Consider the following 64,004-nt stretch of genomic DNA (forward strand, 5'->3'; position numbering starts at 1 on the left):
ATATATGTTGAGTTCCAGATCCCAGTCTCCTACATTCTCCAGAGCAGGGCAGTGGTTTACAGCTCAGTACGTGTCACCACAAGACAGGCGGCTGACAGTGTTGCACATGGACGTTGACCTCCTTTGTCAGTCTTGAACATATCATCTATGTTGAGTTCCAGATCCCAGTCTCCTACATTCTCCAGAGCAGGGCAATTTGCAAGGGTGTTGGCTGTGGTGCTTACAGCAGCCCTTGTAGACAATATATTGTGTAGACGACAACCACTTTGTTCGCTGTAGCACAGTGTGCACAATACACAGCCGCCAGCACATTGCATGGGCCTGTTCAGATGAACCAAGTAGATGTTACAGATGAACGCTCTGTTAACCTGTTGGAACTCTAGGGGCGCAATTTCATTTTTGGATGAAAAACGTTCCCGTTTTAAACAAGATATTTTGTCACAAAAAGATGCTCGACTATGCATATAATTGCTACTGTTCGAAAGAAAACACTCTGACGTGTCCAGAAATACAAATATCTTCTCTGTGCGTGCCCTTTAACGTGAGCTTCAGGCAAAACCAAGATGAGATGGCATCCAGGAAATGACAAGGATTTTTGAGGCTCTGTTTGTCATGATCTCCTTATATGGCTGTGAACGCAAGAGGAATGAGTCTGCCCTTTCTGTCGTTTCCCCAAGGTGTCTGCAGCATTGTGACGTATTTGTAGGCAGATCATTGGAAGATTGACCATAAGAGACCACATTTACCACGTGTCCGCCCGGTGTCCTGCGCCGAAATTGGTGCGCAAAAGTCACCTGCCAGTATTTTTCCAAACAATACAGAGAGTAAAGCAAGCTTCCACGAACTGCATGTCAATGAAGAGATATGTGAAAAAACACCTTGAGGACTGATTCCAAACAACGTTTGCCATGTTTCGGTCGATATTATGTAGTTAATCCGGAAAAAGTTTTACGTTGTAGGTGACTGCATTTTCGGTAGCCAGGCGCAATGTAGAAAACGGAACGATTTCTCCTACACACAGACGCTTTCAGGAAACACTGCGCATTTGGTGTGTAACTGAGAGTCTCCTCATTGAAAACATCAGAAGCTCTTCAAAGGTAAATGATTTTATTTATTTGGTTATCTGGTTTTTGTGAAAATGTTGCGTGCTACATGTTATTCAAAATAAATTGCTAGCTTTGCATACTCTTACACAAATTAGTCAATTTCTATGGTTCAAAAGCATATTTTGAAAATCTGAGATGACAGTGTTGTTAAGAAAAGGCTAAGCTTGAGAGCAGATGCATTATTTTCATTTTATTTGCGATTTTCAGAAATCGTTAACGTTACATTATGCTAATGAGCTTCAGGCTATAACTGTATACAGGGTTTTTTCATAGCCAAACGTGAACAAAACGGAGCGATTTGTCCTACACAAATAATATTTTTTTGAAAAACTGCACATTTGCTATGTAACTGAGAGTCTACTCATTGAAAACATCCGAAGCTCTTCAAAGTTAATGATTTTATTTATTTGGTTATCTGGCTTTTGTGAAAATGTTGCGTGCTACATGCTACACAAAATGCTATGCTAGCTTTGCATACTCTTACACAAATTAGTCAATTTCTATGGTTCAAAAGCATATTTTGAAAATCTGAGATGACAGTGTTGTTAAGAAAAGGCTAAGCTTGAGAGCAAACGCATTATTTTAATTTTATTTGCGATTTTCAGAAATCGTTAACGTTGCGTTATGCTAATGAGCCTGAGGCTTTAGTCACGATCCCGGATCCGGGATGGGGAGTTTCAAGAAGTTAAACTTCTTTTTACACGTGGCGCATATAGTCAACTGTTTCACCACAGGGATTCTCATCCCAATGGACGACACGGTAGCCCCGTCCCTGTCCAGGTTCTATCTGCTGGGACCAGGCACGGGTTCTTCATAGGGGACAGCTGCTTCGGATGGTGGTGCTGTGGGGAACAATGTCCTTTGCGACTGTAAAGATGTCACTGGCTTGAGTTTGCACACGTTGAACCCGTGTATATCAACAGTCTGCTGTGGAGTTTCAGGCACTTGAGATGCTGGTTGTTCGGGATGTCCGTGTCTCTCTTGTTTTCTGTCCTTCGCAGGGCTGCAGTATCCATTCCGGAGGTGTACGGCGTTTCACCTTCGCTGTAGTAGGAGCAGGACAAACGTTTCACCTTCGCTGTAGTGGGCGCAGGACAAACGTTTCACCTTCACTGTAGTTAGGAGCAGGACAAACGTTTCACCTTCGCTGTAGTAGGAGCAGGACAAATGTTTCACCTTCGCTGTAGTAGGAGCAGGACAAACGTTTCACCTTCGCTGTAGTAGGAGCAGGACAAACGTTTCACCTTCGCTGTAGTAGGAGCAGGACAAACGTTTCACCTTTGCTGTAGTAGGAGCAGGACAAACGTTTCACCTTTGCTGTAGTAGGAGCAGGACAAACGTTTCACCTTCGCCGTAGTAGGAGCAGGACAAACGTTTCACCTTCGCTGTAGTTAGGAGCAGGACAAACGTTTCACCTTTGCTGTAGTAGGAGCAGGACAAACGTTTCACCTTCGCTGTAGTAGGAGCACGACAAACGTTTCACCTTCGCTGTAGTAGGAGCAGGACAAACGTTTCACCTTCGCTGTAGTAGGAGCAGGACAAACGTTTCACCTTCGCTGTAGTGGGCGCAGGACAAACGTTTCACCTTCACTGTAGTTAGGAGCAGGACAAACGTTTCACCTTCGCTGTAGTAGGAGCAGGACAAATGTTTCACCTTCGCTGTAGTAGGAGCAGGACAAACGTTTCACCTTCGCTGTAGTAGGAGCAGGACAAACGTTTCACCTTCGCTGTAGTAGGAGCAGGACAAACGTTTCACCTTTGCTGTAGTAGGAGCAGGACAAACGTTTCACCTTTGCTGTAGTAGGAGCAGGACAAACGTTTCACCTTCGCCGTAGTAGGAGCAGGACAAACGTTTCACCTTCGCTGTAGTTAGGAGCAGGACAAACGTTTCACCTTTGCTGTAGTAGGAGCAGGACAAACGTTTCACCTTCGCTGTAGTAGGAGCACGACAAACGTTTCACCTTCGCTGTAGTAGGAGCAGGACAAACGTTTTGTGCCCGTTTGTTGTACGGAGTTGGCGGTCCATTGTAAACCTTGGTCTTCGGTGACAGTCCTATGTCATGACTGACTTGTTGTAAGCTGTTTTTGTCAGACCTACATCTTAAGTCAAAGGGTTGGTGGTGTCTAGGGTACACAGGTACGTTGTGTGGAACCAGGAGGTCGTGTTGATATGTGTTGCGGTCCTCTGTGTTATACAGCCTGTCATTAGAGGCTCTTCCATGCCACCTTCTCTGCTGTATGCTGCAAGGGAGAGGGTGTAGATTCCCCAAACTGTGTATATTCCTCAACTCTTAGGCCCATATCGTGATGCTGATACCATTCGCCTCTGTTATTGTATGTTGAATATACGCCATGTGACATTCTATCTTTTGTTTCTAATTCTTGTTGTTTTGTAAAGTACTTCACACTAGCACTGGACCATCTTCATGGTTCAGCTGCAAATATACACTGAATGTTCCACTGTCTGTGTAACTAATCTTATATACAATGGAGAGAACAATTATTTGATACACTGCCGATGTTGCAGGTTTTCCTACTTACAAAGCATGTAGAGGTCTGTCACACACACCCCTCCAGCTCAATCTAGCCATCTCTGGTTACTGTCAGCAGCTAGTTAATGAGAAGGGAACTAAAATCAATATACACCTTGGGAGGAATTCCTGATTACCTAGCCCTCCTGTCTGTCTGTCTGTCTGTCTGTCTGTCTGTCTGTCTGTCTGTCTGTCTGAATTCCTGATTACCTAGCCCTCCTGTCTGTCTGTCTGTCTGTCTGTCTGTCTGTCTGTCTGAATTCCTGATTACCTAGCCCTCCTGTCTGTCTGTCTGTCTGTCTGTCTGTCTGTCTGAATTCCTGATTACCTAGCCCTCCTGTCTGTCTGTCTGTCTGTCTGTCTGTCTGTCTGTCTGTCTGTCTGTCTGTCTGTCTGAATTCCTGATTACCTAGCCCTCCTGTCTGTCTGTCTGTCTGTCTGTCTGTCTGTCTGAATTCCTGATTACCTAGCCCTCCTGTCTGTCTGTCTGTCTGTCTGTCTGTCTGTCTGTCTGTCTGTCTGAATTCCTGATTACCTAGCCCTCCTGTCTGTCTGTCTGTCTGTCTGTCTGTCTGTCTGAATTCCTGATTACCTAGCCCTCCTGTCTGTCTGTCTGTCTGTCTGTCTGTCTGTCTGAATTCCTGATTACCTAGCCCTCCTGTCTGTCTGTCTGTCTGTCTGTCTGTCTGTCTGTCTGTCTGTCTGTCTGAATTCCTGATTACCTAGCCCTCCTGTCTGTCTGTCTGTCTGTCTGTCTGAATTCCTGATTACCTAGCCCTCCTGTCTGTCTGTCTGTCTGTCTGTCTGTCTGTCTGAATTCCTGATTACCTAGCCCTCCTGTCTGTCTGTCTGTCTGTCTGTCTGTCTGTCTGTCTGTCTGTCTGTCTGTCTGTCTGTCTGTCTGAATTCCTGATTACCTAGCCCTCCTGTCTGTCTGTCTGTCTGTCTGTCTGAATTCCTGATTACCTAGCCCTCCTGTCTGTCTGTCTGTCTGTCTGTCTGAATTCCTGATTACCTAGCCCTCCTGTCTGTCTGTCTGTCTGTCTGTCTGAATTCCTGATTACCTAGCCCTCCTGTCTGTCTGTCTGTCTGTCTGTCTGTCTGAATTCCTGATTACCTAGCCCTCCTGTCTGTCTGTCTGTCTGTCTGTCTGAATTCCTGATTACCTAGCCCTCCTGTCTGTCTGTCTGTCTGTCTGAATTCCTGATTACCTAGCCCTCCTGTCTGTCTGTCTGTCTGTCTGTCTGTCTGTCTGTCTGAATTCCTGATTACCTAGCCCTCCTGTCTGTCTGTCTGTCTGTCTGAATTCCTGATTACCTAGCCCTCCTGTCTGTCTGTCTGTCTGTCTGTCTGAATTCCTGATTACCTAGCCCTCCTGTCTGTCTGTCTGTCTGTCTGTCTGTCTGTCTGTCTGTCTGAATTCCTGATTACCTAGCCCTCCTGTCTGTCTGTCTGTCTGTCTGTCTGTCTGTCTGTCTGTCTGTCTGTCTGAATTCCTGATTACCTAGCCCTCCTGTCTGTCTGTCTGTCTGTCTGTCTGTCTGTCTGTCTGTCTGTCTGAATTCCTGATTACCTAGCCCTCCTGTCTGTCTGTCTGTCTGTCTGTCTGAATTCCTGATTACCTAGCCCTCCTGTCTGTCTGTCTGTCTGTCTGTCTGTCTGTCTGTCTGAATTCCTGATTACCTAGCCCTCCTGTCTGTCTGTCTGTCTGTCTGTCTGTCTGTCTGTCTGTCTGTCTGTCTGTCTGTCTGAATTCCTGATTACCTAGCCCTCCTGTCTGTCTGTCTGTCTGTCTGTCTGAATTCCTGATTACCTAGCCCTCCTGTCTGTCTGTCTGTCTGTCTGTCTGAATTCCTGATTACCTAGCCCTCCTGTCTGTCTGTCTGTCTGTCTGTCTGAATTCCTGATTACCTAGCCCTCCTGTCTGTCTGTCTGTCTGTCTGTCTGTCTGTCTGAATTCCTGATTACCTAGCCCTCCTGTCTGTCTGTCTGTCTGTCTGTCTGAATTCCTGATTACCTAGCCCTCCTGTCTGTCTGTCTGTCTGTCTGAATTCCTGATTACCTAGCCCTCCTGTCTGTCTGTCTGTCTGTCTGTCTGTCTGAATTCCTGATTACCTAGCCCTCCTGTCTGTCTGTCTGTCTGTCTGAATTCCTGATTACCTAGCCCTCCTGTCTGTCTGTCTGTCTGTCTGTCTGTCTGAATTCCTGATTACCTAGCCCTCCTGTCTGTCTGTCTGTCTGTCTGTCTGTCTGTCTGTCTGAATTCCTGATTACCTAGCCCTCCTGTCTGTCTGTCTGTCTGTCTGTCTGTCTGTCTGTCTGTCTGTCTGTCTGTCTGAATTCCTGATTACCTAGCCCTCCTGTCTGTCTGTCTGTCTGTCTGTCTGTCTGTCTGTCTGTCTGAATTCCTGATTACCTAGCCCTCCTGTCTGTCTGTCTGTCTGTCTGAATTCCTGATTACCTAGCCCTCCTGTCTGTCTGTCTGTCTGTCTGTCTGTCTGTCTGTCTGTCTGAATTCCTGATTACCTAGCCCTCCTGTCTGTCTGTCTGTCTGTCTGTCTGTCTGTCTGTCTGTCTGTCTGTCTGTCTGTCTGTCTGAATTCCTGATTACCTAGCCCTCCTGTCTGTCTGTCTGTCTGTCTGAATTCCTGATTACCTAGCCCTCCTGTCTGTCTGTCTGTCTGTCTGTCTGAATTCCTGATTACCTAGCCCTCCTGTCTGTCTGTCTGTCTGTCTGTCTGTCTGTCTGTCTGTCTGTCTGAATTCCTGATTACCTAGCCCTCCTGTCTGTCTGTCTGTCTGTCTGTCTGTCTGAATTCCTGATTACCTAGCCCTCCTGTCTGTCTGTCTGTCTGTCTGTCTGAATTCCTGATTACCTAGCCCTCCTGTCTGTCTGTCTGTCTGTCTGTCTGTCTGTCTGTCTGTCTGTCTGAATTCCTGATTACCTAGCCCTCCTGTCTGTCTGTCTGTCTGTCTGTCTGTCTGTCTGTCTGTCTGAATTCCTGATTACCTAGCCCTCCTGTCTGTCTGTCTGTCTGTCTGTCTGTCTGTCTGAATTCCTGATTACCTAGCCCTCCTGTCTGTCTGTCTGTCTGTCTGTCTGTCTGTCTGAATTCCTGATTACCTAGCCCTCCTGTCTGTCTGTCTGTCTGTCTGTCTGTCTGTCTGTCTGTCTGTCTGTCTGTCTGTCTGAATTCCTGATTACCTAGCCCTCCTGTCTGTCTGTCTGTCTGTCTGTCTGAATTCCTGATTACCTAGCCCTCCTGTCTGTCTGTCTGTCTGTATGTCTGAATTCCTGATTACCTAGCCCTCCTGTCTGTCTGTCTGTCTGTCTGTCTGTCTGTCTGTCTGTCTGTCTGTCTGTCTGAATTCCTGATTACCTAGCCCTCCTGTCTGTCTGTCTGTCTGTCTGTATGTCTGAATTCCTGATTACCTAGCCCTCCTGTCTGTCTGTCTGTCTGTCTGTCTGAATTCCTGATTACCTAGCCCTCCTGTCTGTCTGTCTGTCTGTCTGTCTGTCTGTCTGTCTGTCTGTCTGTCTGTCTGTCTGTCTGTGTGAATTCCTGATTACCTAGCCCTCCTGTCTGTCTGTCTGTCTGTCTGTCTGTCTGTCTGTCTGTCTGAATTCCTGATTACCTAGCCCTCCTGTCTGTCTGTCTGTCTGTCTGTCTGTCTGTCTGTCTGTCTGTCTGAATTCCTGATTACCTAGCCCTCCTGTCTGTCTGTCTGTCTGTCTGTCTGTCTGTCTGTCTGTCTGTCTGAATTCCTGATTACCTAGCCCTCCTGTCTGTCTGTCTGTCTGTCTGTCTGTCTGTCTGTCTGTCTGAATTCCTGATTACCTAGCCCTCCTGTCTGTCTGTCTGTCTGTCTGTCTGTCTGTCTGTCTGTCTGTCTGTCTGAATTCCTGATTACCTAGCCCTCCTGTCTGTCTGTCTGTCTGTCTGTCTGTCTGTCTGTCTGAATTCCTGATTACCTAGCCCTCCTGTCTGTCTGTCTGTCTGTCTGTCTGAATTCCTGATTACCTAGCCCTCCTGTCTGTCTGTCTGTCTGTCTGTCTGTCTGTCTGTCTGTCTGAATTCCTGATTACCTAGCCCTCCTGTCTGTCTGTCTGTCTGTCTGTCTGTCTGTCTGTCTGAATTCCTGATTACCTAGCCCTCCTGTCTGTCTGTCTGTCTGTCTGTCTGTCTGTCTGTCTGAATTCCTGATTACCTAGCCCTCCTGTCTGTCTGTCTGTCTGTCTGTCTGTCTGTCTGTCTGAATTCCTGATTACCTAGCCCTCCTGTCTGTCTGTCTGTCTGTCTGTCTGTCTGAATGTCTGTCTGTCTGTCTGTCTGAATTCCTGATTACCTAGCCCTCCTGTCTGTCTGTCTGTCTGTCTGTCTGAATTCCTGATTACCTAGCCCTCCTGTCTGTCTGTCTGTCTGTCTGTCTGTCTGTCTGTCTGTCTGTCTGAATTCCTGATTACCTAGCCCTCCTGTCTGTCTGTCTGTCTGTCTGTCTGAATTCCTGATTACCTAGCCCTCCTGTCTGTCTGTCTGTCTGTCTGTCTGAATTCCTGATTACCTAGCCCTCCTGTCTGTCTGTCTGTCTGTCTGTCTGTCTGTCTGAATTCCTGATTACCTAGCCCTCCTGTCTGTCTGTCTGTCTGTCTGTCTGTCTGTCTGTCTGTCTGTCTGTCTGAATTCCTGATTACCTAGCCCTCCTGTCTGTCTGTCTGTCTGTCTGTCTGTCTGTCTGTCTGAATTCCTGATTACCTAGCCCTCCTGTCTGTCTGTCTGTCTGTCTGTCTGAATTCCTGATTACCTAGCCCTCCTGTCTGTCTGTCTGTCTGTCTGTCTGTCTGTCTGTCTGTCTGTCTGAATTCCTGATTACCTAGCCCTCCTGTCTGTCTGTCTGTCTGTCTGTCTGAATTCCTGATTACCTAGCCCTCCTGTCTGTCTGTCTGTCTGTCTGTCTGTCTGTCTGTCTGTCTGTCTGAATTCCTGATTACCTAGCCCTCCTGTCTGTCTGTCTGTCTGTCTGTCTGTCTGTCTGTCTGTCTGTCTGTCTGAATTCCTGATTACCTAGCCCTCCTGTCTGTCTGTCTGTCTGTCTGTCTGTCTGTCTGTCTGTCTGTCTGAATTCCTGATTACCTAGCCCTCCTGTCTGTCTGTCTGTCTGTCTGTCTGAATTCCTGATTACCTAGCCCTCCTGTCTGTCTGTCTGTCTGTCTGAATGTCTGTCTGTCTGTCTGTCTGAATTCCTGATTACCTAGCCCTCCTGTCTGTCTGTCTGTCTGTCTGAATGTCTGTCTGTCTGTCTGTCTGAATTCCTGATTACCTAGCCCTCCTGTCTGTCTGTCTGTCTGTCTGTCTGAATTCCTGATTACCTAGCCCTCCTGTCTGTCTGTCTGTCTGTCTGTCTGTCTGTCTGTCTGTCTGTCTGTCTGAATTCCTGATTACCTAGCCCTCCTGTCTGTCTGTCTGTCTGTCTGTCTGTCTGAATTCCTGATTACCTAGCCCTCCTGTCTGTCTGTCTGTCTGTCTGTCTGTCTGAATTCCTGATTACCTAGCCCTCCTGTCTGTCTGTCTGTCTGTCTGTCTGTCTGTCTGTCTGAATTCCTGATTACCTAGCCCTCCTGTCTGTCTGTCTGTCTGTCTGTCTGTCTGTCTGTCTGAATTCCTGATTACCTAGCCCTCCTGTCTGTCTGTCTTTCTGTCTGTCTGTCTGTCTGAATTCCTGATTACCTAGCCCTCCTGTCTGTCTGTCTGTCTGTCTGAATTCCTGATTACCTAGCCCTCCTGTCTGTCTGTCTGTCTGTCTGTCTGTCTGTCTGTCTGTCTGAATTCCTGATTACCTAGCCCTCCTGTCTGTCTGTCTGTCTGTCTGTCTGTCTGTCTGTCTGTCTGTCTGAATTCCTGATTACCTAGCCCTCCTGTCTGTCTGTCTGTCTGTCTGTCTGAATTCCTGATTACCTAGCCCTCCTGTCTGTCTGTCTGTCTGTCTGTCTGTCTGAATTCCTGATTACCTAGCCCTCCTGTCTGTCTGTCTGTCTGTCTGTCTGTCTGAATTCCTGATTACCTAGCCCTCCTGTCTGTCTGTCTGTCTGAATTCCTGATTACCTAGCCCTCCTGTCTGTCTGTCTGTCTGTCTGTCTGTCTGTCTGTCTGAATTCCTGATTACCTAGCCCTCCTGTCTGTCTGTCTGTCTGTCTGTCTGTCTGTCTGTCTGTCTGTCTGTCTGTGTGAATTCCTGATTACCTAGCCCTCCTGTCTGTCTGTCTGTCTGTCTGTCTGTGTGAATTCCTGATTACCTAGCCCTCCTGTCTGTCTGTCTGTCTGTCTGTCTGTCTGTCTGTCTGTCTGTGTGAATTCCTGATTACCTAGCCCTCCTGTCTGTCTGTCTGTCTGTCTGTCTGTCTGTCTGTCTGTCTGTCTGTCTGTGTGAATTCCTGATTACCTAGCCCTCCTGTCTGTCTGTCTGTCTGTCTGTCTGTCTGTCTGTCTGTCTGTCTGTGTGAATTCCTGATTACCTAGCCCTCCTGTCTGTCTGTTTGTCATTGTGTGTGTGTGTGTGTGTGTCCTTTATCTTCCTCAGTGGGGAAAGAGAGAAATGAAGAAGTACATTTAAAGACGAACGTCATCCTGAATAATTTCTGCTGACTAATCTCAGCCCACCAGCCCATCAGGGCTCAAAGGCCCCCAATTACCAAACATAAACATAAAGCAACTTCTACACATCCTCTGTCTCCACTCCCTCTCTCCCCTCCCTCTCTCTTTCCCTCTGTTCTGACTCTCTCCCCTCCCCCTCTCTCTCTTTCCCTCTGTTCTGACTCTCTACCCTCCCTCTCTCTCTCCCTCTGTTCTGACTCTCTCCCCTCCCCCTCTCTTTCCCTCTGTTCTGACTCTCTCCCCTCCCCCTCTCTTTCCCTCTGTTCTGACTCTCTCCCCTCCCCCTCTCTCTCTTTCCCTCTGTTCTGACTCTCTCCCCTCCCCCTCTCTTTCCCTCTGTTCTGACTCTCTCCCCCTCCCCCCTCTCTCTTTCCCTCTGTTCTGACTCTCTCCCCTCCCCCTCTCTTTCCCTCTGTTCTGACTCTCTCCCCTCCCCCTCTCTCTCTTTCCCTCTGTTCTGACTCTCTCCCCCCCCCCTCTCTTTCCCTCTGTTCTGACTCTCTCCCCTCCCCCTCTCTCTCTTTCCCTCTGTTCTGACTCTCTCCCCTCCCTCCCCCTCTCTTTCCCTCTGTTCTGACTCTCTCCCCTCCCCCTCTCTCTCTTTCCCTCTGTTCTGACTCTTTGTCCTCCCAGTATAGAATACACAGACTGGACAACAGGACCATGATCCTAAGCCTGGACTTGAACCCGATCGAACATCTCTGGAGAGACCTGAAAATAGCTGTGCAGCGAAGAATGGGAGAAACTCCCTAAATACAGGTGTGCCAAGCTTGTAGCCTCATAACCCATGAAGACTCAAGGTTGTAATCGCTGCCAAAGGTGTTTCAAAACAGTACTGAGCCAAGGGTCTGAATACTTATGTAAATGTGATATTTAATTTTTTTTTAAATAAAAATGTTCACACATAAAATAAACTGTTTTTGCTTTGTAATTCTGGGTTATTGTGTGTAGATTGAGGGATAAAACACATTTAATCCATTTTAGAATAAGGCTGTAACGTGACAAAATGTGTAAAAAGGGGTCTGAATACTTTCTGAATGTTTCTGCATATCAGTATATTAGACTCTCTCTCTCTGCAGTGATGTTGTTTTCATCACTTCTGGTTTAACATCAAGTGGTGATTGTCCAAACTGCACCAGTGTTAAGATGGAGAAAGTTAGAGAGAGCAGAGAATGTGGGAGAGAGAGGGAGCAGAGTGTGGGAGAGAGAGAGAGCAGAGTGTGGGAGAGAGAGAGGGAGCAGAGAGAGAGAGCATAGTGTGGGAGAGCGAGAGAGCAGAGAGTGTTTGAGAGAGAGAGCAGAGAGTGTGGGAGAGATCAGAGAGCAGAGTGTGTGTGAGAGAGAGAGAAGAGAGCAGAGCACACAGAGAGAGCAGAGAGCAGGGAAAAGAGAGAGAGAGCAGAGATCAAAGAGAGCAGAGAGAGCGGGTAGGGAGAGCAGCAGAGCAGAGAGAACAAAGGGCAGAGAGAGCAGAAAACAGAGAGAGCATAGAGCAGAGAACAGAGAGAGCAGAGAACAGAGAGAGAGCAGACATAGCAGAGGGAGAGAGAGAGCAGAAAACAGAGAGAGCATAGAGCAGAGAGAGCAGAGAGCAGAGGAAGTGAGAGAGCAGAGAAAAGAGAGAAGAGAGAGAGAGAGCAGACATAGCAGAGGGAGAGAGAGAGCAGAGAACAGAGCGAGCAGAGAGAGGGAGAGAGCAGAGAACAGAGAGAAGAGAGAGCAGAGAGAGATGGAGCAGAGAGACAGCAGATAATGAGAGCAGAAAGAGAGCAGAGCAGAGAAAAGAGAGAGAGAAAAGAGAGCAGAGAAAAGAGAGCAGAAAGCAGGCAGAAAGCAGGCTGAGAGAGCAGAGAGCGAGAGAAGGCTGAGAGAGGGCAGAGAACAGAGAGAGAAAGAGAGAGAGAGCAGAGAGAGCAGAGAGAGAGTGAGAGAGCAGAGAGAGCGGGTAGAGAGAGCAGCAGAGCAGAGAGAACAAAGGGCAGAGAGAAGAAAACAGAGAGAGAGCAGAGAACAGAGAGAAGAGAGAGCAGAGAGAGATGGAGTAGAGAGACAGCAGGTGAGAGCAGAAAGAGAGAGAGCAGAGAGCAGAGAAAAGCGAGAGAGAAAAGAGAGAGAGCAGAGAAAAGAGAGCAGGAAGCAGGCAGAAAGCAGGCTGAGAGAGCATTAAAAAGAGAGAGAGAGAGCAGAGAGAGCGGGTAGAGAGAGCAGCAGAGCAGAGAGCAGAGAGAACAAAGGGCAGAGAGAAGAAAACAGAGAGAGAGAGCAGAGAGAGAAGAGAGAGAGAGCAGAGAGAAGAGAGAGAGCAGAGAAAGCAGAGGGAGTGAGAGAGCAGAGAACAGAGAGAAGAGAGAGAGAGCAGACAGAGCAGAGGGAGAGAGAGAGCAGAGAACAGAGAGAGCAGAGGGAGAGAGAGAGCAGAGAACAGAGAGAGCAGAGAACAGAGAGAAGAGAGAGAAGAGAGAGCAGAGAAAGCAGAGGGAGTGGGAGAGCAGAGAACAGAGAGAGAGCAGACAGAGCAGAGGGAGACAGAGAGCAGAGAGAGACAGCAGATGAGAGCAGAAAGAGAGCCGAGAGAGTGAGCAGAGAGAGCAGAGAAAAGCAAGAGAGCAGAGAAAGCAAATAGAGATGGCAGAGGGAGAGAGAATATACCAGATAGGGAGAGAGAAAAGAGAGAGCAGGGAGAGTAGAGAGAGAGCAGAGAGAGAGAGAAGGCTGAGAGAGGGCAGAGAGCATTAGAGAGAGGGAGAGGGGGGGAGAGAGCGGAGAGCAGGCTGAGAAAGCAAATAGAGAGTGAGAGAGCAAAGAGTGAGAGAGCAGAGAGGACAGAGAGAGAGAGAGAGCAGAGAAAAGAGAGAGCACAGAGAGCAGAGAGCAGGCTGAGAGAGAAGAGAGAGAGCAGAGAGTGAGAAGAAAGAGAGCAGAGAAGAGAGCAGAGAACAGAGAGAAAAGAGTGAGAGAGCAGAGAGGGAGAGAGAGCAGAGAGGGCAGAGAGACAGATCAGGGAGAGCAGAGGGCATAGAGAGCAGAGAGAGAAAGAACAGAGAGAGAAAGAACAGAGAGAACTCTGAACATTATGTTGCTATAGTGACCCTGCATCACAACACTCTGTTGCTATAGTGACCCTGCATCACAAGACTCTGTTGCTATAGTGACCCTGCATCACACCACTCTGTTGTACTAATTGTGCAATTTGTTTAATTCAATTCCACATATTTAATTGTTTTGTATTTCATTTCATATTTGTTTCATGTTTCAACCAGTCGCAGGTTAACGTCAACCTGACAGAGGAAACGTAAAATCAATTAACAGGCATTTTCTTGTTTCAAGTGTGTTTTATTATGAAAAGTACAATATATCCTTGTATACTTGTACAACTATGGAGCGTATGTCCATATATAATTGTATATAATTGTACAATTTGTTATTCAACATAAAATACATTTTATTGTAAGAGGTCCTGGGTCAAGGTCACAATTATAGGAAGACGCGCATGTGTGTGTGTCCATTGTGTGTGTGTGTCCAGTGTGTGTGTGTCCAGTGTGTGTGCGCGTGTGTGTGTCCAGTGTGTGTGTGTGTGTGTCCAGTGTGCGTGTGTGTCCAGTGTGTCCAGTGTGTGTGTGTGTTTGTCCAGTGTGTGTGTGTGTGTTTGTGTGTTTGTCCAGTGTGTCCAGCATGTATGTGTGTTTGTCCAGTGTGTGTGTGTGTGTGTTTTTATCCAGTGTGTGTGTGTGTGTTCAGTGTGTGTCCAATTGTGTGTGTGTGTGTGTTCAGTGTATGTCCAGTGTGTGTGTGTGTCCAGGGTGTGTGTGTATTTTTGTTTGTCCAATATGTGTGTGTGTGTGTGTGTGTTTGTCCAGTGTGTGTGTGTGTGTGTGTGTGTGTGTGTGTTTGTCCAGTGTGTGCTTTTTTTCCAGTGTGTGTGTGTGTGTGTGTGTGTGTGTTTTGTGAGTCCAGTGTGTGTGTGTGTTTTGTGAGTCCAGTGTGTGTGTGTGTGTGTGCTTGTGAGTCCAGTGTGTGTGAGTCCAGTGTCTGTGTGTGTGTGTGTGTTTTTGTCAAGTGTGTGTGTGTGTGTTTGTCCAGTGTGTGTCTGTTCACTGTGTGTGTATCCAGTGTGTGTGTGTTTGTGAGTCCAGTGTGTGTGTCCAGTGTGTGTGTGTGTGTGTCCAGTGTGTGTGTGTGTCCAGTGTGCGTGTGTGTCCAGTGTGCGTGTGTGTGTTTGTCCAGTGTGTGTGTGTGTTTGTGTTTGTTTGTCCAGTGTGTGTGTGTGTGTGTGTGTGTGTGTGTTTGTGTGTGTGTGTTTTTGTCCTGTGTGTGTGTGTGTGTGTGTGTTTGTCCAGTGTCTGTGTGTGTGTGTGTGTGTGTTTGTCCAATTGTGTGTGTGTCTGTTCAGTGTGTGTGTGTGTCCAGTGTGTCCAGCATGTGTGTGTGTGTTTTTGTCCAGTGTGTGTGTGTGTGTCCAGTGTGTGTGTCCAATTGTGTGTGTGTGTGTTCAGTGTGTGTGTGTGTGTCCAGGGTGTGTGTGTGTTTTTGTCAGTGTGTGTCCAGTGTGTGTGTGTGTGTGTTTGTCCAGTGTGTGTGTGTCCAGTGTGTTCACTGTGTGTGTGTCCAGTGTGTGTGTGTTTGTGAGTCCAGTGTGTGTGTGTCCAGTGTGTGTGTGTGTGTTTGTCCAGTGTGTTCAGTGTGTGTTTGTCCAGTGTGTTCAGTGTGTGTGTGTCCAGTGTGTGTATGTCCAGTGTGTGTGTGTGTGTGTGTTTTTGTCCAGTGTGTGTGTGTGTTTGTTCAGTGTGTGTGTGTTTGTCCAGTATGTTCACTGTGTGTGTGTCCAGTGTGTGTGTGTTTGTGAGTCCAGTGTGTGTGTGTCCAGTGTGTGTGTGTGTGTGTGTGTGTGTTTGTCCATTGTGTTCAGTGTGTGTTTGTCCAGTGTGTGTGTGTGTGTTTGTCCAGTGTGTGTGTGTGTTTGTACAATTGTGTGTGTGTCCAATTGTGTGTGTGTCTGTTCAGTGTGTGTGTGTGTTTTTGTCCAGTGTGTGTGTGTGTCCAGTGTGTGTGTGTGTGTTCAGTGTGTGTGTGTGTGTCCAGGGTGTGTGTGTGTTTTTGTGAGTCCAGTGTGTGTGTCGGTCCAGTGTGTGTATGTTCAATGTGTCTGTTCAGGGTGTGTGTGTGTGTGTCAGGTTATTATTTCAGGGACACTGAGTCACCTTCATCCCAAAGCCTAAACCCTGGATAGAGGGGCTCAGTGAATGTGGAGGTGAATGTGATCAGGTGGGTCAGTGTGTCAGAGGAGGCTCTATAGAAGGACAGAGTGCCGGCTGGCCAGTCCAGATACACTCCTACTCTGTGGGGGCTGGAGGAGGGGACATCTATGGTAGTGAGATTATTATTGTGCCAGGCTCTGTATCTGTTGTCATAGCAGAACAGACTCCAGGACTTGTCATTGTATCCAAGACAACAGTCCTTAACCCTTCCTCTCCTGCTGATTCCTTTATATGTCACTCCTATATCAGCCCTTCTCCCACTCCACTCTACCTCCCAGTAACAGCGCCCAGTCAGACCCTCTCTACACAGCACCTGTTCCCAGTCCTCAAATCTCTCTGGGTGATCAGGATACGGCTGCTCCTCTCTCCTACATGTCACCTTTCTGTTCTCCTCAGACAGAGAGAGGCGTCTGTTTACTGTGTTTGGGTCCAGTGTGAGATCACAGACATCTGATGGATGAAACCAGACACAATATTAGAAATCATCATCATTCACATTAGAATGTTAACTCACTTTTCACTAATTCATTTAATGTAGATGTTTCTAGGTATCAAAAGGAGAAGTTAAGGTAACTTGAGACTTGTTGAATGATCATATGTTATACTGTATGGTAATATAAAACACACTTATTCACATTAATTACACACACACACACGCACACACACACACACACACACACACACACACACACACACACACACACACACACACACACACACACACACACACACACACACACACACACACACACACACACACACACACACACACACACACACACACAGACACAAACACACACACACACACAGGTGACACACACACACTGGAGACACACACACAAGCACACACACACACAAGCACACACACACACACACACACACACACACAGACATGTTTCCTGTGTGTTTCCTGTGTGTGTTTGTGTGTTTCCTGTGTGTTGTGTTTTTCCTGTGTGTGTGTGTGTGTGTGTACTGTGTGTGTGTGTACTGTGTGTGTGTGTACTGTGTGTGTGTGTGTGTGTACTGTGTGTGTGTGTGTGTGTGTCCAGTTTGTGAGTGTCCAGTGAGTGTCAGTGTGTGAGAGATTGAACACACACAACTTTGTGCACAGACACACAGGAAACACACACACACACACAAGAAACACACACACACACACACACAGGAAAAACACAACACACAGGAAACACACAAACACACACAGGAAACACACAGGAAACACACACAGTCAGCATATAACTTTTTCCAAGTGGTGGTCAGAATGTTTGTCTTAACTGGCCTGATAAGTCCAACATGTCTGATATGAACATTGACATAAACCCTCTACATACTTGAGTTTCTCCAGTCTGCAGTGTGGATCCTCCAGTCCAGCAGAGAGCAGTCTGACTCCTGAGTCTCCTGGGTGATTGTAGCTCAGGTCCATCTCTCTCAGGTGTGAGGGGTTTGACCTCAGAGCTGAGACCAGAGAAGCACAGCCTTCCTCTGTGACTAGACAGCCTGACAGCCTGCAAAGAGTCAAATCATATTAAAACCACACTGATATTCTTTGGTGGTGAAAACAGCGGCAAGATATTTTTTTTAAATGTTTAGATATATCAGTGTCCTTTCAAATAAAGTGTGACATTCTGTCATCATGAATAATAATGAAAGAAAACAATAAGGGACTACAACAAAACATGCTAACCTCTCACCATTACCAATAACAGAGGATACAACAAAACATGTTAACCTCTCACCATTACCAATAACAGAGACTACAACAAAACATGCTAACCTCTCACCATTACCAATAACAGAGACTACAACAAAACATACTAACCTCTCACCATTACCAATAACAGAGGATACAACAAAACATACTAACCTCTCACCATTACCAATAACAGAGACTACAACAAAACATGCTAACCTCTCACCAATACCAATAACAGAGGATACAACAAAACATGCTAACCTCTCACCATTACCAATAACAGAGACTACAACAAAACATACTAACCTCTCACCATGACCAATAACAGAGACTACAACAAAACATGCTAACCTCTCACCATTACCAATAACAGAGGCTACAACAAAACATACTAACCTCTCACCATTACCAATAACAGAGGATACAACAAAACATGTTAACCTCTCACCATGACCAATAACAGAGACTACAACAAAACATGCTAACCTCTCACCATTACCAATAACAGAGGCTACAACAAAACATACTAACCTCTCACCATTACCAATAACAGAGGATACAACAAAACATGTTAACCTCTCACCATTACCAAAAACAGAGGATACAACAAAACATGATAACCTCTCACCATTACCAATAACAGAGACTACAACAAAACATGCTAACCTCTCACCATTACCAATAAAAGAGGCTACAACAAAACATGCTAACCTCTCACCATTACCAATAACAGAGGCTACAACAAAACATGCTAACCTCTCACCATTACCAATAACAGAGACTACAACAAAACATACTAACCTCTCACCATTACCAATAACAGAGACTACAACAAAACATACTAACCTCTCACCACTACCAATAACAGAGGATACAACAAAACATACTAACCTCTCACCACTACCAATAACAGAGGATACAACAAAACATGCTAACATCTCACCATTACCAATAACAGAGACTACAACAAAACATACTAACCTCTCACCATTACCAATAACAGAGACTACAACAAAACATGCTAACCTCTCACCAATACCAATAACAGAGGATACAACAAAACATGCTAACCTCTCACCATTACCAATAACAGAGACTACAACAAAACATACTAACCTCTCACCATGACCAATAACAGAGACTACAACAAAACATGCTAACCTCTCACCATTACCAATAACAGAGGCTACAACAAAACATACTAACCTCTCACCATTACCAATAACAGAGGCTACAACAAAACATGCTAACCTCTCACCATTACCAATAACAGAGGATACAACAAAACATACTAACCTCTCACCAATACCAATAACAGAGACTACAACAAAACATACTAACCTCTCACCATTACCAATAACAGAGACTACAACAAAACATACTAACCTCTCACCATTACCAATAACAGAGGATACAACAAAACATACTAACCTCTCACCAATACCAATAACAGAGACTACAACAAAACATACTAACCTCTCACCATTACCAATAACAGAGACTACAACAAAACATACTAACCTCTCACCATTACCAATAACAGAGACTACAACAAAACATGCTAACCTCTCACCACTACCAATAACAGAGGATACAACAAAACATGCTAACATCTCACCATTACCAATAACAGAGACTACAACAAAACATACTAACCTCTCACCATTACCAATAACAGAGACTACAACAAAACATGCTAACCTCTCACCATTACCAATAACAGATACTACAACAAAACATGCTAACCTCTCACCATTACCAATAACAGAGGCTACAACAAAACATGCTAACATCTCACCATTACCAATAACAGAGGATACAACAAAACATGCTAACCTCTCACCATTACCAATAACAGAGGCTACAACAAAACATGCTAACCTCTCACCATTACCAATAACAGAGGATACAACAAAACATACTAACCTCTCACCAATACCAATAACAGATACTACAACAAAACATGCTAACCTCTCACCATTACCAATAACAGAGACTACAACAAAACATACTAACCTCTCACCATGACCAATAACAGAGACTACAACAAAACATGCTAACCTCTCACCATTACCAATAACAGAGGCTACAACAAAACATACTAACCTCTCACCATTACCAATAACAGAGGCTACAACAAAACATGCTAACCTCTCACCATTACCAATAACAGAGGATACAACAAAACATACTAACCTCTCACCAATACCAATAACAGAGACTACAACAAAACATACTAACCTCTCACCATTACCAATAACAGAGACTACAACAAAACATACTAACCTCTCACCATTACCAATAACAGAGGATACAACAAAACATACTAACCTCTCACCAATACCAATAACAGAGACTACAACAAAACATACTAACCTCTCACCATTACCAATAACAGAGACTACAACAAAACATACTAACCTCTCACCATTACCAATAACAGAGACTACAACAAAACATGCTAACCTCTCACCACTACCAATAACAGAGGATACAACAAAACATGCTAACATCTCACCATTACCAATAACAGAGACTACAACAAAACATACTAACCTCTCACCATTACCAATAACAGAGACTACAACAAAACATGCTAACCTCTCACCATTACCAATAACAGATACTACAACAAAACATGCTAACCTCTCACCATTACCAATAACAGAGGCTACAACAAAACATGCTAACATCTCACCATTACCAATAACAGAGGATACAACAAAACATGCTAACCTCTCACCATTACCAATAACAGAGGCTACAACAAAACATGCTAACCTCTCACCATTACCAATAACAGAGGATACAACAAAACATACTAACCTCTCACCAATACCAATAACAGATACTACAACAAAACATGCTAACCTCTCACCATTACCAATAACAGAGGCTACAACAAAACATGCTAACATCTCACCATTACCAATAACAGAGGATACAACAAAACATGCTAACCTCTCACCATTACCAATAACAGAGACTACAACAAAACATGCTAACCTCTCACCATTACCAATAACAGAGACTACAACAAAACATGCTAACCTCTCACCATTACCAATAACAGAGGGGGTCTGATCTTTGTGCCTCTGTAACTTTCTCATTCATCATTATTCTCTATTCATTCCTGATTATTCATCATCATAGTAGCATCCACATGAATGTAGAAGTGTTCAGAAAAATCTTCTATTCTTACTGACAATACAAGTGAAGTGACTCCAAAATGACAGGACATTATTCACCATTTAGTTTCTATTAGGAAAACATCCAAAACACAACCAAGACAAACTGCAAATGAATTCAACAAGTTAGTAGAATCATAAGCTTGATGTAATCACTGTTGGCATGGAATATGGGACCAAATACTAAACTTTTGACAAAAATAATTTATGACTTTTTCAAATGGGAGAACTAGATACATAAAGTTTTTTATTTTATAAACTGTAAAATATATATGTATGAAAATACCTTTAAATAAAAGGTGACATTCTACAGTCAATTAATATGAAACATTATATCTCAAATCCAAAATGCTGGAGCAGAGCACCACATTTAAAACTGTAAGCTTCACTGTCCAAACACATATGGTGTGGACAATGTGTGGGTAAACAAATGTGGATCTGGTGAACAGTTATCACTTGTTGACCAACTACAGGAATACTGACCTCAGAGTCTCCAGTTTACAGTGGGGATTCCCCAGTCCAGCAGAGAGCAGCTTCACTCCTGAATCCTTCAGGTCATTGTTTCTCAGGTCCAGCTCTCTCAGGTGTGAGGGGTTTGACTCCAGAGCTGAGACCAGATAAGCACAGCCTTCCTCTGTGACTAGACAGCCTGACAGCCTGCAAAGAGTCAAATCATTTTAAAATCACACTGCTATTCTTTGGTGGTGAAAATAGTGGCAGTATATTTTTTCAACATATTCAGATACATCAGTGTCCTGAAACCTGCCATATCTATTCATAAATTAATGTATCATTATTATAATTGACAAATGATCAAAGTGTTGCCTGCAGATGTCTGCCCTGACCTTAGTTAACTTTGTTTTCTTTATTATTTTAGTTAGGTCAGGGTGTGACGAGGGCTTGTTTAGTTTTTGTACATCTATGGGGTTTGGCTAGTCTAGGTGTTTATATGTCTATGGTTGCCTGGATTGGTTCTCACTCAGAGGCAGCTGTTTATCGTTGTCTCCGATTGGGAACAATATTCCTTGGTTTATTTGTGAGTTATAATTCTATGTTTAGTTGTTTAGTATTGCTTCACGGTTCATTTGTGATAGAAACATTCTTAGGTGGTGAAAATCGTGGCAGTATATTTTTTTAAATATTCAGATGTAAAAACTATTCAGATATATCTGTGTCCTGAAACCTGCCATATCTATTTATAAATGAATGTTTCATTATTAGAAATAACAAATGATCAAAGTATTGCCTGCAGATAGAAAAATGTATTGTACAAATATGTGAGTAGACTGACCAGACCAGTTTAAAAAGCAGAATCAGTCAGAAGACAGACAGTGAGGAATCAGATTTAGATTGTATTGAGTATACAGTCCACACTATATCTATTTAGACAGTGAGGAATCAGATTTAGATTGTATTGAGTATACAGTCCACACCATATCTATTTAGACAGTGAGGTATCAGATTTAGATTGTATTGAGTATACAGTCCACACCATATCTATTTAGACAGTGAAGCTAACATTTTAAATGTGTCTCTATACTCCAACATTTTGGATTTCAGATCAAATGTTTCATATGAGGTGACAGTATATAATGTCACCTTTTATTTGAGGATATTTTAATACATATCTGTTTCACGATTAAAAATGTAAAAACTATGTTTCCAGTCTCCACATTAGTAGAAGACATAAGTAATCTACCAATTTACTTATAGTGTATTAAAGAAGTCAACGTTTAGTATTTGGTCATGAACTCGTTGGTTGCATTTGCAGTTTGTTTGGATTTTGGTTGTGTTTTGAGCAATAATAAAATGGTGCATGATGAGTGGAGAAATTTTCTGTCTAAGAGAGTAGATAACATGTTTCTAAACAATAATAAATTAATCCTGATGATGCCATGAATAAAACAAATAAGAAATATCATGACTGAATCATGAATAATAATGAATGAGAAAGTTACATAGGCTACAACAAAACATGCTAACATCTCACCATTACCAATAACAGAGGATACAACAAAACATGCTAACCTCTCACCATTACCTATAACAGAGGCTACAACAAAACATGTTAACCTCTCACCATGACCAATAACAGAGGCTCCAACAAAACATGTTAACCTCTCACATTACCAATAACAGAGGATACAACAAAACATGCTAACCTCTCACCATTACCAATGACAGAGACGACAATAAAACATGCTAACCTCTCACCATTACCAATAACTTAGTCTACAACAAAACATGCTAACCTCTCACCATTACCAATAACAGAGGCTACAACAACACATGCTAACCTCTAACCATTACCAATAACAGAGGCTACAACAAAACATGCTAACCTCTCACCATTACCAATAACATAGTCTACAACAACACATGCTAACCTCTCACCATTACCAATAACATAGTCTACAACAAAACATGCTAACCTCTCACCATTACCAATAACAGAGGATACAACAAATAATGCTAACCTCTCACCATGACCAATAACAGAGGCTACAACAAAACATGCTAACCTCTCACCATTACCAATAACAGAGGCTACAACAAAACATGCTAACCTCTCACATTACCAATAACAGAGGATACAACAAAACATGCTAACCTCTCACCATTACCTATAACAGAGGCTACAACAAAACATGTTAACCTCTCACCATGACCAATAACAGAGGCTCCAACAAAACATGTTAACCTCTCACATTACCAATAACAGAGGATACAACAAAACATGCTAACCTCTCACCATTACCAATGACAGAGACGACAATAAAACATGCTAACCTCTCACCATTACCAATAACTTAGTCTACAACAAAACATGCTAACCTCTCACCATTACCAATAACAGAGGCTACAACAACACATGCTAACCTCTAACCATTACCAATAACAGAGGCTACAACAAAACATGCTAACCTCTCACCATTACCAATAACATAGTCTACAACAACACATGCTAACCTCTCACCATTACCAATAACATAGTCTACAACAAAACATGCTAACCTCTCACCATTACCAATAACAGAGGATACAACAAATAATGCTAACCTCTCACCATGACCAATAACAGAGGCTACAACAAAACATGCTAACCTCTCACCATTACCAATAACAGAGGCTACAACAACACATGCTAACCTCTAACCATTACCAATAACAGAGGCTACAACAAAACATGCTAACCTCTCACCATTACCAATAACATAGTCTACAACAACACATGCTAACCTCTCACCATTACCAATAACATAGTCTACAACAAAACATGCTAACCTCTCACCATTACCAATAACAGAGGATACAACAAATAATGCTAACCTCTCACCATGACCAATAACAGAGGCTACAACAAAACATGCTAACCTCTCACCATTACCAATAACAGAGGATACAACAAAACATGCTAACCTCTCACCATGACCAATAACAGAGGCTACAACAAAACATGCTAACCTCTCACCATTACCAATAACAGAGACTACAACAAAACATGCTAACCTCTCACCATGACCAATAACAGAGGATACAACAAGACATACTAACCTCTCACCATTACCAATAACAGAGGGGGTCTGATCTTTGTGCCTCTGTAACTTTCTCATTCATCATTATTCTTGATTCATTCCTGATTATTCATCATCATAGTAGCATCCACATGAATGTAGAAGTGTTCAGAAACATCTTCTATTCTTACTGACAATACAGGTGAAGTGACTCCAAAATGAGAGGACATTATTCACCATTTAGTTTCTATTAGGAAAAATATAATCTAAAACACAACCAAGACAAACAAACCAAATTTAAACACATATGTTGTGGACAATGTCTGTCTGGTAAACACATGTGGATCTGGTGAACAGTTATCACTTGTTGACCAACTACAGGAATACTGACCTCAGAGTCTCCAGTTTACAGTGGGGATCCCCCAGTCCAGCAGAGAGCAGCTCCACTCCTGAATCCTTCAGGTCATTGTTACTCAGATCCAGCTCTCTCAGGTGTGAGGGGTTTGACCTCAGAGCTGAGACCAGAGAAGCACAGCCTTCCTCTGTGACTCCACAGCCTGACAGCCTGACAAAGAGATCATCATGACTTCACAAACACACTGTTCATTTAACACCAGTAGTGTAGAAGGACAATGGGAGATGCATTTGGTTTATTCTCTCAAACAACATATATATTCATCTTCCATTTCCTAGAATTGTATGGTCTTATTGTGACACTAATGTGAATTTGTTCAATATGTTTTTCAATATAATATTATATACACGTTATAATACATATTTTTCTCTAAACTGAATATTTCTTCCTGATGATTAGTTCTTATATGTCATTTTATTTACTCACAGAACAGCTCTGGAGGCTTTGACCACTGGCAGCAGCCTCAGAAGACCTTCCTCTGATCTGGAGTATTTCTTCAGGTCAAACACATCCAGCTCCTTTTCTGAAGTCAGCAACACAAAGACCAGAGCTGACCACTGTCCAGGTGACAGTTTGGCTCTAGAGAGACTTCCTGATCTCAGGTATCTTTGGATCTCCTCCACTAGAGAATGGTCATTCAGTTCATTCAGACAGTGGAACAGATTGATGCTCCTCTCTGGAGAGAGATTCTCCCTGATCTTCTCCTTGATGTACTTGACTGTTTCTTCATGGCTCTGTGAGCTGCTTCTTGACTTTGTCAGTAGACCTTGTAAGTGCTTCTGATTGGACTCCAGTGAGAGGCCCAGAAGGAAGCGGAGGAAAAGGTCCAGGTTTCCCGTCTCACTTTGTAAGGCTTTATCCACAGCACTCTTGTAGACAGTAACTTCAGGCTCGTCTTTTGTTTGCAGTTTGTCCATTAGATTCTCATTGTTGTTGATGAATGAGAGGAACACATATTCAGCAGCCAGAAACTCCTGAATGCTCAGATGTACGAAGCAGTACACCTTGTCCTGGTACAGCCCACATTCCTCTTTAAAGAGCTGTGTGCACAATCCTGAGTACACTGAGGCTTCATTGACATCAATTCCAGCCTCTTTCAGGTCTTCTTCATAGAAAATCAGATTGCCATTCACAAGCTGTTGAAAAGCCAGTTTTCCCAGTGACAGAATGCTCTCTTTATTCCAGTGTGGACCTGTCTCTTCTTCCCCAAGATACTTTTCATTCTTCTGTTTGGTGTGAAACACCACAAGGTGTGTGTACATCTCAGTCAGAGTCTTGGGCATCACTTCTCTCTTGTCTGTACTCAACATGTGTTCAAGGACTGTTGCAGAAATCCAACAGAAGACTGGAATGTGGCACATGATGTGGAGGTTCCTTGATGTCTTTATGTGTGAGATGATTCTGCTGGCCAGGTCCTCATCGCTGAATCTCTTCCTGAAGTACTCCTCCTTCTGTGGGTCATTGAACCCTCGTACCTCTGTCACCTGGTCAACACATCCTGAAGGGATCTTATTGGCTGCTGCAGGTCGGGTAGTTATCCAGAGGAGAGCAGAGGGAAGCAGATTTCCCTTGATGAGATTTGTCAGCAGAACATCCACTGAGGTTGACTCTGTGACGTCCCAACAGATCTTGTTCTTCTGGAAGTCTAGGGGCAGTCGGCACTCATCCAGACCATCAAAGATGAACAGAACTTTGTACTTGTCGTAGTTGGAGATTCCTGATTGTTTGGTTTCCATTGAGAAGTGATTAAGAAGTTCAATGAAAGTGTGTTTGTCCTCTTTCATCAAATTCAGCTCCCGAAAAGGGAATGAAAATACAAATTGGACATCCTGATTTGCTTTGCCTTCAGCCCAGTCCAGAATGAACTTCTGCACAGAGACTGTTTTTCCAATGCCAGCGACTCCCTTTGTCAGCACAGTTCTGATAGGTTTGTCTTGTCCAGTTAAGGGTTTGAAGATGTCGTTACATTTGATTGCAGTCTCTGGTCTTGCTTGTTTCCTGGTTGTTGTCTCAATCTGTCTCAGCTCATGTTCATTATTGACCTCTCCTGTTCCACCCTCTGTGATGTAGAGCTCTGTGTAGATCTTATTGAGAAGTGTTGGGTTTCCTTGTTTAGCGATCCCCTCAAATACACATTGAAACTTCTTCTTTAGATTAGATTTGAGTTCACGTTGGCAAATCACAGCAAACTCATCTGAATGAAGAAATAACACAGAGGATATTAATATTAATCTGTTTTAATGCCTACAGTATTGTAGGACTGTTATAAAGTTGTACATTATAATAATTTATTCTCTTAACTGACTGTATAAATGTGTAAATATTTTCATAATGCATTACAGACTGGTGTGACTGATTATATTATTATTGGTATTATTGATGGTATTATTAATGTTCTCTCTCTCTCTCTAAATTAATCACCACAACACATCCCTGCTGCTACTTGATGAGGTCACTAGGTGTTGTGTTAAGGCTGCTTCAATATCATTGAGTTACACAGCTACTTTAGCTGTACTTTAGCTACAGCTTTTAAATGTTATAAAACAGCATTCAGCATGAGGTAGACAGATCTTACATTTCTCTAGTCTCTCTCTCTCTCTGAATGAATCAACACAACACATCCCTGCCGCTACTCGATGAGGTCACAAGGTGTTGTCTACACCAGAAGTTAATGGTTATAGGAGGAAGGTATATAATGGAGGGTCTACATTAGAAGGTAATGTGTATCTGTAGGAGGAAGGTATATAATGGAGGGTCTACATTAGAAGGTAATGGGTATCTGTAGGAGGAAGGTATCTAGTGGAGGGTCTACACCAGAAGGTAATGGGTATCTGTAGGAGGAAGGTATATAATGGAGGGTCTACATTAGAAGGTAATGTGTATCTGTAGGAGGAAGGTATATAATGGAGGGTCTACATTAGAAGGTAATGGGTATCTGTAGGAGGAAGTTATATAGTGGAGGGTCTTCACCAGAAGGTAATGGTTATAGGAGGAAGGTATATAGTAGAGGGTCTTCACCAGAAGTTAATGGGTATCTGTAGGAGGAAGGTATATAGTAGAGGGTCTACACCAGAAGGTAATGGTTATAGGAGGAAGGTATATAGTGGAGGGTCTACACCAGAAGGTAATGGTTATAGGAGGAAGGTATATAGTGGAGGGTCTACACCAGAAGGTAATGGGTATCTGTAAGAGGAAGGTATATAGTGGACGTTCTACACCAGAAGGTAATGTTTATAGGAGGAAGGTATATAGTGGAGGGTCTACACCAGAAGGTAATGGTTATAGGAGGAAGGTATATAGTGGAGGGTCTACACCAGAAGGTAATGGGTATCTGTAAGAGGAAGGTATATAGTGGACGTTCTACACCAGAAGGTAATGTTTATAGGAGGAAGGTATATAGTAGAGGGTCTACACCAGAAGGTAATAGTTATAGGAGGAAGGTATATAATGGAGGGTCTACACCAGAAGGTAATGGTTATAGGAGGAAGGTATATAGTAGAGGGTCTACACCAGAAGGTAATAGTTATAGGAGGAAGTTATATTGTGGAGGGTCTACACCAGAAGGTAATGGGTATCTGTAGGAGGAAGGTATATAGTGGAGGGTCTACACCAGAAGGTAATGGGTATCTGTAGGAGGAAGGTATATAGTGGAGGGTCTACACCAGAAGGTAATGGTTATAGGAGGAAGGTATATAGTGGAGGGTCTACACCAGAAGGTAATGGGTATCTGTAGGAGGAAGGTATATAGTGGAGGGTCTACACCAGTAGGTAATGGTTGTAGGAGGATGGTATATAGTATAGGGTCTACACCAGAAGGTAATGGGTATCTGTAGGAGGAAGATATATAGTGGAGGGTCTACACCAGAAGGTAATGGTTATAGGAGGAAGGTATATAGTAGAGGGTCTACACCAGAAGGTAATGGGTATCTGTAGGAGGAAGGTATATAGTAGAGGGTCTACACCAGAAGGTAATGGGTATCTGTAGGAGGAAGGTATATAGTAGAGGGTCTACACCAGAAGGTAATGGGTATCTGTAGGAGGAAGGTATATAGTAGAGGGTCTACACCAGAAGGTAATGGGTATCTGTAGGAGGAAGGTATATAGTGGAGGGTCTACACCAGAAGGTAATGGGTATCTGTAGGAGGAAGGTATATAGTGGAGGGTCTACACCAGAAGGTAATGGTTATAGGAGGAAGGTATATAGTATAGGGTCTACACCAGTAGGTAATGGTTGTAGGAGGATGGTATATAGTATAGGGTCTACACCAGAAGGTAATGGTTATAGGAGGAAGGTATATAGTGGAGGGTCTACACCAGAAGGTAATGGGTATCTGTAGGAGGAAGGTATATAGTAGAGGGTCTACACCAGTAGGTAATGGTTGTAGGAGGATGGTATATAGTATAGGGTCTACACCAGAAGGTAATGGTTATAGGAGGAAGGTATATAGTGGAGGGTCTACACCAGAAGGTAATGGTTATAGGAGGAAGGTATATAATGGAGGGTCTACACCAGAAGGTAATGGTTATAGGAGGAAGGTATATAGTGGAGGGTCTACACCAGAAGGTAATGGGTATCTGTAGGAGGAAGGTATATAGTGGAGGGTCTACACCAGAAGTTATTGGGTATCTGTAGGAGGAAGGTATATAGTGGAGGGTCTACACCAGTAGGTAATGGTTGTAGGAGGATGGTATATAGTATAGGGTCTACACCAGAAGGTAATGGTTATAGGAGGAAGGTATATAGTGGAGGGTCTACACCAGAAGGTAATGGTATCTGTAGGAGGAAGGTATATAGTGTATGCACTAAGCTTGGAATGTGTTGTTGGTGCAGGGAAGTGATGACATGTGGCAGGCATTGATAAGGGGAGAGAGACATGTATTAGTGATGGAGGGGGTCAGATGAAGGACTAAGAACCTAACAACGTCACTGAGAGAGAGGGTATAATGTATAATGTTTACATTATGTCAGGATATGTTACTGTTAGCCATCAGGGATCCTCTGGGAGAAGAAGAGACACAGTCAGAGGAAGAACAGATATCACTAAGGTTTGTATAGCAACATAGATACATTGGCTGTTCGGCTGCGGAGGAGGAGACTCAGCCGAGGAGAAAAGGGTTAAATATCAGTGCTTGTGTTATAAAACAGCATTCATCATGAGGCAGACAGATCTTACATTTCTCCAGTGTGTCAGCAAGCTCCTTCTGGTTCATTTTCCTCAGGATGTGCAGTGTGATCTTCAGAGCCCCCTCTCTGGCACTGCTCTCCTGCTTCTCATCTTCAGCATCCACCACTTCCTTATCCTGCTTCTGACTCTCAAAGCCTTCTGGGAGTTCTGGACTAAGAATCCTCTTGAACATCTTCAGCTCGTTCTTCATAAATGTCATCATTTTCTCTTCAAGCAACTGAAATAAATAAAGTAAATAAGTTAAGCAAGCGACTAAATGCTTTCTCATTAACACATTAATGAATGATTGACAGATCAACTTTACTCGAGGTAAACAAAAACAAATGTACATAACAGGACCACATACACTGAATATGGAGGCCAGGTCTGTTTGATGACTCCGGGAAGACTGACCACTGAGAATCTCTGACTCTGATCTCTCCTGTTGGTTTCTGTGGACAAAACATGAGATTACATCTCCTCATCCAGGGAGTACACACACACACACACACACACACACACACACACACACACACACACACACACACACACACACACACACACACACACACACACACACACATACACACACACACGGAGGGAATGTTGTGTTTGTTTAATATTGTTTTAGGACTATGGAAATGGACAAAATTATTAGCCTATGGATAATGAAAACAACAACAATAAATGGGAAAGTGGGAGAGGAGAAATGACTAGAGACAGTGTTGTTTAACTCACTGACCAGGACCCATGTGTTCTTCTTACCTTTGTTCAGTACAAAAGTCTCCCTCTCTGAACTCTATAGGATGATCCATAGACCGGTCACTCTTCATGGACACACAGCTGGGAACAGGGGAGGCTGGTCTCTCCTGCTGGATTGGTCTTCAACACAACAGAGACAAACATTACATCTCTCATCGACTCTGAGCTCAGATGGGGAAACATAAGAAGAGTTTCATTCCAAAACGATATATATAACTTTTCAGAAATGTTAGTAAATTAGCTTTTATTGTTTAAAGCATTTCTGAAAGAGATTGGTGTGTTTTTTCACTATCTAATCATGTTATGGGATTGATATGTACAGATATGTATTTGTTTAAAATCACTTGATATCTTCATTTCAGAGAGACAAATAATCATGTTTTTTTCCGCAAAATGCTATATATTTGCTATATATTTGCCTCACTCTGAAAAATGTTACCGACCGGAATAATGAGGCTATAAGGAGTACCAGTACTGAGTCAATGTGCAGGGTACCAGGTAGTTGAGGTAATAATGAGACTATAAGGAGAACCAGTACTGAGTCAATGTGCAGGGTACCAGGTAGTTGAGGTAATAATAAGACTATAAGGAGTACCAGTACTGAGTCAATGTGCAGGGTACCAGGTAGTTGAGGTAATAATGAGACTATAAGGAGTACCAGTAGTGAGTCAATGTGCAGGGTATCAGGTAGTTGAGGTAATAATGAGACTATAAGGAGTACCAGTAATGAGTCAATGTGCAGGGGACCAGGTAGTTGAAGTAATAATGAGACTATAAGGAGTACCAGTACTGAGTCAATGTGCAGGGTACCAGGTAGTTGAGGTAATATGTACATACCTTTGTTCAGTAGAAAAGTCTCCCTCTCTAAACTCCATAGGTTGCATCATAGACTGGTCACTCTTCATGGACACACAGCTGGGAACAGGGGAGGCTGGTCTCTCCTGCTGGATTGGACTTCAACACAACAGAGACAAACATTACATCTCTCATCTACTCTGAGCTCAGATGTGGAAATATAAGAAGAGTTTCACAAATAGAACTGACTTCCAGACGTTAGTTAATGGCGCGAGCAGTGTGTCATTATTAATGACGACATTCATTTAGCGACGCGAGCGTTGTCGTCAGTCTGTCAGCCCCGCTAAAAGGCTGGTGTCGTTATTCTGCCTTCTCCAGGGGATGTTGAGGTAAATTTACTAACCGGGAGGGTTGAATGATGTAATTAATTGGAGGGCTGGAAGACGCACTCTCGAGGTTGTTTACTCGCAATATCAGATAATAAGATGATTTTTATAATGAATGTATACTGAGGTTGAGGTTCTGACTAGTGATTATTTACCCGGCGTTCAATACCTGCTATTGAGGCGCCCTGAAAATAATATTCAAAAGTTTGGTCCTTGGACTCAGACCAGTTAAACACTAAAGTTACCGTCCATCTAGTGAAGAGAGGAGAACCGGACAGAGGTAGCCAGCATCCGTCAACGAGAGAGGGAGAAGCCTCACCGGGATTTAACAGGTGGAAGAAACAACCGGGGAGCTTCATCGGTCCACAAGAAATGCAGACAGCCGGTGATGATGTAGTGGTAGCTGTGGTAACTAGGATGCTGCTGGTAGAGTAGCTAGCTAGCTTACCGAGCTGTACCGACTAGCTAGATTAACTAGGATGCTGCTGGTAGAGTAGCTAGCTAGCTTACCGAGCTGTACCGACTTTGCTAGGATAACTAGGATGCTGCTGGTAGAGTAGCTAGCTAGCTTACCGAGCTGTACCGACTGGCTTGCAGGTTGTTTCTGTCCCTCGTCTCGATGATGATGATGAATCCGGTGAACCACAAAATGAAACAAGGATAGAGTGAAAAGGATCTGGCTACACTCACACTGCCCCTGACCGCAAAGAAAAAAGCTAATTGAACAGTAAACTTTGGTGGTTCCTGTGGTTCCTGTAATTGCTTTGGAGAAGTTAAAATAATGTTTTATATTTCTATATGATCAATCCATTAATAATATAGACCTACATGCAACAGCAAGTCTTGTGCTTTTGGCAATGATTTATGTATAATAATTATAATAAGTCACACCATGTATGTCTGCAGAGCATTGTGTCTTCATTTTGGCAGATTAACTCAGGTTTTCGCCCAGCGGCTAAGGAGTTGGTGCTGTGGCCAAAAGGTGGCTGGTTCAAATCCCCGGGTCGGGATAAAAACACCAGAAGTGATCTGATGACTGGAAGGCTGCTTGATTCACATCCTCTAAACATTAACCTTCACCAGAAGTGATCTGATGACTGGAAGGCTGCTTGATTCACATCCTCTAAACATTCACCTTCACCAGAAGTGATCTGATGACTGGAAGGCTGCTTGATTCACATCCTCTAAACATTCACCTTCACCAGAAGTGATCTGATGACTGGAAGGCTGCTTGATTCACATCCTCTAAACATTAACCTTCACCAGAAGTGATCTGATGACTGGAAGGCTGCTTGATTCACATCCTCTAAACATTAACCTTCACCAGAAGTGATCTGATGACTGGACGGCTGCTTTATTCACATCCTCTAAACATTCACCTTCACCAGAAGTGATCTGATGACTGGAAGGCTGCTTGATTCACATCCTCTAAACATTCACCTTCACCAGAAGTGATCTGATGACTGGAAGGCTGCTTGATTCACATCCTCTAAACATTCACCTTCACCAGAAGTGATCTGATGACTGGAAGGCTGCTTGATTCACATCCTCTAAACATTCACCTTCACCAGAAGTGATCTGATGACTGGAAGGCTGCTTGATTCACATCCTCTAAACATTCACCTTCACCAGAAGTGATCTGATGACTGGAAGGCTGCTTGATTCACATCCTCTAAACATTCACCTTCACCAGAAGTGATCTGATGACTGGAAGGCTGCTTGATTCACATCCTCTAAACATTCACCTTCACCAGAAGTGATCTGATGACTGGAAGGCTGCTTGATTCACATCCTCTAAACATTCACCTTCACCAGAAGTGATCTGATGACTGGAAGGCTGCTTGATTCACATCCTCTAAACATTCACCTTCACCAGAAGTGATCTGATGACTGGAAGGCTGCTTGATTCACATCCTCTAAACATTAACCTTCCGTTGATCAGAACTCTAGAGGTTCTTCTTCACTGAACCAAAATATATATATAATGTTTCAGTGATTCCATATATTAAGGAAGTGATAGAAGCCTTTTTGGTTCTAGAAGGAACCTTCTGTTCTAAGAGTGTATAACAATAAACACGTTTTTCTTCTGATTAATTAATTATCTACATCATGTTATTTCAAGTTCTCCCTTTGGAGCACAACATCACGTTGTTAAATAATACTCCTAAATTGGGCGTGGATATAAATTGGGCATTTGAAGGCATCTAGGGTGTAATATGTGTTGGATGAAAATGAACATTGTATTCAATGTTGTAGGAAACATTATTGGCAAGGGACTTGATGCCTTCTATTCCAAAGATATTTAGAGTTGTTAAATGGAAGAGAAGAGTGCTGTTCAACGGAAGTGTTGATATAACGGTTATATTGTCTAAAAGATGCATTCCATTATATTAGGTAATAATTAAGAATAGGCAAAGTGGTCGTGTCACGTGAAAATTCTATCAAATGTCTTACATGGCAACGAGTACAGTCAGGGTGCCGTGGAGCCCCTGTAGTACCTCCACAGACCACGGATTGAGAACCCCTGCAGTACCTCCACAGACCCCGGATTGAGAACCCCTGCAGTACCTCCACAGACCCCGGATTGAGAACCCCTGCAGTACCTCCACAGACCCCGGATTGAGAACCCCTGCAGTACCTCCACAGACCCCGGATTGAGAACCCCTGCAGTACCTCCGCAGACCACGGATTGAGAACCCCTGCAGTACCTCCACAGACCCCGGATTGAGAACCCCTGCAGTACCTCCACAGACCCCGGATTGAGAACCCCTGCAGTACATCCACAGACCCCGGATTGAGAACCCCTGCAGTACCTCCACAGACCCCGGATTGAGAACCCCTGCAGTACCTCCACAGACCCCGGATTGAGAACCCCTGCAGTACTTCCACAGACCCCGGATTGAGAACCCCTGCAGTACCTCCACAGACCCCGGATTGAGAACCCCTGCAGTACCTCTACAGATACCGGATTGAGAACCACTGATTTAGCAGATGCTCTTATCCAGAGAGATTTACAGTAAGTGCTTTCATCATAATTAAGATAGCTACGTGAGTGTATATATATATATATATCTATATATGTATATATATATACACCCATCTAAAATCTATTAGTTAAAAATCTAAGAACAGTAATATTGAAGGTACCCATAAGCAACAATTTCTGATTAAAAAAACAAATGTGAACATTTTGGAAATAAACTCATAATAATGATATCAAAAATTGTCATCTCACCTCTTAGCTTTGGTGTCATGGTCCCCAGAGAGATGCATTTTAGAGTCAGGGACCCCCTCCCTTCTCTCCCCAGAGACACTCATTTTCGAGGCAGGGCCCCCCTCCTTTCTCTCCCCAGAGAGACTCATTTTAGAGCACTGACCCCTAAACAGAGATCCAAAATGTTGTTTGTGGTTAACACAGTCATTATTTAATGTCAATTGTTATCATTTATTATTTATATCTTATAAAACATTTACTAACAGACACAGAAACAATCAGGTGATTTAATGGACACATCACATGAATATGTAGTTGTGACATTTCATCTCCATGGCAACTGTCTGTAATAATAATAAGTCACTGTTTGTTAAGGTAGTTCTAGACAGTACAGCAACAATAATAATAATAATAACAAGTCACTGTTTGTTAAGGTAGTTATAGACAGTACAGCAACAACAATAAGTCACTGTTTGTTAAGGTAGTTGTAGACAGTACAGCAACAATAATAATAATAATAATAATAAGTCACAGTTTGTTAAGGTAGTTGTAGACAGTACAGCAACAATAATAATAATAATAATAATAAGTCACAGTTTGTTAAGGTAGTTATAGACAGTACAGCAACAATAATAATAATAAGTCACTGTTTGTTAAGGTAGTTAGAGAGAGTACAACAATAATAATAATAATAAGTCACTGTTTGTTAAGGTAGTTATAGACAGTAGAGCAACAATAACAATAATAATAATTATAATAATAATAAGTCACAGTTTGTTAAGGTAGTTATAGACAGTACAGCAACAATAATAATAATAATAATAATAAGTCACTGTTTGTTAAGGTAGTTATAGACAGTACAGCAACAATAATAATAATAAGTCACTGTTTGTTAAGGTAGTTCTAGACAGTACAACAACAATAATAATAATAATAATAATAATAATAATAATAAGTCACAGTTTGTTAAGGTAGTTATAGACAGTACAGCAACAATAATAATAATAATAATAAGTCACTGTTTGTTAAGGTAGTTCTAGACAGTACAGCAACAATAATAATAATAATAAGTCACTGTTTGTTAAGGTAGTTATAGACAGTACAGCAACAATAACAATAATAATAATTATAATAATAATAAGTCACAGTTTGTTAAGGTAGTTATAGACAGTACAGCAACAATAATAACAATAATAATAATAAGTCACTGTTTGTTAAGGTAGTTATAGACAGTACAACAATAATAATAATAATAAGTCACTGTTTGTTAAGGTAGTTATAGACAGTACAACAATAATAATAATAATAAGTCACAGTTTGTAAAGGTAGTTATAGACAGTACAGCAACAATAATAATAATAATAATAAGTCACTGTTTGTTAAGGTGTAACGGCGTTCTTCTTTTGTTGAAAGAAAGTCGGACCGAAATGCAGCGTGTAAGTTACTCATGTTTATTAGGAAGACAAACGAACGAACTATACACGAATAACTAATAAATACAAAAACAACAAACAGAACGTGAAACCTAATACAGCCTGACTGGTGCACACTACACAGAAACAGGAACAATCACCCACGAAATGTAAAGCGAAAACCAGGCTACCTAAATACGGTTCCCAATCAGAGACAACGAGAATCACCTGACTCTGATTGAGAACCGCCTCAGGCAGCCAAACCTATGCAACACACACCCCAAATCAGCCACAATCCCAAATACTACAAACCCCAATACGAATACAACAAACAATAAACCCATGTCACACCCTGGCCTGACTAACTAATAAACTAAAACACAAAATACTAAGACCAAGGCGTGACAAACCCCCCCCTAAGGTGCGGACTCCCGAACGCACCTCAAAAACCATAGGGAGGGTCCGGGTGGGCGTCTGTCCATGGTGGCGGTTCCGGCTCCGGACGTGGACCCCACTTCATAAATGTCATTGTTCCTCCCCTTCACGTCCATGGATAATCCACCCTAACCGCTGACCATGGCCGAATAGTCCTCACCCAGAACCCTACATAACAGAGGAGCAGCTCGTGACTGAGGGGCAGCTCGGGACTGAGGCAGCTCGGGACTGAGGGGCAGCTCGGGACTGAGGGGCAGCTCGGGACTGAGGGGCAGCTCGGGACTGATGGGCAGCTCGGGACTGAGGGGCAGCTCAGCACTGAGAGGCAGCCCAGCACTGAGAGGCAGCCCAGTACTGAGAAAAAGCCCAGTACTGAGAGGAAGCCCAGCCAGGCAGTTGAATCCGGCAGATCCTGGCTGACTGGCGGATCCTGGCTGACTGGCGGATCCTGGCTGACTGGCGGATCCTGGCTGACTAGCAGATCTGGCAGATCCTGGTTTACTGGCGGATCCTGGCTGACTGGCAGATCCTGGCCGACTGGCGGATCCTGGCTGACTGGCGGATCTTGGCTGACTGGCGGATCCTGGCTGACTAGCAGATCTGGAAGAGTCTGGTTGACTGGCAGATCTGGAAGAGTCTGGTTGACTGGCAGATCTGGAAGAGTCTGGTTGACTGGCAGATCTGGAAGAGTCTGGCTGACTGGCAGATCTGGAAGAGTCTGGTTGACTGGCAGATCTGGAAGAGTCTGGTTGACTGGCAGATCTGGAAGAGTCTGGCTGACTGGCAGATCTGGAAGAGTCTGGTTGACTGGCAGAGCTGGCTGCTTCATGCTGACTGACGGCTCTGGCTGCTCCATGCTGACTGGCGGCTCTGGCTGCTCCATACAGATTGACAGCTCTGGCGGCTTCATGGAGACTGGCAGCTCTTTGCAGACTGGCAGCTCTGGCTGCTCCATGCAGACTAGCAGCTCAGGCTGCTCTATGCAAACTGACAGCTCTGGCTGCTCCATGTAGACTGGCAGCTCAGGCTGCTCTATACAAACTGACAGCTCTGGCTGCTCCATGTAGACTGGCAGCTCAGGCTGCTCTATACAAACTGACAGCTCTGGCTGCTCCATGTAGACTGGCAGCTCAGGCTGCTCTATACAGGCAGGAGGCTCCGGCAGTGCTGTAGAGGAGGAAGGCTCTAGAACCGCTGAACAGACGGGAGACTCCGACAGCGCAGGAGAGGGAGAAAGCGCTGGCTGCACTGAACAGGCGAGGCGCACTGAAGGCCTGATGCGTGGTGCTGGCACTGGTGGTATTTGGCCGAGGACACGCATAGGAAGCCTAGTGTGGGGAGCTGCTACTGGAGGGCTGGGGTGTGGATGTGGTACTGGATAGACCGGACCGTGCAGGCGCACTGGAGCTCTTGAGCACCGAGCCTGCCCAACCTTACCTGGTTGAATACTCTCGGTTGCCCTGCCAGTGCTGTGAGGAGAAATAGCCCTCACTGGGCTATGTAGGCGAACCGGAGACACCGAGCGCAAGGCTGGTGCCATGTAAGCCGGCCCAAGGAGACGCACTGGAGACCGGATGCGTAGAGCCGGCTTCATAGCATTTGGCTCGACGCTCAATCTAGCCCGGCCGATACACGGAGCTGAAATATACCGCACCGGGCTATGCACCCGCACTGGGGACACCGTGCGCACCACTGCATAACACGGTGCCTGCCCGGTCTCTCTAGCCCCCCGGTAAGCACAGGGTGATTGCGCAGGTCTCCTACCTGACGCAGCCATACTCCCTGATAGCCCCCCCCCCAATACATTTTTGGGGCTGCTTTTCGGGCTTCCATCCACGTCGCCGTGCTGCCTCCTCATACCTGCGCCTCTCCGCTTTAGCCGCTTCTAATTCCTCCTTGGGGCGGCGATATTCACCAGGCTGAGCCCAGGGTCCTTTTCCATCCAGTTCCTCCTCCCATGTCCAATTCTCCAAATGGTGTAGCCTCTCCCACTGAAGCTGCTTCTGTTGCCTTTCGTTTAGCTCCTGTTTCCTCTTCGCCTGCTGCACTTTTGGGCGGCTACACTCCTCTGGTTTAGCCCAGGGTCCTCTTCCGTCAAGGATTTCCTCCCATGTCCAGGAATCCTTAATACGCGGCTCCTCTTTGCGCTGCTCCTGCCTGTTGACACGCTGCTCGGTCCTTGTTTGGTGGGTGATTCTGTAACGGCGTTCTTCTTTTGTTGAAAGAAAGTCGGACCGAAATGCAGCGTGTAAGTTACTCATGTTTATTAGGAAGACAAACGAACGAACTATACACGAATAACTAATAAATACAAAAACAACAAACAGAACGTGAAACCTAATACAGCCTGACTGGTGCACACTACACAGAGACAGGAACAATCACCCACGAAATGTAAAGCGAAAACGAGGCTACCTAAATACGGTTCCCAATCAGAGACAACGAGAATCACCTGACTCTGATTGAGAACCGCCTCAGGCAGCCAAACCTATAAACACACACACCCCTAATCAGCTACAATCCCAAATACTACAAACCCCAATACGAATACAACAAACAATAAACCCATGTCACACCCTGGCCTGACTAACTAATAAACTAAAACACAAAATACTAAGACCAAGGCGTGACATAAGGTAGTTGTAGACAGTACAGCAACAATAATAATAATAATACGTCACTGTTTGTTAAGGTAGTTATAGACAGTACAGCAACAATAATAATAATAATAAGTCACTGTTTGTTAAGGTAGTTATAGACAGTACAACAACAATAATAATAATAATAATAATAAGTCACTGTTTGTTAAGGTTGTTATAGACAGTACAGCAACAATAATAATAATAATAATAATAATAAGTCACTGTTTGTTAAGGTTGTTATAGACAGTACAGCAACAACAATAATAATAATAATAATAATAAGTCACTGTTTGTTAAGGTTGTTATAGACAGTACAGCAACAATAATAATAATTATAATAATAATAAGTAACTGTTTGTTAAGGTAGTTATAGACAGTACAGCAACAATAATAATAATAATAATAATAATAATAATAAGTAACTGTTTGTTAAGGTAGTTATAGACAGTACAGTAACAACAACAATAATAATAATAATAATAATAATAATAATAATAAGTAACTGTTTGTTAAGGTAGTTCTAGACAGTACAGCAACAATAATAATAATAATAATAATAATAATAATAATAATAATAATAAGTAACTGTTTGTTAAGGTAGTTATAGACAGTACAGTAACAACAACAATAATAATAATAATAATAATAATAATAATAATAATAATAATAATAATAAGTCACTGTTTGTTAAGGTAGTTATAGACAGTACAGCAACAATAATAATAATAATAAGTCACTGTTTGTTAAGGTAGTTATAGACAGTACAGCAATAATAACAATAATAAGTTACTGTTTGTTAAGGTAGTTATAGACAATACAACAACAACAATAACAACAATAATAATAATAATAATTCACTGTTTGTTAAGGTAGTTCTAGACAGTACAGCAACACAAGGCCATGTCTCACACTTATTTTTATTCATTAAAGTAGGCTATTTATTGTCTTTCAATCAGTTATCTTCTAAACGTATCTGAGAATGTAGACAGAAGGGCTAAAACGGACATGATTGATCTGAGGAGGAAATCACTGATCCATTCAGAAAGGTTTATTGCATCAAGTAAGAGATGTTATATTATGTAAAGTAGACGAGGTTATAATGTATAGTAGTGGGTTGTTAGTGATATGTTATATTATGTAAAGTAGGCTAGGTTATAATGTATAGTAGTGGGTTGTTAGTGATATTTTATATTATGTAAAGTAGACTAGGTTATAATGTATAGTAGTGGGCTGTTAGTGATATGTAGATGTTATATTATTTAAAGTAGACTAGGTTATAATGTATAGTAGTGGGTTGTTAGTGATATGTTATATTATGTAAAGTAGACTAGGTTATAATGTATAGTAGTGGGTTGTTAGTGATATGTTATATTATGTAAACTAGACTAGGTTATAATGTATAGTAGTGGGCTGTTAGTGATATGTAGATGTTATATTATTTAAAGTAGACTAGGTTATAATGTATAGTAGTGGGTTGTTAGTGAGATGTTATATTATGTAAAGTAGACTAGGTTATAATGTATAGTAGTGGGCTGTTAGTGATATGTAGATGTTATATTATTTAAAGTAGACTAGGTTATAATGTATAGTAGTGGGTTGTTAGTGAGATGTTATATTATGTAAAGTAGACTAGGTTATAATGTATAGTAGTGGGCTGTTAGTGATATGTAGATGTTATATTATTTAAAGTAGACTAGGTTATAATGTATAGTAGTGGGTTGTTAGTGATATGTTATATTATGTAAAGTAGACTAGGTTATAATGTATAGTAGTGGGCTGTTAGTGATATGTAGATGTTATATTATTTAAAGTAGACTAGGTTATAATGTATAGTAGTGGGTTGTTAGTGAGATGTTATATTATGTAAAGTAGACTAGGTTATAATGTATAGTAGTGGGCTGTTAGTGATGTGTAGATGTTATATTATTTAAAGTAGACTAGGTTATAATGTATAGTAGTGGGTTGTTAGTGATATGTTATATTATGTAAAGTAGACTAGGTTATAATGTATAGTAGTGGGTTGTTAGTGATATGTTATATTATGTAAACTAGACTAGGTTATAATGTATAGTAGTGGGTTGTTAGTGATATGTAGATGTTATATTATGTAAAGTAGACTATGTTATAATGTATAGTAGTGGGTTGTTAGTGATATGTTATATTATGTAAAGTAGACTAGGTTATAATGTATAGTAGTGGGTTGTTAGTGATATGTTATATTATGTAAAGTAGACTATGTTATAATGTATAGTAGTGTGTTGTTAGTGATATGTAGATGTTATATTATGTAAAGTAGACTAGGTTATAATGTATAATAGCAGTTTGTTAGTGATATGTAGATGTTATATTATGTAAAGTAGACTAGGTTATAATGTATAATAGTGGGTTGTTAGTGATATGCAGATCAAGGTCTATACCTCGGCTATAGCCTACATATCATAGATGACCAGTCTAAACCTGTTCAGATCAGTTCACATTATGTTATAGTCCTACCAGTAGCAGGACAGAGAATGTACTGTATATAACCTACATATCATAGATGACCAGTCTAAACCTGTTCAGATCAGTTCACATAATGTTATAGTCCTACCAGTAGCAGGACAGAGAATGTACTGTATATAACCTACATATCATAGATGACCAGTCTAAACCTGTTCAGATCAGTTCACATAATGTTATAGTCCTACCAGTAGCAGGACAGAGAATGTACTGTATATAACCTACATATCATAGAAGACCAGTCTAAACCTGTTCAGATCAGTTCACAGAGACCATCAGGTTTGTCAGCATGATAAGTGATCATAGTTCAAACCTACTCTGACTATTTAATGTCTGACATCGACTAACCTTATAATAGTGTGTAGAAAGCCAAGACCAACGAGAGTTTGCCCATCTTTCCTACGTCTCAACACATTTATCTGACTTCTAATGTACTGAGAAATATGTGTCACAGTTTCAACAGCCATTTTATAACTGCGTAGGCTACCAACATACTTTTAATTTCATATGAGGAAATCACATAACTTACAGTCACTGGTGCAGATGCCTGTTTTCTTGCAGATGAAGTAGCTTTCATAGACAACTCATTCAACCAGCCTAAACAACAGTAAATACAAGATGTCAAATCGTCAAAGGAGAACACATGAAAGACAGGTATTTTGCTACAGATGTAGGATCTTAATTTGAGACAGTTTACGACAGCAGAAATTATGTGGATTATAATGAACATTTTAAAGTGGAAAGTGGAAATGACAAACTTCAGAAGCCTTTTAAAACATCAAATACACTGCAAGTTTTAGTTTTCCTGCAACAGGGTGATCAAAGTCAGATCCTACATCTGTACAGAGATGAGGTCTTTATCTGAAAAAGGAAGTTTGAGTTATTAGCAATGAAGTTGCAACTGTCAGCTGCTGTAAACCTCTGTGATTGGATGTTATAGACCCCAATCTGAACAGTTTCTTCCCCGTGGTTATAGCCTTTAGCTCTATGCTCAGTCTACCTAGTTCAATATATTGTTGTACGTAAACTTTGTGCAAACTCCACCGCCTGTATTCTGTCTCTTAATGTTTTCTTTCACTAGCAGCACCATGTCACCATGTTAAATAATGTGTTCAGATGTAGGATCTTTCCAACTCTGAGGACATGTCATTGTGATGTCATTAGTTACATTTCAACCTGTTGATGAAGGCAACTAGAAGGCTGAACCCAGAAGACAACTCTAAATCAACACTTACTGATATTATCCTAAAATCCTTTTACTCGTATTATTGTGTCTCTTTGTTCAACGAATGTTGGGCAGCCTGTGCTGTTAATATAGTTGAAAACAGCGGGCAGGGAGGTCAACACCCTACGTATTGCACCAATAGGGTTAACCCACATGGTGGGAATTGTTACCTGGCTCACACAAAAGCATGTCTCAGACACCAATGTAGCAAACAGCGGGGCAGGGAAGTGAACCCAGGTTGCATGTGTTAAAGGTGAACAACCTACGCATCGCACCATTGGCATCAATTAGGTTATTTGGTTGGAATTGTGACGTGGCTCATATAGTGAGGATCACTACACTATAGAGGAACTATGATACAATTACATTATCACATGAAATGTAGAGGATCACTACACTATAGAGGAACTATGATACAATTACATTATCACATGAAATGTAGAGGATCACTACACTATAGAGGAACTATGATATACTGTCATTCACTATACTAACATTACACCAGACATTTAATTTATCTAATGTTAGGAGTGTTATACTGTCATTCACTATACTAACATTACACCAGACATTTAATTTATCTACTGTTAGGAGTGTTATACTTCACTATACTAACATTACACCAGACATTTAATTTATCTACTGTTAGGAGTGTTTTACTTCACTATACTAACATTACACCATACATTTAATTTATCTACTGTTAGGAGTGTTATACTTCACTATACTAACATTACACCATACATTTAATTTATCTAATGTTAGGAGTGTTATACTTCACTATACTAACATTACACCATACATTTAATTTATCTACTGTTAGGAGTGTTATACTTCACTATACTAACATTACACCATACATTTAATTTATCTACTGTTAGGAGTGTTATACTTCACTATACTAACATTACACCATACATTTAATTTCTCTACACACTTTATAATAATCCCTGGCAGGATTCTAGCCTTGTAGCCTGAATTCACAACCAGAACATGTCAAGACATTGAGATATTTTCTGTTCTGTTCTGTATATTCTGATGGATGAGGCCTAAGATGGAATGTGAAGCAAACTGAACCTGGCTAGCTTTAGAAAACCAGTATATCTAGCTAGTATCATAGTTTACCCCCCAGGCTACAATCAGGTTTCAGCATCAGGCAGGTATCAACATGCCGAGTCGTAGGCTACAACCTGGGTTGTGTTCATTAGTTTACTTCACAGCCAACAGTTTTAAATGGCACTAATGAACACACACAACCTGTTTTGAGGAAGTGTAAGTTGTTGTTAGTCTTTCCACAATATGTATTTGTCTCTCTTTCACACAAAATACCTACCTGATTAAAAAGCATTAACAGTAGATGAGAAAGAGAAAATGTTTGTTTGTTGCTTGTTGTTTTTTAAGACTGTTTTGAGAAGACAAGTCTATAGACCTATGATACAGTAGGAGATCACCCTGGTCTATAGACCTATGATACAGTAGGAGATCACCCTGGTCTATAGACCTATGATACAGTAGGAGATCACCCTGGTCTATAGACCTATGATACAGTAGGAGATCACCCTGGTCTATAGACCTATGATACAGTAGGAGATCACCCTGGTCTATAGGCCTATGATACAGTAGGAGATAACCCTGGTCTATAGACCTATGATACAGTAGGAGATCACCCTGGTCTATAGACCTATGATACAGTAGGAGATCACCCTGGTCTATAGACCTATGATACAGTAGGAGATCACCCTGGTCTATAGACCTATGATACAGTAGGAGATCACCCTGGTCTATAGGCCTATGATACAGTAGGAGATCATTCTGGTCTATAGACAATATCATCAACTATATGAATACATTTAACAATATCATCAACTATATGAATACACATAACAATATCATCAACTATATGAATACACATAACAATATCATCAACTACATGAATACACATAACAATATCATCAACTATATGAATACACATAACAATATCATCAACTATATGAATACACATAACAATATCATCAACTATATGAATACACATAACAATATCATCAACTATATGAATACACATAACAATATCATCAACTATATGAACACACATAACAATATGATCAACTATATGAATACACATAACAATATCATCAACTATATGAATACACATAACAATATCATCAACTACATTAATACACATAACAATATCATCAACTATATGAATACACACAACAATATCATCAACTATATGAATACACATAACATTATCATCAACTACATTAATACACATAACAATCGTCGTCTTACCTTTTATCTCTCAATAGAAACAGAGTCTGAATGATCATCGGGTCGTCAAAAGTTACTTTCATTTGCTCTGCTCATTTACATATCAGGTTCTGCCTGTTCTCTCTCCCTCTCTCTTTATAGCTCTTACAATGTGTCTTGGCATACATTCTACAACTGTCTGGAACTCTATTCTTCTGTCTCTCTCCATTACTTTCTCTGTGTCATCTGTTGCTGTCTCTGTGTCTTGTCTGTCTCTCTCCATCATATCCTATTCTGTTGCTGTCTCTGTGTCTTGTCTGGTGTCTCTCTCTATCATATCCTATTCTGTTGCTGTCTCTGTGTCTTGTCTGTCTCTCTCCATCATATCCTATTCTGTTGCTGTCTCTGTGTCTTGTCTGGTGTCTCTCTCCATCATATCCTATTCTGTTGCAGTGTCTGTGTCTTGTCTGTGTCTCACTCCATCACCAGAAAATGTTGAGGGTTCGGCCTGCTACAATACAACATTCACAACATGACAACACAACTACATAACACCATAAAATACAGTTGAGGGATACTACAATACAACATGACAACACAACTACATAACACCATTAAATACAGTTGAGGGTTACCACAATACAACATGACAACACAACTACATAACACCATTAGGGTTACTACAGTACAACATGACAACACAACTACATAACACCATTAAATACAGTTGAGGGTTACTACAGTAGAACATGACAACACAACTACATAACACCATTAAATACAGTTGGAATGTAGTTAGAACTCAAAGTGTTTCCGTCCAACAGAAAAACAACAATAAATCTGGATCAACACATTTAGATTTCTAGATGCTGCACTTTGCTGTTTCATTACCCAGAAAGCTGTTTAAGGTCAGACCAAGGCAGAGTGTAGTATCAGTACTTAGGGGTCATAGGTCAGATCAGTAGTCATGGTTGATATGTATGGACAAGAAAACAAACTTTACAGCCATTTTTCTCAGATTCACTATTTGTGTAGATGCTGTTTGTCTTTGTAGGACAGTAGTTCAGGTGGCTGTTTGTGTAGATGCTGTTTGTCTTTGTAGGACAGTAGTTCAGGTGGCTGTTTGTGTAGATGCTGTTTGTCTTTGTAGGACAGTAGTTCAGGTGGCTGTTTGTGTAGATGCTGTTTGTCTTTGTTGGACAGTAGTTCAGGTGGCTGTTTGTCTTTGTAGGACAGTAGTTCAGGTGGCTGATTGTGTAGATGCTGTTTGTCTCTGTAGGACAGCAGTTCAGGTGGCTGTTTGTGTAGATGCTGTTTGTCTCTGTAGGACAGTAGTTCAGGTGGCTGTTTGTCTTTGTAGGACAGTAGTTCAGGTGGCTGTTTGTGTAGATGCTGTTTGTCTCTGTAGGACAGCAGTTCAGGTGGCTGTTTGTGTAGATGCTGTTTGTCTTTGTAGGACAGTAGTTCAGGTGGCTGTTTGTGTAGATGCTGTTTGTCTTTGTAGGACAGTAGTTCAGGTGGCTGTTTGTGTAGATGCTGTTTGTCTTTGTAGGACAGTAGTTCAGGTGGCTGTTTGTCTTTGTAGGACAGTAGTTCAGTTGGCTGTTTGTCTCTGTAGGACAGTAGTTCAGGTGGCTGTTTGTGTAGATGCTGTTTGTCTTTGTAGGACAGTAGTTCAGGTGGCTGTTTGTCTTTGTAGGACAGTAGTTCAGTTGGCTGTTTGTCTCTGTAGGACAGTAGTTCAGGTGGCTGTTTGTCTCTGTAGGAGAGTAGTTCAGGTGGCTGCCCTTGCACTTAGTCTGCCTCCTGTCCCTCCTATCATCATGGTTACACCTTCCTGAAAACAATGACTCCATACTTTGCTGAAACCTGTTCTGCCAGTTCATGTCCTTCAAGACTAGAATGTTCCAATGTGGTTGGCCAAAGAGATGACAAGATAGTTCACACATTCCTCATCCAGGGTTACTGTCAAACAGATATGTGACATTTCTGGTTGGTCCATAACATGAGCATGTTGTTCTGCAGTGAGAATGTAATGCAAGTCAAGGTGTCATTGCATGAATGGCAACAAGGTTTATAACCAACATTGTTAAACTAAATGTTGTTATTGAGAAAGAATTGTAATGTTTTATTGTCACATGCAGTGAAAAGTGTTGTTTTACAGGGTTAACCATAGTAGTACGGTTCTCCGATAGCAAAATAGGGTTAAGTGCCATGCTTGGGTAACCTTTCGGTTACTGGCCCAACACTCTAATCGCAAGCAATCTGCGGTTAACGGCACCTTGACAGATTTTCACCTTGACGGCTTGGGTATACTATACCAGTTCATATTTGTCTCCACCAGTTTGATTATTAGAATGTGATAAAAAACGAAGCGATGGTTGGGTTGTTTGGAGTGTTTATCAGACCATGTGGACACCTCCTAGTGGTGGGGTTGTTAGGAGTGTTTATCAGACCATGTGGACACCTCCTAGTGGTGGGGTTGTTAGGAGTGTTTATCAGACCATGTGGACACCTCCTAGTGGTGGGGTTGTTAGGAGTGTTTATCAGACCATGTGGACACCTCCTAGTGGTGGGGTTGTTAGGAGTGTTTATCAGACCATGTGGACACCTCCTTGTGGTGGGGTTGTTAGGAGTGTTTATAAGATCATGTGGACACCTCCTAGTGGTGGCGTTGTTAGGAGTGTTTATCAGACCATGTGGACACCTCCTAGTGGTGGGGTTGTTAGGAGTGTTTATCACACCATGTGGACACCTCCTAGTGGTGGGGTTGTTAGGAGTGTTTATCAGACCATGTGGACACCTCCTAGTGGTGGGGTTGTTAGGAGTGTTTATCAGACCATGTGGACACCTCCTAGTGGTGGGGTTGTTAGGAGTGTTTATCAGACCATGTGGACACCTCCTAGTGGTGGGGTTGTCAGGAGTGTTTACCAGACCATGTGGACACCTCCTAGTGGTGGGGTTGTTAGGAGTGTTTATCAGACCCTGTGGACACCTCCTAGTGGTGGGGTTGTTAGGAGTGTTTATCAGACCATGTGGACACCTCCTAGTGGTGGGGTTGTTAGGAGTGTTTATCAGGCCATGTGGACACCTCCTAGTGGTGGGGTTGTTAGGAGTGTTTATCAGACCATGTGGACACCTCCTAGTGGTCTGGTTGTTAGGAGTGTTTATCAGGCCATGTGGACACCTCCTAGTGGTGGGGTTGTTAGGAGTGTTTACCAGACCCTGTGGACACCTCCTAGTGGTGGGGTTGTTAGGAGTGTTTATCAGACCATGTGGACACCTCCTAGTGGTCTGGTTGTTAGGAGTGTTTATCAGACCATGTGGACACCTCCTAGTGGTGGGGTTGTTAGGAGTGTTTATCCTCCTAGTGAGAAAGAAATGTTTTTCCCAATTTCTCTTTAAATTATTATTAGTATTGTTTATAGTAAAATCAACTAAATGTTCACAACGACAGATGTCCTTATATAATGTGTGATTTTCCCAGATGAAGTTGAAAAGCATCTGGTCAACCTCTTTCCCTATTTTGTGGTCAAGATGTAGGAACTGGGCTGCAAACAACTTCTGTATGACTGACGCCTTTAGTGATTTAGTCTAATGCTTTAATATTTAACATTCTGCCCTCCGAATTCATATCTAAGGGGCATTTTTCATTAGTGCAAATCTGTTCTGTGAGAATATCTAATAATAATAATAACTTTGTAAACCAGGATGCATTATGAAAGGACAATAAGAGACGGTGGTAATATGTTTCCTTTTAGAGACTATAATACATGACAACCAGGTAATTTTAGTTCCTCTTAGAATCACAACCTCAGTGGAACAACAGTTTGTCATTTCCCACAGGTACAGTTCTCCTGAACAAACAAGTGCAGGACAGAGGAATAGCAATTCTTAACTTGTTCTAAATTCAATCACCTTCTTCATCCTCATCATTCAGTTCATTGAAATACAGTTTTGAAGTTGTGCACAATTATCAGTTTCTGTTTGGTTTATGCAGCCCATTCATTAACTGTCAGCTACATCAGCCCATTCATTCACTGTCAGCTCCATCAGCCCATTCATTCACTGTCAGCTCCATCAGCCCATTCATTCACTGTCAGCTACATCAGTCCATTCATTCACTGTCAGCTCCATCAGCCCCTTCATTCACTGTCAGCTACATCAGCCCATTCATTCACTGTCAGCTACATCAGCCCATTCATTCACTGTCAGATACATCAGCCCATTCATTCACTGTCAGCTACATCAGCCCATTCATTCACTGTCTGCTACATCAGCCCATTCATTCACTGTCAGCTACATCAGCCCATTCATTCACTGCCAGCTACATCAGCCCATTCATTCACTGTCAGCTCCATCAGCCCATTCATTCACTGTCAGCTACATCAGCCCATTCATTCACTGTCAGATACATCAGCCCATTCATTCACTGTCAGCTCCATCAGCCCATTCATTCACTGTCAGCTCCATCAGCCCCTTCATTCACTGTCAGCTACATCAGCCCATTCATTCACTGTCAGCTACATCAGCCCATTCATTCACTGTCAGCTACATCAGCCCATTCATTCACTGTCAGCTACATCAGCCCATTCATTCACTGTCAGCTACATCAGCCCCTTCATTCACTGTCAGCTACATCAGCCCATTCATTCACTGTCAGCTACATCAGCCCATTCATTCACTGTCAGCTCCATCAGCCCCTTCATTCACTGTCAGCTACATCAGCCCATTCATTCACTGTCAACTACATCAGCCCATTCATTCACTGTCAGCTACATCAGCCCATTCATTCACTGTCAGCTACATCAGCCCATTCATTCACTGTCAGCTCCATCAGCCCCTTCATTCACTGTCAGTTACATCAGCCCATTCATTCACTGTCAGCTACATCAGCCCATTCATTCACTGTCAGCTACATCAGCCCATTCATTCACTGTCGGCTACATCAGCCCATTCATTCACTGTCAGCTACATCAGCCCATTCATTCACTGTCAGCAACATTAGACAAATCAGCACCTTGGAACCCAAGAGCATAGTCAGTGCTCTACCTCCCCCTTGTGGTGGTGTGGAGCAATGCAATAAGCAGTCACGCAGGGTAATATACTAAAACACAAATTACCTCTAAATCCTGCAGCATAATCTCAAAACTTAATTCAGGAACTAAGTAGATCTGTAAGTAGATCTGTAAGTAGATCTATAAGTAGATCTGTAAGTAGATCTGTAAGTAGATCTGGAAATAACTTCATCTTTTGAAAGCAACACTCAACCTTTCAAGGATAAATCCCTCTGCAACCATTGGTTCAACTTCTTTTCATTTGTTTTCTTCAATAATAAGTACACACATTGAATGAGCATATTTTCTGTTGATCCTTAGATATGGTAATCCCAAGGTATGTTACATTTTCCTTAAGTGGAATATTGCAGATAGAGGGATTCACACAGTCTGTAGCATCTGTCTATCACACAGTCTGTAACATATGTCTATCACACAGTCTGTAACATGTCTATCACACAGTCTGTAACATCTGTCTATCACACAGTCTGTAACATATGTCTATCACACAGTCTGTAACATGTGTCTATTCCTCATGAAGACAGATTGGGTCTCCTCTATAATTGAGTCCAATATTGCTTTCATTCCTTTTGCAAATATAGAAGCTAATATTTTGTATTCGTTGTTGAGCAGACAGACTGGATGTAAATTATAGGAGACAAGCAAGTCTTTCTTGGGCTTATGGATGAATGTAATCAGACCTGGAGTCAGACTGGGAGGGAGAGCATTATTTACAATGTAATCAGACCTGGAGTCAGACTGGGAGGGAGAGCATTATTTACAATGTAATCAGACCTGGAGTCAGACTGGGAGGGAGAGCATTATTTACAATGTAATCAGACCTGGAGTCAGACTGGGAGGGAGAGCATTATTTACAATGCTTTCATAAAAGACCAACAGAAAAGGGACTAACTGTTCTGTAAACAGTTGTGTAAAACTAAGCAGATACACCATCAGTCTCAGCAGATACACCATCAGTCTCAGCAGATACACCATCAGTCTCAGCAGATACACCATCAGTCTCAGCAGATACACCATCAGTCTCAGCAGATACACCATCAGTCTCAGCAGATACACCATCAGTCTCAGCAGATACACCATCAGTCTCAGCAGATACACCATCAGTCTCAGCAGATACACACATCAGTCTCAGCAGATACACCATCAGTCTCAGCAGATACACCATCAGTCTCAGCAGATACACCATCAGTCCCAGCAGATACACCATCAGTCTCAGCAGATACACCATCAGTCTCAGCAGATACACCATCAGTCTCAGCAGATACACCATCAGTCTCAGCAGATACACCATCAGTCTCAGCAGATACACCATCAGTCCCAGCAGATACACCATCAGTCTCAGCAGATACACCATCAGTCTCAGCAGATACACCATCAGTCTCAGCAGATACACCATCAGTCTCAGCAGATACACCATCAGTCTCAGCAGATACACCATCAGTCTCAGCAGATACACCATCAGTCCCAGCAGATACACCATCAGTCTCAGCAGATACACCATCAGTCTCAGCAGATACACCATCAGTCTCAGCAGATACACCATCAGTCTCAGCAGATACACCATCAGTCTCAGCAGATACACCATCAGTCCCAGCAGATACACCATCAGTCTCAGCAGATACACCATCAGTCTCAGCAGATACACCATCAGTCTCAGCAGATACACCATCAGTCCCAGGAGATACACCATCAGTCTCAGCAGATACACCATCAGTCTCAGCAGATACACCATCAGTCCCAGCAGATACACCATCAGTCTCAGCAGATACACCATCAGTCTCAGCAGATACACCATCAGTCTCAGCAGATACACCATCAGTCTCAGCAGATACACCATCAGTCTCAGCAGATACACCATCAGTCTCAGCAGATACACCATCAGTCCCAGCAGATACACCATCAGTCCCAGCAGATACACCATCAGTCTCAGCAGATACACCATCAGTCTCAGCAGATACACCATCAGTCTCAGCAGATACACCATCAGTCTCAGCAGATACACCATCAGTCTCAGCAGATACACCATCAGTCCCAGGAGATACACCATCAGTCTCAGCAGATACACCATCAGTCTCAGCAGATACACCATCAGTCTCAGCAGATACACCATCAGTCTCAGCAGATACACCATCAGTCTCAGCAGATACACCATCAGTCTCAGCAGATATGTGATGTGTTCAACTATAATCATGGGTCATGGGTCATGACACAGTTCCCTGTCAGCCTCACCAACTGATTTCACATCCCCCAGACAATCAAAACAGAGTTGGGGACACCTCACAATACTGTAGAAGATGAGGACACCTCACAATACTGTAGAAGATGAGGACACCTCACAATACTGTAGAAGATGAGGACACCTCACAGTACTGTAGAAGATGAGGACACCTCACAATACTGTAGAAGATGAGGACACCTCACAATAATGTAGAAGATGAGGACACCTCACAATACTGTAGAAGATGAGGACACCTCACAATACTGTAGAAGATGAGGACACCTCACAATACTGTAGAAGATGAGGACACCTCACAATACTGTAGAAGATGAGGACACCTCACAACACTGTAGAAGATGAGGACACCTCACAGTACTGTAGAAGATGAGGACACCTCACAATACAGTAGAAGATGAGGACACCTCACAATACTGTAGAAGATGAGGACACCTCACAATACTGTAGAAGATGAGGACACCTCACAACACTGTAGAAGATGAGGACACCTCACAATACTGTAGAAGATGAGGACACCTCACAATAATGTAGAAGATGAGGACACCTCACAATACTGTAGAAGATGATGATACCTCACAATACTGTAGAAGATGAAGACACCTCACAATACAGTAGAAGATGAGGACACCTCACAATACTGTAGAAGATGAGGACACCTCACAGTACTGTAGAAGATGAGGACACCTCACAGTACTGTAGAAGATGAGGACACCTCACAATACTATAGAAGATGAGGACACCTCACAGTACTGTAGAAGATTAGGACACCTCACAGTACTGTAGAAGATGAGGACACCTCACGACACTGTAGAAGATGCAACTAAAGATGGAGATTAATGTGGGATCATCTGTGATGAGACAAGTCATATTTAAATGCTGAATTTTATTATTTTTATAGGTATTTTTCTAACCTGAAAAGAAATCTGATATATTTTGTCCATCCTCCTCCATTTCTTCCTACATCTGACACAGGTTCCATCTGCTTTCAGTCTATACATATCATCCACCTGGTGTTGTAGATCAAACAGAACAGATTTATCCTCCTCCATTTCTACCTACATCTGACACAGGTTCCATCTGCTTTCAGTCTATACATATCATCCACCTGGTGTTGTAGATCAAACAGAACAGATTTATCCTCCTCCATTTCTACCAACATCTGACACAGGTTCTGTCTGCTTTCAGTCTATACATATCATCCACCTGGTGTTGTAGATCAAACAGAACAGATTTATCCTCCTCCATTTCTACCTACATCTGACACAGGTTCCATCTGCTTTCAGTCTATACATATCATCCACCTGGTGTTGTAGATCAAACAGAACAGATTTATCCTCCTCCATTTCTACCTACATCTGACACAGGTTCTGTCTGCTTTCAGTCTATACATATCATCCACCTGGTGTTGTAGATCAAACAGAACAGATTTATCCTCCTCCATTTCTACCTACATCTGACACAGGTTCCATCTGCTTTCAGTCTATACATATCATCCAACTGGGGTTGTAGATCAAACAGAACAGATTTATCCTCCTCTGAAAGACTTTCAACAGGCTTTTGAACAAGACAGGTGATCTTTGAAATTACACTTTCTTCTTCAGCTCTCCTGGTCTTGACAACAATACTCTCATGTTTTCTTGCATATTTTCCAACCTTAAAAAGCTCACAGTTATACTGTATGAATTGTTATTCATAGTGTTGTTCCAGAAGTGTTTAATTACTTTGTTTATCTCCATCTGGACCAACTCATGTTTTAATATAGAGCTATTAAGCTTCCAATAGGATGCTCTGCCAGGGCCATTATCAGAGATAAACAGTGTAATGTCAATATAAACAGCTCTATGGTCAGTAAGGGCCATTATCAGAGATAAACAGTGTAATGTCAATATAAACAGCTCTATGATCAGTAAGGGACCTTATCAGAGATAAACAGTGTAATGTCAATATAAACAGCTCTATGATCAGTAAGGGCCATTATCAGAGATAAACAGTGTAATGTCAATATAAACAGCTCTATGATCAGTAAGGGACCTTATCAGAGATAAACAGTGTAATGTCAATATAAACAGCTCTATGATCAGTAAGGGCCATTATCAGAGATAAACAGTGTAATGTCAATATAAACAGCTCTATGATCAGTAAGGGCCATTATCAGAGATAAACAGTGTAATGTCAATATAAACAGCTCTATGATCAGTAAGGGCCATTATCAGAGATAAACAGTGTAATGTCTATATAAACAGCTCTATGATCAGTAAGGGCCATTATCAGAGATAAACAGTGTAATGTCAATATAAACAGCTCTATGATCAGTAAGGGCCATTATCAGAGATAAACAGTGTAATGTCTATATAAACAGCTCTATGATCAGTAAGGGCCATTATCAGAGATAAACAGTGTAATGTCAATATAAACAGCTCTATGATCAGTAAGGGCCATTATCAGAGATAAACAGTGTAATGTCAATATAAACAGCTCTATGATCAATAAGGGCCATTATCAGATATAAACAGTGTAATGTCAATATAAACAGCTCTATGGTCAGAAAGGGGAGTAACCAGGATGTTAACAGAAATAGCCTGTTAATCAAAACATTTAGACACCAACCAAAGATCTGTGGTGATTGTCTGGAGTGGGTCTTATTACTCCAAGTGAAAGACTCGTCATTAGGAAACTTTACTCTCCAAATATCTACAATATCAAACCTTTCCATCAGCTGCCTCAAACTAATATTCATAGAAACGAACGGTCCTGGAGGCCAAACTAATATTCATAGAAATGAACTGTCCTGGAGGCCAAACTAATATTCATAGAAATTAACTGTCCTGGAGGCCAAACTAATATTCATAGAAATGAACAGTCCTGGAGGTCAAACTAATATTCATAGAAATGAACTGTCCTGGAGGTCAAACTAATATTCATAGAAATGAACTGTCCTGGAGGCCATCTGTCATTTAAATGATTCAGAGAAATATTAAAATCCCCATCTACTATAAGTAAAGCATTAGGGAACTTGGTTAGCCTACTATAAGTAAAGCATGAGGGAACTTGGTTAGCCTACTATAAGTAAAGCATGAGGGAACTTGGTTAGCCTACTATAAGTAAAGCATTAGGGAACTTGGTTAGCCTACTATGAGTAAAGCATTAGGGAACTTGGTTAGCCTACTATAAGTAAAGCATTAGGGAACTTGGTTAGCCTACTATAAGTAAAGCATGGGGGAACTTGGTTAGCCTACTATAAGTAAAGCATTAGGGAACTTGGTTAGCCTACTATAAGTAAAGCATTAGATAACTTGGTGAGCCTACTATAAGTAAAGCATGAGGGAACTTGGTTAGCCTACTATAAGTAAAGCATTAGGGAACTTGGTTAGCCTACTATAAGTAAAGCATGAGTGAACTTGGTTAGCCTACTATAAGTAAAGCATGAGTGAACTTGGTTAGCCTACTATAAGTAAAGCATTAGCTTTTCCAAAGATTCAAGTCACTGATCATTTTCAAGTTTGGAATTGAACCAATGAATGTCGGTAATAATGATGATGTCGTTACAGTTGATGACAAGACACAGGAAGTGACCAATAGGGTCCCAGTCTGAGTGTAAAATCCTTCCATTGATCTGATTCATTAGAGTGGGGAGTCCAGCAGAGAGGTCAGAACCAGGAGACACAAATCATTTCCCCACTGACATCTGTAGAAGTTGGCATAAATCTGTTTTAAGCTGTTTGGCAATATAAAAACAAGGAATTGTGCTTTACATGATTTCTTAACCCCCCGGCATTGAGTGAAACTATAGACAACGACAAAGTGGAATGTAGAACAGAAAGTAATACGAGATAAACAACAATCACAAACTCTAGTTAAACTGATAAGAAACCAGAGCTGCACAACATATAGATTTAAATGATTGAGGGAGAATAGTGGAGCATAGCAAAGATAACTGTCAGACCTCCATATAGATATAAATGATTGAGGGAGAATAGTGGAGCATAACAAAGATAACTGTCAGACCTCCATATAGATATAAATGATTGAGGGAGAATAGTGGAGCATAACAAAGATAACTGTCAGACCTCCATATAGATTTAAATGATTGTGGGAGAATAGTGGAGCATAACAAAGATAACTGTCAGACCTCCATATAGATTTAAATGATTGAGTGAGAATAGTGGAGCATAACCAAATCAAATCAAATCAAATTTATTTGTCACATACACATGGTTAGCAGATGTTAATGCGAGTGTAGCGAAATGCTTGTGCTTCTAGTTCCGACAATGCAGTAATAACCAACAAGTAATCTAACTAACAATTCCTAAACTACTGTCTTATACACAGTGTAAGGGGATAAAGAATATGTACATAAGGATATATGAATGAGTGATGGTACAGAGCAGCATAGGCAAGATACAGTAGATGGTATCGAGTACAGTATATACATATGAGATGAGTATGTAAACAAAGTGGCATAGTTAAAGTGGCTAGTGATACATGTATTACATAAGGATGCAGTCGATGATATAGAGTACAGTATATACGTATGCATATGAGATGAATAATGTAGGGTAAGTAACATTATATAAGGTAGCATTGTTTAAAGTGGCTAGTGATATATTTACATCATTTCCCATCAATTCCCATTATTAAAGTGGCTGGAGTTGAGTCAGTGTCAGTGTGTTGGCAGCAGCCACTCAATGTTAGTGGTGGCTGTTTAACAGTCTGATGGCCTTGAGATAGAAGCTGTTTTTCAGTCTCTCGGTCCCAGCTTTGATGCACCTGTACTGACCTCGCCTTCTGGATGATAGCGGGGTGGACAGGCAGTGGCTCGGGTGGTTGATGTCCTTGATGATCTTTATGGCCTTCCTGTAACATCGGGTGGTGTAGGTGTCCTGGAGGGCAGGTAGTTTGCCCCCGGTGATGCGTTGTGCAGACCTCACTACCCTCTGGAGAGCCTTACGGTTGAGGGCGGAGCAGTTGCCGTACCAGGCGGTGATACAGCCCGCCAGGATGCTCTAACAAAGATAACTGTCAGACCTCTAAAATAGATTTAAATGATTGAGTGATAATAGTGGAGCATAACAGAGATAACTGTCAGACCTCCATATAGATTTCAATGATTGAGTGAGAATAGTGGAGCATAACAAAGATAACTGTCAGACCTCCATATAGATTTAAATGATTGAGTGATAATAGCATAACAAAGATAACTGCCAGACCTCCATATAGATTTAAATGATTGAGTGAGAATAGTGGAGCATAACAGAGATAACTGTCAGACCTCCATATAGATTTAAATGATTGAGTGAGAATAGCATAACAGAGATAACTGTCAGACCTCCATATAGATTTAAATGATTGAGGGAGAATAGTGGAGCATAACAGAGATAACTGTCAGACCTCCATATAGATGTCAATGATTGAGGGAGAATAGTGGAGCATAACAAAGATAATTGTTATAATGACACTATTCTCACTCAAAGATTACTGTCAGACCTCCATATAGATTTAATCTAGGTATGTTGACCATCAGTCACAGTCTATGACCGTCCTCAAGGAGGAACATCAGCATGTTTCCACTGTCCATACCTGCCTACTCCTTCAACACCAGAGACAACATGATTAACGTTTCCACTGTCCATACCTGCCTACTCCTTTAACACCAGAGACAACATGATTCATGTTTCCACTGTCCATACCTGCCTACTCCTTTAACACCAGAGACAACATGATTCATGTTTCCACTGTCCATACCTGCCTACTCCTTTAACACCAGAGACAACATGATTCATGTTTCCACTGTCCATACCTGCCTACTCCTTTAACACGGGAGTTAGGATTAAATTCCCTAACATGTAATGATATCAAGAAGACTTTATAACTGCCCTGATAGGCTCTTTATTGACAACTCTAATAGGACAATTATATCAAGAAGACTTTATAACTGCCCTGATAGGCTCTTTATTGACAACTCTAACAGGACAATTATATCAAGAAGACTTTATAACTGCCCTGATAGGCTCTTTATTGACAACTCAAACAGGACAATTTGGGTCGACATGGAAGAAGAACTTAGTGCCCCATTTGGAGCATCATATTATCTGAGTCAACACTTAAATGTGGGACTGCAGAATCCCATAATGTCCCAAACTAAGAAATATGGAGTCAGACAAATTAGAGACAGACATCTTCACCTTTCCTGACAAGCTCTGCTTCGTTATGGAACAACCATGAATACTAATTAGGAGGAAAGGTGGTTGTCTGGAGAGAGTGGGATAGGTTTTGATTTAGCCTCAACACTAATACATTTCACTTCTGCTTTTTGTGTCAATATAAATTATAAAACAAGGTCATTTCAATACAGCTACATTTCCCCCAGGCTACATGAATATAAAGAGACATGAGACAAAACAATCATAATGAATCAGATTACATGGCCCCCAGGCTCCATGAATATAAAGAGACATGAGACAAAACAATCATAATGAATCAGATTACATGGCCCCCAGGCTACATGAATATAAAGAGACATGAGACAAAACAATCATAATGAATCAGATTACATGGCCCCCAGGCTACATGAATATAAAGAGACACGAGACAAAACAATCATAATGAATCAGATTACATGGCCCCTGACAGGCTGGAACAACATGATATAAAGAGACATGAGACAAAACAATCATAATGAATCAGATTACATGGCCCCCAGGCTACGTGAATATAAAGAGACATGAGACAAAACAATCACAATGAATCAGATTACATGGCCCCCAGGCTACATGAATATAAAGAGACATGATACAAAACAATCATAATGAATCAGATTACATGGCCCCCAGGCTACATGAATATAAAGAGACATGATACAAAACAATCATAATGAATCAGATTACATGGCCCCCAGGCTACATGAATATAAAGAGACATGAGACAAAACAATCATAATGAATCAGATTACATGGCCCCCAGGCTACATGAATATAAAGAGACATGAGACAAAACAATCATAATGAATCAGATTACATGGCCCCCAGGCTACATGAATATAAAGAGACATGAGACAAAACAATCATAATGAATCAGATTACATGGCCCCCAGGCTACATGAATATAAAGAGACATGAGACAAAACAATCATAATGAATCAGATTACATGGCCCCCAGGCTACATGAATATAAAGAGACATGAGACAAAACAATCATAATGAATCAGATTACATGGCCCCCAGGCTACATGAATATAAAGAGACATGAGACAAAACAATCATAATGAATCAGATTACATGGCCCCCAGGCTACATGAATATAAAGAGACATGAGACAAAACAATCACAATAAATCAGATTACATGGCCCCCAGGCTACATGAATATAAAGAGACATGAGACAAAACAATCATAATGAATCAGATTACACGGAGAGGAGGACCTGATCCTAGATCATAATGAATCAGATTACATGGAGAGGGGGAGCTGATCCTAGATCATAATGAATCAGATTACATGGAGAGGAGGACCTGATCCTAGATCATAATGAATCAGATTACATGGAGAGGGGGAGCTGATCCTAGATCATAATGAATCAGATTACATGGAGAGGGGGAGCTGATCCTAGATCATAATGAATCAGATTACATGGAGAGGAGGACCTGATCCTAGATCATAATGAATCAGATTACATGGAGAGGGGGACCTGATCCTAGATCATAATGAATCAGATTACATGGAGAGGAGGACCTGATCCTAGATCATAATGAATCAGATTACATGGAGAGGGGGACCTGATCCTAGTTCATAATGAATCAGATTACATGGAGAGGAGGACCTGATCCTAGATCATAATGAATCAGATTACATGTAGAGGGGACCTGATCCTAGATCATAATGAATCAGATTACATGGAGAGGACCTGATCCTAGATCATAATGAATCAGATTAGATGGAGAGGGAGACCTGATCCTAGATCATAATGAATCAGATTACATGGAGATTACATGGAGGGAGCTGATCCTAGATCATAATGAATCAGATTACATGGAGAGGGAGACCTGATCCTAGATCATAATGAATCAGATTACATGGAGAGGGGACCTGATCCTAGATTATAAGAATCAGATTAATGGAGAGGGGGAATCCAGATTAATGATGATTAGATGGAGAGGGGGAGCTGATCCTAGAGCAACGCTCCTCCTCTGGGACACTGCCTGTATGAAACAGAACACATAGTTGTGAAGTCTCGTTACAGCATGTGTTTACTGCCATCTAGTGGAAGATACCAATATAACACTTTATTATCAGGGTGGGGAGGCGGCTGAGCTGAATGAAACAGAAAGCAAAGTTGTTCTTTTGTTCAGGATCCATTTTGAGACGACAGAGCAGAAAACACTATATGGAGATTATTGAAAAATAAAGTAAGTATTTCTGAACAATAATAACTATTCTAATGGACAGAATAAGATAATTAATACCTGTAATGAGATATTACTAGTTAGTAGAACTGCTACTTGAGCTGAGTTGCTGACAGACAGCAGTTTTCAAAGTGTAAATTAATCAGTAGGCCGACATGTTATCAGTAACACGTCTGGTAAAGATGGTGGAGGAGCTTTTCAATTATATGGTTTTAAGTTTATCTCAGGGTTTCTCCATCCTTTTGTTCTTACCAGCACTTACACACCTGATTCAACTAATCATCACATATTTTAAGACAGTTTAATATTTGAACATTCTCAAATTAAAACCTTTTTGGTTCGTAGGACTGCTTACAATTACTAAAGTCCTACAGTAACATTTTGGAGGAAAACAACACAGCTAAACTTGGTTTTGAGTAAATGATATGTTTATCTATAATAATGTAAGAGAGATGTCTTGAAGAAACGTGTCTGGGATTAGAACTCTGTGTCTCTGTGACAGTGGGAGGTTTGTTTTGCATGGCCCGGTGCTACAGGTGGGTGGACATTTATTTTATGGACCAATGGAATGGTGTAAACTGCTCAAACTCCGCTCCCCCGGGGAGCCGGGCGATGCAGAACGAATTCACCCAGTGACCGTTACTTTATTTCCTGATATGAAATTGAAAGTAACTTTGTAGCCTAAGCAGTTACAAAATGTCTGTTGAAACTGTGGAGCACATGTCTTGAGAACGTTAGAACAGTGGTGGAAAAAGTACTGAATTCTCAAACTGGAGTAAAAGTAAAGATTCCTTCATAGAAAATTACTCAAGTAAAAGTGAAAGTCACACAGTAAAATTTTACTTCAGTAAAAGTCAAGGTATTTGGTTTGAAATATAATTAAGTATCAAAAGTAAAGTATTTAATCATTTTAAATTCCTTATATTAAGCAAACCAGACAGCACAATGTTTTTGTTATTTTAATTTACAAATAGCCAGGGTCACACTCCAACACGCAGACACCATTTAAAAGCAAGGCAATTGTGTTTAGTGAGTCCTCCAGATCAGAGGCAGTAGGGATGACCAGGGATGTTCTCTGTTTAGTGAGTCCTCCAGATCAGAGGCAGTAGGGATGACCAGGGATGTTCTCTGTTTAGTGAGTCCTCCAGATCAGAGGCAGTAGGGATGACCAGGGATGTTCTCTGTTTAGTGAGTCCTCCAGATCAGAGGCAGTAGGGATGACCAGGGTTGTTCTCTGTTTAGTGAGTCCTCCAGATCAGAGGCAGTAGGGATGACCAGGGATGTTCTGTTTAGTGAGTCCAGATCAGAGGCAGTAGGGATGACCAGGGATGTTCTCTGTTTAGTGAGTCCTCCAGATCAGAGGCAGTAGGGATGACCAGGGTTGTTCTCTTGATAAGTGAGTGAATTTTTCTGTCCTGCTTAGCATTCAAAATGTAAGGAGTACTTTTAGGTGTCAGGGAAAATGTTCGGAGTAAGGAAAGGATGTAAAATATTTCACTAGCCACTTTAAGCAATGCTACCGAATATAATGTTTACATACCCTACATTATTCATCTCATATGTTTACGTATATACTGTACTCTATCATCTACTGCATCCTTATGTAATACATGTTTCACTAGCCACTTTAACTATGCCACTTTGTTTACATACTCATCTCATATGTATATACTGTACTCGATACCATCTACTGTATCTTGCCTATGCTGCTCTGCACCATCACTCATTCATATATCCTTATGTACATATTCTTTATCCCCTTACACTGTGTATAAGACAGTAGTTTAGGAACTGTTAGTTAGATTACTTGTTGGTTATTACTGCATTGTCGGAACTGGAAGCACAAGCATTTCGCTACACTCGCATTAACATCTGCTAACCATGTGTATGTGACAAATAAAATTTGATTTGATTTGAGTAAAAAGTACATAATTTTCTTTATGACTGTAGTAAAGTAAAAGTAAAAGTTGTTAAAAATATAAATATTAAAGTAAAGGACAGATACCCCAAAAAACTACTTAAGTAGTACTTTAAAGTATTTTACACCACTGCATTAGAAGACAGATACATGTGTTGATTTGAAAGACTCAGATTCTGGTAGGTCGGCTATGAACTATTATAAAGTTAGGTCGTCGTCAGACATTCAACAGTCACAGTAGGTTTGAGCTACAGTCTGATCACTAATCATGCCGACCAACCTGATGGTCTCTGTTGGAAATGTTGTGAAAAGAATCTGGCCTCGGCTACAAATATCTGGCATTACTCATCTCATATGTATATACTGTATTCTATACTATTCTCCTGTATCTTAGTCTATGTATTACTCATCTCATATGTATATACTGTATTCTATACTATTCTACTGTATCTTAGTCTATGTATTACTCATCTCATATGTATATACTGTATTCTATACTATTCTACTGTATCTTAGTCTATGCATTACTCATCTCATATGTATATACTGTATTCTATACTATTCTACTGTATCTTAGTCTATGCATTACTCATCTCATATGTATATACTGTATTCTATACTATTCTACTGTATCTTAGTCGATGTATTACTCATCTCATATGTATATACTGTATTCTATACTATTCTACTGTATCTTAGTCTATGCATTACTCATCTCATATGTATATACTGTATTCTATACTATTCTACTGTATCTTAGTCTATGCATTACTCATCTCATATGTATATACTGTATTCTATACTATTCTACTGTATCTTAGTCGATGTATTACTCATCTCATATGTATATACTGTATTCTATACTATTCTACTGTATCTTAGTCTATGCATTACTCTTCTCATATGTAGATACTGTATTCTATACTATTCTACTGTATCTTAGTCTATGCATTACTCTTCTCATATATAGATACTATATTCGATACTATTCTACTGTATCTTAGTCTATGCTGCTCAGACATTGTGACTAACATGTGACCAATAACATTTGACTTGATTTAGATTAGGCTATATACAACATGGCCAAAAGTATGTGGACAACTGCTAGTCAAATATCTAATTCCAAAATCATAGGCATTCCTATGGAGTTGGTCCCCCCATTGCTGCTATAACAGCCTCCACTCTTCTGGGAAGGCTTTCCACTAGATGTTGGAACATTGCTGTATATCAGGTATAGACC

At 41.7% G+C, this 64,004-nt stretch overlaps 2 protein-coding genes across 2 annotated transcripts in view; one reads left to right on the forward strand and one right to left on the reverse strand.

Moving 5' to 3' along the window:
• Positions 1-15,900: 15,900 nt before the first annotated feature.
• On the reverse strand, positions 15,901-45,493 carry LOC135554804 (NLR family CARD domain-containing protein 3-like). Its single transcript, XM_064987242.1, has 12 exons — positions 45,178-45,493; positions 42,193-42,260; positions 34,697-34,840; positions 31,118-31,234; positions 30,284-30,400; positions 29,886-29,970; positions 29,519-29,756; positions 24,780-26,547; positions 24,330-24,503; positions 20,907-21,080; positions 16,874-17,047; positions 15,901-15,992 (listed from the first exon to the last, which is right to left on the reverse strand). Exons 3-12 carry the CDS (start codon positions 34,822-34,824, stop codon positions 15,983-15,985), a joined length of 2,985 nt encoding a protein of 994 aa, XP_064843314.1. The 5' UTR covers positions 34,825-34,840; positions 42,193-42,260; positions 45,178-45,493; the 3' UTR covers positions 15,901-15,982.
• Positions 45,494-60,761: 15,268 nt separating this feature from the next.
• The window catches only part of LOC135554799 (NACHT, LRR and PYD domains-containing protein 12-like), a 28,134-nt gene continuing 24,891 nt past the window's right edge, over positions 60,762-64,004 (forward strand). Inside the window, exon 1 of the mRNA XM_064987236.1 lies at positions 60,762-60,849. The gene's annotated coding sequence lies outside the window, so the exon portion shown is untranslated. The remainder of the gene's footprint in view (positions 60,850-64,004) is intronic.

Source organism: Oncorhynchus masou, chromosome 14 (assembly GCF_036934945.1).
Source record: "Oncorhynchus masou masou isolate Uvic2021 chromosome 14, UVic_Omas_1.1, whole genome shotgun sequence".
In the NCBI taxonomy this organism is placed as follows: domain Eukaryota; kingdom Metazoa; phylum Chordata; class Actinopteri; order Salmoniformes; family Salmonidae; genus Oncorhynchus; species Oncorhynchus masou.

Coding starts and splice junctions, on each gene's coding strand:
- LOC135554804 (XM_064987242.1), bottom strand. CDS start 34,824: ATGAGTCTCTCTGGGGAGAGAAAGGAGGGGGGCCCTGCCTCGAAAATG. Junction 31,235..34,696: donor CATGACACCAAAGCTAAGAG/GTGAGATGACAA, acceptor GTTGTGTTGAAG/TCCAATCCAGCAGGAGAGAC. Junction 29,971..30,283: donor GACTTTTGTACTGAACAAAG/GTAAGAAGAACA, acceptor TTTTGTCCACAG/AAACCAACAGGAGAGATCAG.